This window comes from Camelus bactrianus, chromosome 35 (assembly GCF_048773025.1).
Source record: "Camelus bactrianus isolate YW-2024 breed Bactrian camel chromosome 35, ASM4877302v1, whole genome shotgun sequence".
In the NCBI taxonomy this organism is placed as follows: Eukaryota; Metazoa; Chordata; class Mammalia; order Artiodactyla; family Camelidae; genus Camelus; species Camelus bactrianus.
Window position 1 is genome coordinate 22,480,685 of NC_133573.1, and position 72,089 is coordinate 22,552,773.

The window sequence follows — 72,089 nt, forward strand, 5'->3', positions numbered from 1 at the left end:
TCTTGAGGAGTCCCTGCTCGAGCCAGACACAATATTAGATTTATGCATTGAAGATGCTTTCCTCATGTTTAGCTCATTGGAAGCACTTAATGCCTTCAATTCACTCTTGAATGAATAATACTGACTTTATTATAAGTATCTGTCTTAAGGTAATTACGGTAATATGATTAAAAATTTGACTTTCTTTTCCAATGATCAAACTGCCAGCTCGTGGTTAACTCATGGTTAAATTAGGACACACAAAGCTTTCCCCGTTAGTTTTGCACCTTGTAAACAGTAATTCTTCTTCCTTCTTGAATTTAAAGTTTGCCCATTTCAAGAAGAACCTAAACCTACTGACCTCATCACTCTAATTATTAAATTGTGTTTCAATGCACTGTGAGTAATCTAACTCACTAAACTTTGCTGTAAGTTGAGTGGACTCCATTTACATGATAGCTTTCATTTATTCATTCTTCAAATAACTCAAAGGAGAAGCAAATATTTTTTGAATGAATAAATGGATGAAAGAAATATTGAACAATATTTGAAGTAGCCTCATAGGGAGAAATTACAAATGGGATGTGACACTAAATAAAAAGGCTTTTCTCCAGATTCCATAGCCTTTTGGGGAAAGGGTGACCATACTCTGTAGGTTTCTCACTTCAGTAGAGTAGAAAGGAGGTGGCGGGGAAGGAAGAAGGATTAATAGCTCCCATCTTTTAATGCTTGTTCTTTTACTAAATCTCTGAATTCTCATAATGCCTCCATTAGCTAAGTACTACTACTCTCATCTTATAGGTGAGAAAACAGAGGCTTCAAAAACAATTAGTCCCCCAAGTAAGCGGGACTTTGTATGAATCTTGTGTCCTCTGATTATGCCTTGCTGTCCCTGTAAACTGAGAGCCCAAACTTGTTACGAAAACAGAAGCACTTTGCTTTACAATGTGGACAGTGATTTGAACTATGCACAAAAGCCACCAGGACCAATAATGGGGACATTATAAAACTTAAAGGATGCATTGTACATGGTTAAGGAAGGAAGGACATGAATTAAAACAGAAGTAGAGTTTTTTGTCTCAACATATAGACATTTCCTCAGTTTCCCATAGAAAAGCAAGCCAGCCATGGTACATAAAATCCAAATGATACGTCACCATCACGGTGGATAAATAATATGAATTTAGTTTAGAATGTTTGGATATTATAATTGAATATAGTTTTTGTTTTCTGGCATAATGTATCAATACCCCAAATAAAATGTCGAAGGCAAATTATGAATAAATAACTCAGAAAAAGCTTCCCAGACAATTCCACCCACCAGAGTCTTTTCCCTAAGTTCTGTGTGTACAGAAACCATGCATCAGTCTGACGGGCAGAGCAATCTTGAGTCTAAATTCATATATTTTCATCTATATTTGTCCATTGTGCCCTCCTTGAATTAGGGTAAAGGTGTAACATTTTTACGTGATTGAGTAGCAAAAAGTGTGAGGAAGTGAAAACAAACAAAAAAGAAAATGTACTGGAAAAACAGATGTTGACCATTATGTCAGTGGAACGTGGGAAAGTAGCTCTGATGTAAGGAATTTAATCCGTTCAGCAAAAGCAGTGTATTCTGAATTAAGAAAAAGAGTCCAAGACGGAAATCCTTTTGGTATATGATCACTGTGCCCCAAGAACTTAAAAGAGAAATGATCAAGCGGCAGTTTGAGCCAGCCTGTAACTGAGTGCTAGAGAGAGAGGAAGGGCCAGAGGAACAAGAGGATGGGATGGGGTGGAGGTGGGCTCGTGTGGGGATGGAGCCTTCCTGATCTGCAGAGATCAGAGCTGCTTAGGAGAGACCGGGCTTCACGCTAGCCTGCGGGTATATTTTCCTTGCCTCATCCAGTTTTTAAACATTTTTGATGAGTTGTAAATATTTAAAAATTGGGAACGTTCATGCCAAATTCTGGAGTCCTGGCTTCTCTTGAAAAATTGTGAGATCTGGTCACTCTGCGTCTGCGTTTCCTCAAAGCCTGGAGCTGTGGCATTTGAATTTGTCACCTTGACATGGAAACGAGGGAGCAGCCAGCAGAATGACAGGCAGAAAGGCAATTAGCCAGGGGCTTTCGGACTAATCTGAGAGAGACAGAGGGTTTCCAGGGAGAAACTTTGAGAAGACAAGTTGGGGCCCGAGTGAGGGCATTCTGAAGGTCAGGATGAGCAATTTGGATTTTATTGGATAGGATCTTCACATCCCACTTCCACGGTATATTTTCATTTTTGTGACTTGTACTAAGATGCTCTGAGGTTAAAAATCAAATACTGTCAGACTTTTTCCAGTGTGTTAAAAACCTAATGAATGAGTATTCCTCCCCCTATTTTTTTTTTTTTGCAGTTTTTCCATCCAAAATATTTTCCTCAAATGTTTGCCACCCACTGCTGATGCTTCTTTTCTAGCAAATATTTACCGATGTCAATATATGAAGAATAACAAAAGATTATTCACCCTCAAGTGTAGAATTAGCAATTGCGCTTAGTGTAATGGCTTTTTTTCTTAAGCACTTGTCCTTATGGTTTATATTTTGTATCACATAGTCACAGAGTCTGCTACAAATATTACTCTAGTCTGAATAATTTCTATTTTATGGTTTTCTCTGAAGAGCACAGAATTTCACTAAAGGGGAGGGGAGGAGAGGGAAAGTGTTAAGATTTTTGAGCCCCTACCAAGTGCCAGGTGCTGTGCTAAATATTTTTCATGAAACATCTCATTTTATTCTCTCAATAAAAACCACAGATTAGGGACAAAGGCTCAGAGAAGACATGCATCCTTCCCAAGGGTGTCTAGCTAAGAAAATGAGATTTCAAAATTTAATCCCAGGTCTATCTGGGGCTAAAATTTTTTTTTCATTTATGACATTTTTGAAGTAACACGACTCCCAGTTACTGTTCAACTTCGTAAGTTTGAGAATCATGACTGTAGGCAACAACTGTGGCCATTGACTGTTTTGTTCTCTTTCATTTTTAATTGTTGACAAGCCACTGTCCTGTGATTTGAGAGCCGATCTGGTTTTGCAATGTAAGGCTGGTAACAGAGGGGAGATAGTGAAGCAAGTACGCTGATGCCATGAGGATAAATGGTACCGAAGACAATGCACCATGTTCCAGCCCTCTCTCCCTATTTGGGGTTGCTATTTGCAGAGAAATGAATACATATGTGAGCAAAATTTGGGAACATTTTTATACACTCCACGCACAACAAATGTAAAGTTAGTAACTCAGAACAAAATTGGAATGGAAACCTTCGGTGGCATCCGCTGGCAGCCTGGGAGTTCACGCCCAAGGGGCACGCACACTTCTTAATACCACCTTCACCTCGCCTCTGAGTAGACAAGCTAATCAGGAGGTAGTTACAATGTATTAGAAGTATGAACTAGCAATCTGGCTTAAGACTTACTAGTAACTTAAAAATAAAGTGTGGGAGCGTGGTAAACTGAATAATGTCCTCCCAAATATGTCCATGTTCTAATCTCTGGACCCTGACAACATTACCTGACATGGTAAAAGGGACTTTACAGACGTGATCGAATGAAGGAAAGAGTAGCCTGGATTATCCAGATGGGCTGGCTAATCACAATAGTCCTTCTAAGAGGGAGACCTTCTCGAGGGAGAAGGTGACGTAATGATGGAGGTAGAGACTGGAGGGCTGCATTCTGACGGTGGAGGCAGGGGCCACAAACCGAGGGATACAGGCGGGCACGAGAAACTGAAAAAAGGCAAGGAACTGGATTCTCTCCTCAGAGTCTCCAAGAGGATCCAGTCCTGCCAACACCTTAACTTAGGACCAGTGAAACCGACTTCAGTTTTCTGAAATGTCAGAATTGTCAGAAAATAAGTTTGTGTTGTTTTAGGCCACTAAGTCAGTGGTAACTTGTTAGAGTGGCAATAAGAAACTCATTCCAAGGTGTGAAATTTCTCAATGAAGAAAAATGAGAAGCTTTGTGAACAATTGTCTTGAGAGGTGAGGAGATGGCCAAGGGTATCAATATGGCATCTCGGAGGTGCTCAGTTCAACACACAGTAAATCCCATGTGAGCAAATCAGGCAAACCAGAATTTTTCAAAAAATTCTTTAGACTAAAATTATTCTCTTGGTTTGTTGACATTAAAAATCTTTTTTCCCCTCTAATTGTGTTTCATCAGACACAATACTTTTCTTTTGATTTTTTTTAAAGAACAAAATAATGGTGATCCAAAATTTACAAAAGAAAAAAAGAAAAATACAGATAGATTTCCTCCTGTTTGGCAAATTATTTTTGTTATGTTCCTTGACTATTGAGAGAAAAAATTGAAAGATCCTTAAATCCACTTTTAAGGGGCTGGGAAAAAAATGAGTTCATGCTATTTTGGTCTCTCTTTTAGTGACCAATAATAGTTAAAATTAATGTTGGGACCAATTGGATATTTTTATAAAAATAGTATCTACTCTTGAGTTCCACCTGCATTTCCCACACAACGAGGAACTAGCCATGGCCAAAATTAGTCTGTGCAAAATGAGTTTTTCAATCGTAATAATTTTCTAATAATTAAGACTGACATTAAAAACTTAGTTAATTTGTGTAGTTTAAAAATTTCAGATCACTATGGGAATTTTAATCAAACTGGATTTGAGTGAAACTAGATTTTCTATTTGGAAAAAAAATAAAAGCATGACTCACGGAGCTCACTACCGGCTCTTTTCCCATTTGTAAAAGTTTTCACTTTTTGAAGCAGATACATACTGAGAGAATCCAGATACCACTTTAAACTCATTTCAAATAGCACAAATTAAATTTTGTTTTTCTTCCATGGATCAAAAAGAGGTTTCTGTGCTTCCCTCCCAACAGCTCCCAACAGCTCCCAACAAACACACAAGCATGAATATCAAACCAAGTGGTTAACTCGCTGTTGGCTGTCACAGAGACTTGAAAAGTAGTATAAAGCCTGTAGGTTGAAATGAAAAATCATAGCTCTAAGGGTACTTATTCCAACTGTGTCTTCAATCAAACGTAATTCAACCTTTTTCTTGTTATAGTAGTTTTCAAGGCAATATAGCATCAGTTCCTTTTCATTCTTCAAAGCTCTCCAGCAGATTTTTTTGCCAAGTTTAGTTCACGATTGACAGCTTTAAGAACACCCAAGGATTTACTACTACTCAAATAAGTCAAGCCCTCATCTTCTCGCCTGTAGGGCTGTAATGTGAAATTGATTCAGGAGCCTCTCCTCAGAGCCTTGTGCACCTAATTTCCACCAGGTCTGATGCTGTTACAACTTCAGAAACCAGCTGCCCTGAAGAAGGAGAGGACCGAAATAATAGCTCTCGATTTGTAGCTCGGAGGATTTTCAGATTCCTTTGTATGTGAGCAACGTTGAGGGGAGGCTTGTACAATTAAGAGGAGAGTCATTAGGCATCATTGAGAACTAAAATGGTCCAGCAGGACGCTGGAGGGCAGAGCAAGGGCAAATGTGCTTTTACTGGAGAGTTTCCTGTTGGTGTCAGTGTTTGGAACTTAACTGAAGATGCTTATGTGCTTCTGTTTACCCCGTTGTCTCTCACGGGGGGAAGCCGTTGTACGGGCTCTTCATTAAGAGAAGCTGCAGTAAAGAGTTTTTTTATTGCTAAGGGAATGCTTCTTAAGTGATAAGCACTGAATTTTCAGCTGCTGATTAGTGAGAGTAATAGTAAGTGAAAGGCTGTAATGTTTTTGTTGACTGCTGTTGTAACGGAGCAGCATGGAGGAAATTATCTCCAGAAACCTCCCTCTTCTCCATGAACCCTCCTGGGGAGGGTGGGGGGAAGCTGCAAAGAACTTTGCAAACAAGTATTAAACACAGATATTTCAGATGAAGAGAGACACTTTACTGGTATGACTTGTCTTGTGCCAAGTAGAAGAGTTGCTAATAAAGTTAGTAATATAACAATCTAAAGAGCTAGCCTGTATTAAATCCTATTTCCATTTCTTCTCCCTAATCTGTCTCTTCCTTTCACCTTTTTACATCTTCCATGCAGATATGAAAGATATAAGTGTGTGTCATGGGACAGTGCTCCATAGCATTTACGTATCTGCGATGGTGTTGGTTCTGGACCACCTTCTGAAGGATGTTTGTATAGTGAACAGCCTTGGAAACTAGAGAGAGTTTCCCTCTGGGTCAGAGGGCAGATTTGTCACATGACCAAGATAGTAAAGAAATGTCTCCCTCTGGGGCAAAAGTTTAAGTATGTGGGCTTGCAGACTTTCTTTGTAAGATTGGGTGTTTCCCCCTAATCTTGGGGCTCCTCGGTGTGACACAGACCCACTGTCTGCATGGCGCACACCCAAGTCTGTCTCATTGCCCCTGAAAATTCTGGGGCACCAGGGGGGTCAAAGTGAACATGAAACTCATGCTGCCTGTGTGCTGTGAATGATGACAGCCTTCTTCTCTGACCTGGGGGTGGGGGTTGTGTCTCAGGAAACCGTGAGAAGTCTAACTTGTTCCCTTGGAAATTGTAGCATTTCAGACCCTTCTGTTTTATTTTCTTTGTTCTCTTTATGTGTTTGTTGTCCTCTCCTGATTTTATTCATTTATCGAAGTATAGTTGATTTACAATGTTGTGTTAGTTTCTGGTGTACAACATAGTGATTCTGTTATACATATATATATTCTTTTTCATTATACATTATTAGTTCCCTGTGCTCTACAGCAGGACCTTGTTGTTTATTCCCCCCTGATTTTAGAATGGAAATGTCCAGTACTTTTCTCAGAATCCCTCTGACTTAAGGTATGTTGACTACCCCTTGCTGGTGATAATTAACTCAGTGGGGGAATTTCTTTTACACAGTATACATATGTCAAATTTTCATGTCTACACTTTAAATAACTTACCATTTTATTGAACAATGATACCTCAATAAAGCTGAAATAAAAACAGCCCAGGACACTCATAGGTCACTGAGAATGAAGGATGACCTAGAGGAAGGGGTGGTATCAGTGGGAATCCCAAACCCAAGTATGTTAGGACCAAACAGAACCAGCTGGAGGTCTCTCCATAAGCCAAGGCACTTGGGGAACCACCCTCCTTTTTTATTTTTTTTTAGAGGGGGGCGGGGAGGTAATCAGATTTATTTATTTATTTATTTATTTATTTATTTATTTATTTATTTATTTATTTATTTATTTATTTAATAGAAGTACTGGGGATTGAACCCAGGACCTCATTTCTGCTAAGTACGTGGTTTACCACTGAGCCATACCCACCCCCAGTGATTATCTCTTTCACATGGACTGTTGAAATGTTGGAATACACTGAAGAGAATTTACTTTATACAAAGAAATGATATCTTGTCATAGGAGCAAAAACATGACATTTTTTTCCTTACTTGGAGGGGAGATGGGGACAGGGCAGGAGCTAGGATTCTGGACCACACTACGTGTGTTACTACTTTACCACTGGCATCACCTCAGATTTCTTATTAGAAATGCAGAACCTCAGTCCCAACCTGGAATTTCTGAATCCCAGTCTGCATTTTAAGCAGATTGCTTGGTGATTCACATGAAAATTGAAATTCAAGACGCTCTGTTCTGTTGGAGTTGATCGGCTGCTGTTTGGCTAGTCTTACCTCCATTCCCAACCCTCTTTGCCTTCCTCCTGGTGAAACCCAGGCTTAGTAAATGAGGACTTAACTGAACCCTGAGACCAGAGTGTATAAGAGATTACAAGATGATAAATAATTAGGGCTTCAGACCAAGGGAACAGAACACAAACTTCCCAGAAAACTGACTAGAAGGCACAGAGAAATTGGCTGAAGATCCACTTGTGACCCTGTGACTCAGTTGTATCATCTAGAGTCAAGTAATCTGGAAGCTCAATTGAAGGTTCAAACCCAGTTTGGACTCTGAGACAATTTTTGGTTTTGGTTTTTAAAACTCTGTACCACTCCTTTCTCCAAAACCTCATTCCACCGGGCTTAATGCCTTTCTGTTAGATCATGTATTTTCCTGCCTTGCCTGGCAGAAAACTCTACTTAACCTTCACTATGTCTCAAAGTCTTAATTGCTTCTCCAGCACCTGCTTATACTCTAAAGAACAGAATAGCTAAAGTACCCACTTTTCCAGCCTCTTTAGAATCTTTGGGATAGCCACATTTCACAGTGTAACCAATAAGTCATGAGTTCAATCTGCTGGTGTTACCCTCTTTGCTTCCATGTTTCTTCTGGATGACAATGCAAACTTTATGGCAGGAGCAGGAGCAGCCATCTTGTGACTGTGAGGTGATGCGCATGAAATAAAAGTGAAGAGATTTGAAGAAGCAGTTCAAAAAAGAACCTACCTCTGTTCTTTTTTGTTATGAATAAAAGAACATCCTATCTGTTTAACCAAGGCAGCTAAATGAAATCTATCAGTTGCAACTAAATGCAATTCTAACTGATAGAGCCAGCATAGCAGGTGGCTAGGAGCACAGGTCCTGGAGTGAGAAGACACACAGTTGCATTTAAACGTCTAATTTCAGCCCTAACCAGTTCTATGATCCAGCCTCAACTTCCCCACCTATAAAATTGAAGTAGTATTATTTTATCTCATAGGGTTGCTGTGAGTTTAAATACAATTAACATATATAAAAAATTTTTTTTTCTATTGTAATTAGAAATGAGAGACTACCCTGTCCCAGTATTACCAGTGTGGTAATTATTACACTTGCAAAGTGTAATCCTTGTGCTACTATATACTAGGCCTCATTGTAAACATTCAAGAACACTTATCCAGCTCACATGGGGTATGTGTTTATTTATTTTAAATGAGTGAATTAGGACATTTCCATTCTGGGCATGCTAAGCTAGGCAGGCACAGGCCAGTTTTTCCCCACAGGACTTTATAAGACCAGAGCCCAGAAGTTTGTAGCCTGCCCGAATCTTCAAATACTGCCAACACAACCCACACTTCCAGACGTGTGGTCTACTGAGGTTCCTGTGTAACGAACGGACACTTTTTTGGAAATCTAGATTTGATGTGTATGATCAGCCTGAGACCAGACTGAACGCCTCGGGGGTCAGGTCGGCTGAACAGTGGGGTGCTCATGGGTGATTTTTTTTCACAGAGAAAAATAGTCTAGATGAAATCCTTTATTTTCTAATATCCTCTTCTTCTGGGAGGAAGACGAAGGCTAGCTGGTCACTATTCTTCATCTATGACTCAGATTTATGGGCCTTTACTTACAACTGTGATTTCCCCTGGGCTGATCCCAAAGTCTCCTCTTTCCTCCCTGGCTGGGAGCTCGTAATTGGGCATTTGCTCTTCCCCATGCCTGGGATTCTCTTTTCCAGATTCTTCCCATGCTTCACTCATTCTGAGATGCTTCGGGGTTGAGCTTAAACCACACTCCACAGAGAGGCTGCCTCTCTAACAGACCCCCAGCCACTGCAGACCCCTCAGGCTCCACGGCCACTGAGAGAGGGTCCCATGCTCACCTAATTGCTCCCGACATGTCCCTCAGAATCCAAGCCCTGGGTGGCAGAGCCTAGGTCTCACGCCTGCACCCTGGCAGCAAAGGAATCTGGAAGTCCCCATTGGTTTCTACTTTAGGGAGCAGAATTCATAATGCGGGCCATTCTCAATCAAAAAAAAAAAAAGCTGTCCAACAATGTTCAGGAATTACACACATAAGAATTGTACTCTCTAGATGGGTGTGAGTCGTGTAAAAAAAAAAAAAGAATGTGAATTTCAAACAGAGAAACTAGCGTGAATAAAGCTTCAAATGATATCCTGCTGAAGGGATCATGTACAGAACTCACTGAGTTCTGTAGATTAAGTCATGAAGATAAATCTGGAACAGTGAAGAAAACATTGAGTAACATATAAATAGGATGCATGACCTCAAAACTTATCTCTGAGATTTTTGGAGACATTGCCCATAGAAGCTGGAAGAACAGTCATGAAAAATCTATGAGAAATTTTCTCCGTGCATGAGAGTTGAGACTTCAGTCTACCTGGGGGGCAGGTGACTCTTCCATGAATCTGGAGAGACAAATCAGCTCCATCAGGATAATGAGTTTGAGTTTAATCCTGTAGTGGTAGGGAATCTTGGAAAAGATTTGAACAGAAAAAAGGCCTCATTCATAACATGCTCCCTAAGATTAAACCAAGAAGATGAAAGATGGATGAGTGAGAAAGAGAAGCATGGAGTAAAGCAGTACAATACTCAAGATTTATGATTTCCTCTGAAATATCTATGTTTATGGGGAAAATACCAAAATATCTGCATTTACAAGAAAAATATGAAACTACAGGTTCAGACAATCATATACCGTTTATTCCATCAGCTGACAGTGTTAACGCTAGTGGAATAATTTCATTTATGTCCAAATGAAAGTCACATGATTAATTTGGTGTAAGGTAATCAAATGTACATTGAGTCCGACCCAAGTCCTGGGTGTCAACTGAAATAAATGCAGAGCCTAAAAGTTGAGAGTTATGTTTTATTTGGTGGGAGGAATTGAGCGGGGATGATAGCCTCTCAGATGGCTCTGAGGGACTGCTCTGAAGAGGTAGGGGAGGAGCTAGGATATATAGGAGCATTACAACAAAGACCAGGTCATTGGAACATTAAAAGGTTACTTGTTAACTAAAGAAAACCAGGCATCTCAAGTTAAAGAAGTTAGTGCTTTTCTATGTATGGGAGGAAGTAAACATTTGGGCTCATTGAATTCATTCCTTTGACAAGCATAGAGCTATCTAAGGCCAATATCCTGTCCTTTCTTATTCTGAGTCCCCTCAGAGGGCACCATTGTGAGTGGCTTGGAGGCCAGTCTGCAGGCTTGTCTTCACTGGGGGGTGGTGGCAGCCACTGATGACTTGATGGCTTCAGCATTCTTTGTTTACTGATACAATTTGCAGTATTTTTCATTCACATAGGTTTAGTGTTTTAGGAAATAGGGCACAGAAGGGCAGCAAGGGAAAGTTGAGTTCATTTTTCCTTCAGGTCTAAACTTTCCCTGTCTAGGGCTTTCGGTCATGTTCTAAGTGTTTTTTCCAGACTGTGTCAACATCTCGGAGTTCCCCTCTGCTTTGCCTGGCTCACTCTGTCTCTGCCCTCTCCGTGGGGGAATGGAGATGGCAGTGAAGGGACAGAGGGTTCGCTGCCTGCATCTCCAGTCCCGGCTCCACCTTTAGCAATTTATTGAATTCCTCTGGGTCTCGGTTTCCTGAATTTCGCCCTCAATAAAATAACAGTGGAGCCTTCCTCATTAATCTCTGGCTGTGTCAGGCCCCATGGAAAGCTCCAAGCTCAGGGCCAGGAACAGAGGTGTTCAACGGTGTTACTGTTATTTTGTTATGGGGCAAAGAGTGGAAAGAAAGTTCCATCCCAATTTTCTCTTTATGTTTTCCTACCTCAATGTTTATCCATGAGACCATTATCTCATATGATGGCCGTCAACTGCCGGAACATATTAGCTGCCAGGAAGGGCAGGGATTTTATTAATGTCTATTTTTTTTTACTTCCCCTCTTGAAACTGTTTTACAAAGACATATTGTACATCTCTTCAGAGGTCAGCCCAAAGGAAGTGAGGCTCTAATAAGATGGGGAAGTACATTGGTTATTAACCACAGCTCCCACAGGACTCGCTCAGCCATCGTGTCTCTCTGAGCCCAGAAGACAAGGTTTCTGGATGCAAGGAGGGAAGAAAACTGTTCTCACTTTCATTCTATCCTAGGTCGGTAGAGGAAGGGTCAGTGATCTCCAGCCACAAAATACACTCCTGCCTATGGACCCTACTCTACTGAGCTTCAAATGTGATAATAGTAAAACTCCAGGCAGCTGCCCATGAAGAGGATGTTAAAATGCCTGGGGGAATCTGCTCAATGTGGGATGCTCTATGGAGAATTACTAAAGATACAGAGGATTTGTGGATTCAGAGTGGATAATTCTCAGCAGATAGTGCAGTGGGAGATACATTCCCCAATGTATAAATGCAACGATAGCTCACAATTTACTCCATTAAATGCTATAAAGGATGCTGAGTGTCAGTGCCTTTGAAATGAAGCATCTGGAACAATGAAACCTCATGGAGATGTGATGCCGAGCAGCGGGCCAACTTCATCTGCAAGCAAAGTGGATACAGTCTTCAAATGTGTGCCTCAGATATTTCAGTCCTATATACGTACTGACTCTTGAGATTATATATAAATGATCCATATTGCAAATGCCAATGAGATAACACAATGATGCTCTTTATATAAGAAGACAAAGAGCTAAATGTAACAGAAGAGATGTAGCTCCCCCCCCCAAAAAAATACCTCAGGCAAACAAAAAGAGGGTATGGATAACAATACATTTCCTCAACCATATCTAGCAAAATTTCCCCCCCGATCTAGTAGTGAAACAAAATTGACCATGCTTGGCAAAATCTCTCTCCCTCTTTCTATATAAATACACTTGCTCCCACATGCACTCTATATATAGTATATGTTTATATGTGTGTATGTATGAATATATATATTCATATATATATATATATATATATATAGCCATGTTTGAATTGCCTGATAGTTAAAAGATATGTTGGTCTCATTTCACAGAATATTTCTAAGTGATCTCAGTTTATCTCTATAAAGACCTTAGTAAAGCAACTCCATGAGGTATTGATAGTGTTATTCAATTCTAGTCCCAGCTGATAATTAGAGCAAAAGTTCAGTCACTGGATGTGCTTAGTAGATAAATAGCACCTCTTCACAAGCCTTATCCTGTTTGATACTCTTCAAGTCTGGTTTTCCTCTAAGCACATGCTGTCTGTGTAGAATCATATATATTCACATTGGAGAGGAGCCATGGGTAATACCAAAATCACAGTTCTCTGATCACCACACCATTCATGGGGATATATTGGATATAATTCATGAGTTGAGAAAGATCATTAATGGTGAGCCAAGAAGTTCCAAGTTGAAATGACAAGAGGGGGCAGTCCTTTTACCTAAAGGATGGAAAGTTTTAATCAGTAACAGTTTTCGGTCATTGCCAACATTGTCAGTTTCACAAGAGTGGCCAAATCATGACTGCTTTTAGTCTCTAACAATAAATGAGTGTTCAGAGAGCAGCCTTTCCAACGAAAGGGCTGCCATGTTGAATTTTGGTCTGGGAGACTTTAGAGAGAAAGTTGGCAATGGAAAACCACAAGATGTGGAATGGAAACATTTTCATGAGACTGCATGACTTGTGAAGAATAACACCTGTGAAGAAGGCTTTTGGGTGACAATTGTGAAGCATTTGGCATCAAAATGTTTGGAGGAGGGCTCCTGGGCTCCAGGGTCTGCCATTGTCATCCAGATTCAAACAGCATTTTGATTTTCTGTCCTGGTGATTTTAAAGGACCTGGTGGAATTCTTATGTGTCAGGTGACCAAGGAGCCAGGCTTTTTAAAATTTTAATTGCTCATTTGAGATGATAACTTCCACCTAATTAGAGCTGGAAAAAGATAGCAAATCCTGGTTGATAGCAATTAACACACACAAAGCCTGTTTTAAATCATCACTGAAACAATCAGATTTAGACTGGTAGCCACAGCAAAATGACTTTTCTTCCTCCAGGCCAGTGTATCCCAAATGTGTCTTGTGAAACATTAATCCAGAAAAATGGTCTATGGAAGTAAATACAGGAATCCTACACACTAACATACACCTCCCCCAACCCTGGTCTTAAGAGACTTAAGAGCTACATGAGCAAATTAACAATCTGAGACACCTTCTGGTAAAGAATGCTGTTTCACCTTGCTTACATAAATATTTCCCACAAGTATTTGACCATAGAATCCTTTTGAATGTAATCCTATTAATGCCCTTTAGTTCTAGGGACTATGTTTTGCAGAAGATTCTTTAGCCAAAAACAACTAACAGCAATGAAATTGAAACACACACACACACAACTGTACAAACTAAAAGCCTAACCGTATTTCCTTTAGATTTTCATAAGTTGCATATTTTATGAAGCCGTGTATTCTGAGTTCTTTTGATTTTGCTGAAATAATGGTTTTTTTTGATTGAGCTTCCCAAGGAGTGAAATTGGTCCAACCTGAAAGCCTGCTGCTTTATATTTTGTTGTTGTTGATTTGGCATGTTTAAGTTTTAAATGAATCGAAGATTACAATAGCGTTATAGAAAAATATTTAAAAGTTATATTTACTTGACTCGTAAACTAGTTAAGGTGGCCACGTACGCTACTTTCTTACAAGGGACCAGCACATTTTTCCCTTCTGGTACATGTTGATTCTTCTTTTGGAAAAATTATCTTCACTAAATATTGAATACATACAAATACATATATCTAAAACATATAAAGTGTCTAAATACTAGGAATAAAATGCATATACCTTAGATACCTCAGAGATATCGCAGGTTTAGTTCCAGACCACCACAACAGAGCAAATTTCACAATAAAATGAGTCACATGAACTCTTTGGTTTCCCAATGCATACAAGTTATGTTTATGTTATCCTGTAGTCTATTAAGTGGCAAAAGCATTATATCTTGAAAAAAAAAAACCTACACACCTTAATTAAAAGATACTTTATTGCTAAAAAATACCAAAGCAATTACCATGGTAACATCAAAGATCACTGATTACAGAGACCACAACAAATATAATAATAATGAAAGGTCTGAAATATTGTGAGAATTTAAAAAATGTGACACAGAGACATGCAGTGAGCAAATGCTGTTTGTTGAAAAAATAATTTGATAGACTTGCTCGATGCAGGGTGACCACAAATCTTCACTTTGTGAAAAATGCAATGTCTGAAGTGCAATAAAATGAAGTATGTTTGTATTTTTTATCCAGTGTAATAGAGCACTAGGAATCACCAAGAAGCCCCCATGTGCTTCTCCTTCATGCTCCTTCTATCCCATCCCATCCTCCCCACCCACAAAGGTAACATTGACCTGAACCTTCATAGTTTTCTGGTACTCCCATCAATCCATGGACACTCTGGATTTTCCAAAAGAAATAGAAACATCTGTTGTAAATTAGTGATCATTTTTAAACTTCACTATCAAAGAGCAGAGTTGATGGATTTTGTAAGCATCTTATAGAAGCCTCATGAAAAATTTATTATTAATCTGCATCTAAAATGAAACTTGATTAGAGAAGCTGACACAAAACTATCAGAATTAAAACTAAAGGAATATTATAATTAAAAGAGAAAAGTTACAGAAGTTTCAAGGGAAAAACTCAATACATATATACACATAATATTTGAGAAATGAATTAGTAATGAAAATGTGACAAGCTTAACTTTTTTTTTCTTCTAACATAGTACTGGGAGTGTGTAGAAACTTGAGAATAAAAAGCCCAACTGTGCAGTAATTATGAAGATTTTTGCATAAGGATTCTTAAGTTATTAAGGCAGCTAAATGAAGCGCAAATAATGAAATAAAACATTGGCAATTAATGTTCTAAAAGATGGGCAATTTGAGGAGTAAAAAAGCATTAAAATCCTTTTATGAAGAAAGTATGTTTCTTAGAAACAAAATTTAAAAAGCAGTTCTCTGAAAATAATTTAAAGTACTTGCCCAGAATTGAAACTACCCTGGCTCTGGTCTGCAAAATTCTCTAAGTGAATAGAACTACTCTTCTTAACATGAAATTTGATTCTCAACAAGAGAACCTGGCAATTATTATGGAAATGAAATGCTGTACATTTTTTCTAAAAGTGAGTATATATTTATATCATATTCATTTCCCTTTGATAATGTTGCTTTTTTTTGACAACATGAAATTTTAAGCATTCGAATGTAATAATTTGAATGCAATCCGAAGTTTTGTTACGCAGCTGGCAATGGCTGTTAGCAATATGAGGGCAGCATTGCAATCATTTTATGAGCCTCTCATTGATTATGTGTTTGTGTAAGCAGCTGATCAGAAGGTATAGACCTGTATTTGGAATAGCTAACGTAAGGTAGTGACTCAGGAATCATCAACTTATTTCATAGTTTACATCAATTGATATTAATTCTTTAACCTATCTGATATTAATACTCTTATTCAATGGTTGATCTGTCAGAATAAAGTAGATGTAATTTCAATCACTGGTTTAGCATTTGCCCATTAATTTAAAGTCAAAAGCATTTTATTTATATTCCAGAGTTAGTTAGAACATGATGATGGGTCTAAGGAAAACAAAATTGAAAGTTGCAAGCAGATGTGGGAGTAAATTCTCAGCTCAGATGATAACTAGCCCATAGCACGTTGTCTGTTTCTCTCCAGCAGAACTACCAGTGAAGCCAGAGGACTTACTTTTCCAGGAGTCTCCCAGCAACCATTGCTGCTCGTGCCATCAGTTTCTCTTCATTCTATTCCATCTTCCTTTTTATTTCTAGAGTCACAAACCCTCAAAGGAGTCAGAGCATGTCACTTCCTTGCTGAAAGTTCTCCTCTGATTCCCTGTTACCTACAGAAGAATGTCAAGATTCTTCCCAGTCTGGAACCATCTCCACCCCAGCCTAATCTCTACCCAAGTGCAGTACTGTGGGATCTCCCAGCTAGATGGAACGTCTCACCATGGATTTGACCAACTGTGTCAGACACTTCATGTCTCCATGTGTTGCAATGTGCCATCTAAATTGTGGCCCCAAAATATATTTCCACCTAGAACCTCAAAATTCGACCTTCTTTGGAATAAGGATCCTTGGGGATGTAATTAAGATAAGGATCATAAGAGCTTCCTGGAGTAGGGTGGGCTCCAAATCCACATGTGGCTGTACTGTAAGAGACAGAAAGAAACCATGTGAAGATGGAGACAGAGATTAGAGTGATGCACCTATATGTCAAGGAACGCCGTGGATTGCAAAAAGCTGTCAGAAGCCAGGAGAGAGTGGATTCTCCCTGAAAGCCTCCAGAAGGATTCCACCCTGCCAACACCTTGATTTTAGATTTCTGACCTCCGGGACTGTGAAACGATATATTTCAGTTGTTTTAAGCCACTGAGTTTGTGATAGTGTGTTATGTCCGGCAGCCCCGGGGAAACTAGCTCAGATGTCCACTTTTTTCCATGAAGCAAATGTCTGCCTCAAGACCCAGCTCAAACATCTTAATTCATGGCAAAGGAGTAGGAGGGGGTTGGCATATTTCCTTGATGAAAGCATTCTGTATGACATACCCTCCCACAGGTCAGTTTGAGGGTGGCAATTTTCAGCCACCTGCCGGGTGCCAGCTCTTGTGCCAGGGGACTCCAGTTTTACTAGAAGCAGGGTCAGTTATTCAGTAGCCCTTTTCCATTCAAACAGAACATTCAATTAATGTGTATTGAGCACGTACTATGTGCCTGGGACTATTCGACACATTTTTCTAGTCTACTGCAGCCATCCCTGAGGTTAACTAGAAGGGAGTAGTCAAACAAAGGGAGGAAAACTCGTACAAATTTTGTGCATATTTTTGTGCCAGAAATGCTGTGAGATGCTTTTATCAAGAACACAGTTAAAAGTACATTTGCATTTGATCTCTGTCCATTGGAGTTCTTTAGTGGTTGACATCAGAAACTTAAATTCTTTATCTTAAACATAACAAAACAAAAAGAAAGAGAAAAGAAATGTGTTGGAAAAATGAAAGGAAAAGCTGAACAATCAGTTGGGTTTAGGAAAGGATACAGGAACCAGGGAAATGCCAGAGACTTAGGTGACATTTATCCATTCCTCCACTTAACATATTTTTTTTATTATCTACATGCTGGGCAAACACTTTCTCAATAATCAAGACAGATAAGGTGCCTTGCCTTCTCCCATATGAGAGAGAAAAAGAACAAGTAAACCAGTAAACATACACAGAAATTTCATGTAGTGAGAACAGCAATGAGAAAGAAATAAAGCAAAGGAAAGGGACAGAGAGTGTGAGGGCAGGGACGCGGTGCTATTTTAAATAGCGTTGTCAGGAAGGTTGTCCCTGAAGAGGTGACTTTTGAGCAAAGACTGGAATACGATGTGAGAGAAGACCACAGAAGTGTCTTGGGGAGGACACTGGTTAGAGAGACAGGCAGTAGCAGAAGCACTCAAGCCAGACTCAGCTTGAAAAGCCTCAGAGGGCCTTGCTCGGGGTCACTGGACAGGAGAGGAAAGAGACAGGAGGACCAGTTGCTTTCAAAATTTGCGTTGCTTGGCTCAGATAAGCATCCCCAGGAGGGGCAATGGGTTTGAGCTGCCTTGGGTCACGTGCCCACCCCTTAGCCGGGGAGACAATGGCGTTTGGGATGATGGTCCTTTGGAGATGGCGGGCAATAGAAACAGACCGGCTTCCAGGAGAAAATGTAGGTACTGTTACCAGAAAAGGGAAGCCTGAGTGAGACGCTATCACAACACTCACCGCCTTGGGAGAGCCGGATGCTTTCTGTTTCTCCTCTCCAGCTGAAATACCATAAATGATAACTGAGTACCTACTTTTTTCCAAAGCAGGCAGTCTGTGTGGTGGAAGATTCCAAGGTGAAGAACGAGATCCTCGGTTTCAGGGGATAGGGAGGAGCCCCACAGAACTAGAACATTTTTTTTTAACAGGGATACGAAGAATAGAGAGAGAGGCAACGAAGGCAAGCCTAGTCCCTGGAGGCCCCTGTGAAGGTGTTTGAAGTAGGAAGGTATTGAATATTCCTCATACAGTGACATGTTTAATTAAGCAGTTAATTGATTAATCTGGTAAAATACCCATCCATTTTACTTTAAAAATGAAGCAGAGATCTTTGCAGTGCCAGACTAGAATATATAATGGCTAGCTACTCCCTAAAAGCAAATTAGAAAAAGACACATATAAAAATTCAGTAAAATTTCAGCACTCTGTCTTTTTCTGGGCACCAAGAGAAGTCAAATTGCAGGAAGACTCAAATTGGAGAAAATGAACAAGTGATCAAAAGGTTTTTTGTGTTGTGTTTAAATGTCAATAATGGTAACACTGTGTGTTGTGAATTATTAAATAAGACAACAGTTCAAATTTGCTTCATTCCAGGCAGCTTGTAGAGCCTGCCTAAGAAAGGTATTTACAAGCTCCCTAAATGTTATATTTTGGGCTTTCAAGATACTAAATTTGTCTATGAATCTTTTTCTTTGAGAGTCCTAAAAGGGAGTCCCGTAACTTCAAGTCAATTTGTAAATATTTACTTTGAGTTTTCATAGTGACCACTGCCTTATCTGTGAGGCCAGTTTCGGAAGAGGTTTTCGCCAAGATGAGTTTGAGTAAATGCCTTAACAACGTAAGACTAAGTAAAGAGATTGGAAAGGAAGATGGTGTAGGTGGTTTAGATAGACTCCAACAGGGGAAATTCAAGATTTAATTATAAGTTATAAAGCCCAGGAATTTCATCATAAAAGCTTACTGGAAGTAGCTTTCTTAGGAGCACTAATATATGTGCAATAAATTAAAGTTGGGATGACAAAGGCAGGTGCTTTATCCTAAATAAATACAGGCAGATGACACATTAATAAAAATGTTCCAACAAATGCAGCCTTTTAAAATTATTTCATCAGCTAACAAGCATTATTTCATCAAATAGCAAACATTATATGTTTGTCATTAAGTGTCCGTAAATATTCCATTCTGACGATGCTTTGCTCTATAAAACCGGAGTCCACTGAATCCAATTAGCACCTATCCTGTGTATCTCACGTTCAATGAATTGATCTCATGCCAAGTATCTTTTCTCAGCTCTAACTTTCTACAAATTTCCATGTTGGAGTTCAGCATTTATTCTTTTTATAGTAAGTGCAGTTTCTTTAAGAAAATCTCCTTTTCCTTCAGTCTCACTAACTTTTTCTTTGACCATGTCTGGTCTATTCATGAGTCTATGAAAGGCGTTCTTTATTTCTGTTACAGTGTTTTTGACTTCCAGCATTTCCTCTTGATTTTGTCTCAGAATTTCCCTCCCTCTGCTTACATTACTCATCTGTTTTTACATGTTATCCACCTTTTCCATTTGCACCATAAGCAAATTAATCATGGTTGTTTACAATGACTGGCCTGATAATTCCAGCATCTCTGCCATATCTTCTTAGGAAGATCCTGAAGCACTTACAGAGGCAGACCTTAGTAGAGAGAGATGCTGGAGCTTTCACTGAAACAGTTTTTAAAAGCACAGAGATTCCTCCATTTTCCCCTTAGTTAATCCAGTATCAGAAGCAGGTGAGAGACAAGAAGTTGGGACTCGGTGGTGTGAAGGTGAGCCTGATGGGTAATACCTGAGTTCTTCCCGTGGCTCAGCCACTAATTGGTTGTCTGACCAAAGGCAAATTATTCTCTCAGTCAGTTACTTTATATGTAAAATAGCCTTTTGAATCCGTTTTCTTCCCAACAACTCTCATGCTTCCCTTTCTCTCTGCTTCATTCCCTCTCTCTCCCTCCACATATCAGCTCCATGGTAATGGGGTCATAGTTAATATTTATGGATGCTCTAGGAGGAATGTAACCTTATAATCCTCTCTATGTTAGAGATGAGGAGACAGACGCCTGAAGATGGTGGACTTGCCCTGTCCAATCAGCTGGTAAGAGAGAGCAGGATCCCAGAGAGCAGGGAGTCTGTGCCTGGGGACTTCCTGGCCCTGTGTCAGGATCTACTCCTGCGGGTCACTTCCACAGCCTCCCTGATCTGGTTCTAAAGAAGCTGTCTGATGGAAATGTTATGTAAGTCACATAGGTCATCTTAAATTTTCTAGTAATGACATTTAAAAAAGTACAGGTAACATTAATTTTAATACTATATTTACTGTAATATTTCCAAGATGGTATCATGGAAGCATGCAATCAATTGGAAAATTATCAATGAGATATGTTACATTCTTTCTTTGTACTAAGTTTTCAAAAGCCCATGTGTGGTTTACACTAATGGCCCGTCTCAGGCCAGATTAGCCACATTTCAAGAGTTTGATGCCCACATCTGGCTAGTGGCCACCATATTGGAAAGCACAGGTCTAAATGGTGTAACATTTGGGACAAGCAAGTGTATCAGCTACAAAACGCCATGTTGATATTTCAAAGTGTTTATATGGTAATAACAAAAGCTAACAGTCATGTAACTATACACCGGGCACTGTTCTAAGTGCTTTGTTTGTCTTAACTCATGAAGACTCATGACAATTCCAGGAACAAGCCACCTTTACTGTCCTTGTATTTCTGATAGGTAAACTGAAGATTCAAGAAGTTGCATAAATTGCCCACAGTCACGTGGGTGAGGGTCTCAAATGCAGACTTCGAAGCATACAGTTTGGCCATAGGATCTATGTTGCAACCTCTTTGCTCTTCTCCTTATGTGATAATAGCTGGGCTTCAAAATTTTTAAATGTGTCCTTTTTAAGTTGCTAGCAGAATGTGTGTGGAAGTGGCTGGAGTGAAGGGGGATAAATTCACTTTTATTTGAACTTGAAATTGCCAACTGTGTTTCTATCTGGATTTCTTTTAATCTCCCATTGATCCATGTGTTTAAATCCGGGGATTGGGTTTTGGATCAGCAGGGCACACTGACGAATGCCAGGGTAAGGTCTGGTGTGTATTTCAGCCACACCAACAAGAAGTCAAGATGCTCTTTGGGGGTAATTAGTGCCCTCACCTCTTTGTGTGTTCTCAATAAGTCTGGTTATCCCAGAGCTCAGACTGCTTCCAGGAGATAAATAAGGGCAACTGAAGGCTACATTAACTCTGCCAGGCCACAAGGGCATTGTAAATGACAGCTCTCAGAGAGACTTATCAGCTTTCAGCAACTTGCAACACCTCGACCTAAGCCCCACAAGGACTGAATGTGGACTGCTTAGATTATTACATTCTCATTTGGAGGCTTTGAATCTCTTTTTACAGCAAATGATGTCATTTCCACAACTTGAAGGTAACTTTGGGGACAGGAAGAGTTAATGCCACACATCTGGAAAGCCTGATTAAAAGTTGAAGGCCTGGGGAAGAGAATTTTGATTCACAATGGCTTATATTAATTTTACAGCCAACTTTCCTCTCTCTTTTTCTCAAATTGTCAAACACTCTTAATTAAGGCTGCATAGCAGTTGCTTATAAAATCCCAATGAAGTGCCACACATTTTTCATGTGTTATATCTAATCCTATGATAACCGTGTTATAATAATCATAGCAGCAAACACATAGTGAAGGCTAAGAATGTACCAGGTGTTATTCTGAACGTTGCATGTTTTAAGCCACTGACTACTTCAACAACCAACCATGCAGGTTTTCTGTCTCCTCGGAAATGTTGGGACCACTTGTATCTAACCAATTAGAATATTCTTTATTCGGTTCAGAACAAAATAGTAGGGAGACAGGGAGAGTTGAAATGGTGAAGCAAATGGGGAGATGTAAGCAATTGGTGAATCTGGGAAAAAGGCAATAGGAGTTCTTTGTACTGTTCCTGCAACTTTTCTGTGAGTTTGAAATTATTTTAAAATTTTAAAAAACTTTTCAAAACAACAACAACAACAAAAGAATATTTTTTTCTCCAAGACTATCTTGATCTGGGGAAATAAAAAATCTAGAGAATCTCAAAGAGAAATTAATGGATGCTCACATAACCACTGCCCAGAATGACAAATATTAACATTTCATGTATGTTCAAAATGTTTTTAAAATATTACTTAATATAATATCTGGCATACTTGAATATGCCAGATGAGCTCAAATTCTCATGTGTCCCCCATGCCAAGATACGTTTCCTTCTTATCTCGAGGTAACCCCACAAAACAATACAGAAAAACTGCAGCATGCATTTACATCAATGTATACAGGTGTTGTATTTGCATGTATCTTAAATTTATGTAAATGATTTCATACTGGACAGATCATTCTCCACCGTTCTTCCCTTTACGTGGTTTTGGAGATACAGCCATATTCGTGCATAAAGATCTAGTCCATCCAGTTTAACACCCTCACAGGGTCCTCTCATATCAACATCCCATGTTTTATTTACTCCTCTTGTAGATCCTTATTGATTTGTTTCTTATAGCTCATTATTATTACTGAAGTGACTATGTGTATCTTTGTAAGCATCCGTATTAGTCTGTAAGGCTACCCAACAAAATACCAGAGCTGGGTGGCTTATTAACATGTTTATTTTCTCACAATTCCAGAGCCTGGAAGTCCAAGGCAAAAGTGTTGGCAGGTCTGGTTTCTCCCAAAGTCTCTCTCCTCAGCTTATGCATGGCTGCCCACCCTGTGTCCTTGCATGGCCTTTGCTCTGTGCATGTGTATCCCTGGTGTCTCTCCTGTGTCTTATAAGGACACTAGTCCTGGACTAGGACCCATCCATATGACATCATTTAACTTTAATTATTTCTCTAAAGACCCTCTCTCTAAATACAGTCTCATTTTGAGGTGTACTGGGGATAGGATTTTACCATATGAATTTTGGGGAGGACACAATTTAGTGCCGATGATGAGACCACTGAAGGCAGTCAAGACTAGGGGTTCAGAGAAAGGGCTCTGAAGTCAGCCTGCCTGGGTTAGATCCTGACTGGCCATGTGCTGGCCATGTGACTTTAGCATCTACTCAAGCCTGCAGCAACTCATCTACAATAAAACCCATCTGTCTTGGGGGTTGTTGTGATTGTTAGAAGAGTTACACCTAAAAAGCACAACACTGTGCCTCACCCAGCATCAGCTTCTGTAAGGTCGACTGGTGTATGTTAACAAGAGTTAATCTAGAAACATCACTGGTTATGGAATTTCTGAGACACAGGGGACCCATTTTCAGTTTTTCTAGATACTGACAAACTGCTCTCCATGGTGGTCACACTAGTGAACACTTCCACTAGTCAAGTACAAGAGTTCCTGCTTCGTTATTTCCCGGCTAAGAATTGATTTTTCCATAATACAACATTTTTATCCACCTGATGTTGGAGGAAAAGTATGTCATTGTTTAGAACATTCTTTGATTTGCATCTGTTTTTCAGGAGGTCTGTAGACCATAAGGGAAAAGAATAAACAAGTGTTTGGGATGCTGGTTATAACCATTCCCTCAGTACGGTCCAAAGCAAAGCCATTCACGATACAAATGGAAACTCTCTTTGGCTAGAGTTGGATGAAGGCAGAGAATCCCTCAGGTGTCCCTGGTTATCCTTCTCTGATCTCTGGTTCTCTTTCTGTGCTTTTAAGGATTTTTACTTCTGCTTCAGGAAATGAAGGGTGTCTTTTAACTGGACACTCTCCAAAGTGTAGGAAAGTGAAGTAACCCTTTCCTGGCAACAAGGATGCAGACTGCATTAATGGAATTCATCGCTGGATCTTGGGGTTCTAGGGCATTTTTATTTTCATCTTTGCCCATGCTTGCCTCTTCCAAAAATTTCATATAGGACCTGTATGCTTTTATAAGAAAAAGAAGAGAAAATAATGTTATTAAAAGAGAATGTGGATTTTAATATTCCATACACTTTAAAACCTGGAGAGCTTGAGTTAAAACTCCACTAATAACAATTTTATTTATAATAGGATGGGGACTGCTCTTGGACTCCAAGCCAGAAAAAAAATTAAAAAATCATTAATCACCAATGTAGCATTTTGTTTACTGGTGAAATTCACCAGCGCTGCTAATTTTGTTGGTCATTTTGCCCAGTGCTGAACAGCAGTTAGCAGGCTGATGAGTTAGCCTAGGTTTCCCACGTGCTCACTGGCAAGGAAATCCTTTTCTTGTTTAGCCAAAAAGCATCCCCCTCATCTCCCCCCTTCGCCCCCAGCAAACCCTTAAGGGGCTCAGGAAGTTTGTCCCACAGCTTTCTCTAAGCTCTTTTCCCTTGCCTCACAGTCCTAAGATTAACTAATGGAAGATTTTAATTAGTGGTTGAGACAATGGTGAATTCAGGGGAGAATGCATCTGTTTACATCTCTCCCCTAAAATGCCCAAGTTAGCAGTAAAATTCTGGAGTTCAAGTTCTATTTCTTAATTCTCCCAGGAAATGTCCTTTGCCCTCACTGCCCCGTCATTTTGTAGGTCTAAGTCTCAAACGTGATCTTGCCTTCAGCTCTATCACTTGTCTTTGTCATATTTCAGCAGGTTGTCAAAATCACCAGACCTCAGGAATTATTAAGCCACTAAGATTAAATTGGATTTAAAAAATTCTGATGGACGCTGACTGCTCACCTAAGACCCTCCCTCCTTCTTTCCCTTCACATATATGTGCCTATTTCTCCTAGCTTCAGGGACCATCAGCATCTCCCTCCACTGAGTTTACATAAAAATGAGTCCCACGTTTGAGAATCATTGGGAGGAAGTCTTATTGGCCAACTTCCTTTTAGCTCAAGTTAATTTCTCTTAGGCTTCTCTAGCAGGCTGCATTTTCTTACCAAGTAAAATATCCTTTGTGAAATAATTTAATATACAGATTTAAAACAATGGATTCAGGGAAAAAGAAGCACTTTCTAAGATTTTTAACTGCTTGGTTTTTAACCCAAGCACATAGGGATACTACCAATGGGAGGAACAAAGAAGTATTATGGGTAGGATTTTCCTAGAAAACTATGAAACATTGTAACAGGTCTCAGAGGTGACACTCAATTTTCCTCCCCTTGCCCTAGAATGTGTATGGCATGAGCAGGAAAGATTTCTTCATGCGCATGCAGAAGAGACCCAAACCATTCTGATTTCCAAGGGTTGACAAGGATCACCAAGGACTTAAAGTACTGGATAGTTCTAGTAGAACAAACTGGATTACTGCGGGCGGCTGAGAGGGCTCTGAACAATGGGATCCTACATTTCAGTGATGGAAATAACAATACCTAGTTTTTTCATTAAGGATTCACTTCACGTGCTTAACAACCAACCCTGTAGGGTTAATACCAGCTAGTTCAGACCCTTGGTTTTAAGCGTGAGGGTAATGAAGGCAAAACAGTTACATAACATGTCAAACATGGTTCATGGATTCAAGGGCAGGGGCTGAGCGATACACCAGGTTTTTAAATTTTTAATCCAGTGTATTCTTGCAACACCATGCAAGGATCACATTTTGAGCTCCCTGTAACAGAGATATTTTGTACTTAGCCCCGGTAAGGGAGATTTTTTTTAGCTCCTCATTTTATTTAGGTGCTTATAATGGATTATGACACTTCCCAGAAGCAAGATGTACCCAAACCTAATAAAAATAGGGGGGAAACAAAATTTTGCCATTGGCAGCAATGTGGATGGACTTGGCGGGCATTATGCTGAGTGAAATAAGTCAGAGAAAGCCAAATACCGTATGATACCATTTATATGTGGAAACTAAAAATGTGCAACAAACTAGTGGATGCAACAAAATGAGAAGCAGACTCACAGATACAGAGAACAAATCGGGGTGGAGGGCAATATTGGTGCAGGGGAGCAGGATGTATCAGAAAGTGTGGGAATCAGAGCCAATATTTTGTAAGAACTGTAAATGGAGTGTCACCTTTACACATTGTACATAAAAAAGTAGAACTTCCAGCTTCATCCTGTAAAAAAAAAATAAAACAAAGGAAAACAAACAAAAAGACTGCAGTGAATTAGGTTGACCACTTCGGGTTAATGCTTTTGAGTGTTTTTCTCAGGTCACACCCACATTCCTCAGTTTAGCCAGGCTAATTCCACCTCCTCATGTTTCTAGGCACGTTGGCTTGTTAATGAGACCATCCAAAGATTTTGATGAACTATCAAACTTTAAACTTTAAAAAAACAAACTAAAACAAAACTCAGCTGTCTGGAATTTACAACATAGCGATTTTCATGTCGGTTCTCATCTGTCTCAGAAAACTTCTTGAAATTCTTCAGACCATCAATGGTACCTTGTAATGAATGTCTAAGAAAGTGGCACATTCAAGCACATTACCTTTAGGTCCACGGTCAGGGTTCTGCATAATGTGTTGCTAAGAAGAAGGTAACAGTTTTTTGGTTCTAGTACTGAGCTTAGCTCCAGAAGGGTGCCAGGCATTACATGTTTTCTACATTCATGATTTGGGGCTTACGTTATGATTTTAAATCTCACAAATCAGTGTCTAGCAATCACATAATTTTTTTTTTCATTTCTGTATAAAATAAGATGTCTTTTTGCAGAAAATGTCCAGACTGTATTTGTCAAGTACATATTTTACAGTTGCCTTTCGTACTAGAGAGGCCTGACCTCAGCTTGTTTATAACTGAATGACTAATGTGGATTGAAATTGGTTTTGTAATTACATGGGTAGATAACTTCTGGGGCTTTTATTTGGTGTGTTTTAGAATCAGTGCTTGGAGACAGGAAGGAGCCTCAAAAATCAAAACTATGATTCATAAAAATGAAAATGATATGAGACATAAGAATTTTCCCTGATAATTGTCAGAAGGACTTGTCCCCAACTAGTTACTACAAAGCTAAAAAGAGTAAATTATGTGGTACTCATATAAAATAAAGAGGCAAAATTTAAGATTCTACAATTTAGACTTCATATGAATCCGTGAGAGAGTAAAGGATTATGAAATAATGCCTGGGCAATTAGTTGAATGTTTAGGCCCATTTTTCAGAGCATGCTCTGAAATGAACTTTTACATCATGAAAAAGTAAAATATATGAATAATAATCAGTATATAAAAATAAAGCATTTTTTTCATGGGCATCTTACATCTCAGTGGGGACTAGATGGGGACAACTTTACAGTCAACCTATAAAATCACAAAGAAAATAATAGAGATAATTTTATTTCACTATAGAAAGCATGCCAACCTTCCATATGACAATAAAAATGGGGTAATAATTATTGAGTGCTTATTAAATGTCAAATAAATGTTCTTAGTAAATGTTCTGAATGTTATGATTCTCAGAACTCTTTTTTTTTTTTTAAACTCCAAATTTGTTATTTATTTTTCAAAAATCTGAAGAAGAAACTTACCGAAACAAGGCCCTCCTAGGAATGTTCTTCAAGTCTATTCAGCTTTTGGCTGATACATGAAATTACAGATAATACATAAAACTTCTCCAGCCAAGGTGTGAGGCTTAACTAGCAGCATCAGAAGCCGGGTCTACAGTGTTGGGAAAGAAACTTTGCCTTGAAAAGTCAGACTAGTAACACTGCAGCCCCAGTGGCCTCTGCAAATGAGGACTTGCCAGCCACCAGGAGACAGACACATAGTGTCCAGCACCAGTCCTTGGGCCCTCACTCCTCGGGAGTTTCAGGAGCAGGATCCAGGTCGGGGAGCAGCCCGTACTTCTGGAGGATGGCTGTAATGCTCTCAAGGGCACAACCAGGACGAATGATGCCAAACTTTCCAGGTACAGACAAGTCAACCACAGTTGAGCCTAGCCGGCATTTAGGGCTCTGGCCATCTCCAATTGGTCCCCCATCAATGACCAAAGAGAAGTGAGGCCAGAGATCTTGGAATTCCTCAACCTTCAGAGAGCTGGCCTGGGAGCTGAGTTTGGCGCTGGTGAGAGCTAGTGGTCCCCCAAATACCTGGGCCAAGTCCTGCATGAAGGCATGATCGGGGATCCGGATGCCTACAAGAGGAGTGAAGGGGTTCAGGTCCTTGTTGAGCTCCTCTGAGCGCCCCATCACCAGGGTCACTGGTCCTGGCAACAGATCGTTCAGGAGCCCCTCAGGTACTCTCACATGGCAGTACCTGTAGATGTCTATCAGCCACGCGGCCCAGACATACGGCCAGCCGGCGCGCTCCAGGTTTGCGGCCCACACGGCCCCGCTCCCCGGGAGCCGCAGCAGCCGAGACCCCGGCGCCGCGGGAGCGGGGCTCGGCGGGCGGAGGAAACGCTCTCTCCGGGCGGAGCCCGCCCGCTCCTCGCTCAACCCCATGCTGGCAGCCACCACGGCCCTCAGCCCCCTGCGCCGACGTGCCGAAGACATCCGCCTGATTCTCAGAACTCTTAATTCTCAGAACAATCCAATGAAATAGATATCATTATTATCCCATTTTACAAGAAACAAACCGAGGCACAGAGAAGTTAAATCATTTGCTCAAAGTAACATGATTAGGGCTTATAGAACAGAAGATTTTAATTTTAATGTACTTAGATTCATCATTCTTTTTTCATGAGTGTCTTATGGCTAGCTAATGCTCTTGGAGTCTTGTTTTGAAAACTCTATATTCTTCCCAAGATCAGCAAGATATTTGCCAATAAAACTAAAACATTTGAAAGTTTTATATTTGTCATTTAAGTCCTAATTTTTCTGGAACTGATTTTTCTGTTTGGGAAGAAATAGAATCCTATTTTATTATGTAAGTATGTGTAATTATTTATCTAGCTCCTCTAAGTGAAAAATATCTTCTTTTCCCACTGATCTGCCCTGCATCACTATCGTGAGTCAATTTCTGTGTCTTAATGGGTCTATTGCTATGCTGCATGTGACACTGGTCACTTTGTCTGTCTCCACGTTGCTCCCACGTCGCTTTCATTACCTGAGCTTCAAAACAAGGGCTGTTATCAAACAAAGAAGAATTAGCCTTTGTTATCTTTCTTCTTCTAAAATATTTAGGCTCCACTTTGCTCTTTATTCTTTCATACACATTCAAGAGTATGTTTCTCAAGTGCCGTGAAAAAAATTCTATTGGAACTTCTACTGAGTTGCTTTGAATCCATAGAGCAATGCTCAGAAAACAGAGATCTTTTGGACAGATATTCTTTTCACTCATCAAATTAGCAAATATGTTTAAAAATGAGATGACCTAATGTAAATGGTAGAAAGCCATGTGCTTATTCTCAAACCCAGCTTGAGAGAGTTTAAATTGGTGTATTTTTTGCTGAAAAGCAATTTGGCAAAATGTGTGAAGAGCTTTAAAGATTGCAACTTTAATCTCATAATTAAAATTTCACAAATTTGTATTTCATAAGGAATTAATTTGGGACTCTGCCATGGTTTTACATCTAAAGATGTTTACTAATTGAGAAAATTATGAATAATCTAAATGTCCAACAATAGGAATGTGATTAATGAATTATGAAGGATTTGTTAATGGAATCACCTGTAGTCTTTTTGAAGGATTAAAAAAATTTTTTTTAATTTTTAATTTTTTTTGGGAGGAGGCAATTAGGTTTATTTAATTAGTTTATTTCTTTAATGGAGGCACTGGTCATCAAACCCAGGACCTTGTGCATGCTAAGTGCATGCTCTATCACTGAGCTATACCCTCCCCTCTGAAGAATTTTTTAATGACATGAAAAAACACATGATATAATGTTACATGCAAGAAAACATGATGCAAATTGTATATACTGTATTACCAGAGTCTTTTAAAATTTCATAGGAAACAGACTAGAAAACTATACTTAAATGTCATAGATAATTTCCTTTGGGTAATAAAATTATGGGTAATTATTTTTCTATTTCTTACTAACTTTTAAAAAGTATGATAGATGACCTTTTATTCCAGAAAACTAAAATGTTTCTCAGTGGTCACTTTTATTTATGACAATATAAAATTCTAAATGGAGTGATGGAAACTATGAGTTTTTTTTTTCTTTTATTGCAATATCTTTCCAAACTTTATTGAAATTTCCCAAAGGCTTTGGTTACTATTATGAAAAGATTTATAAATTTAGAAACTGCTCACTAAGAAAAGCAATTAACAAGAAGAAACTGTGTGTTTTGAACAGTAAAATTAATATCTGGTATCAGCCAGCTTAAAAGAGAAATGGTTCAAAGTTGACTGTGTCCGTGAGAGGTGGCTGGTTTTTCCTTTTGATGTGCCTCTGGAATATCTCAGAAGGAAACTCATTTCCATGAAGACACCTTTGGATGCTTCATCAATATTCCTCTAACCCCACTTCTCCCAAGATAAAATTCCTCGGGGTAAAAATGTCCAAAGCTTTGAATGGCAGTAGAGTGTCAGAAAATGTTTCATTTAGAAGTCAGACGTTTGGATCTCAGGCTGCAGGAGCTTGGATATATGATGAATTTTTAAGCTATGTGGAGAACCCAAGAGAGCAGGGTATATGTGTGTGTCTTTGAAGTCTCAAGACCCACGCGTCATCACATGGGTAATGAGTAACGAACACTTAAGAAGACCGGCTCCCCTAATCTTGCCATTGCCATACGGACACTCACATGTTATCTTGAGAACTGAATGCTATGTGATGTCTTATGAGAAAGCCATTCTGTTGAGCATATGGGGAAAACTGGTTAGGTAAAAATCCTGAAGTATCTGCTTTAAAGACAATGGAAGCAACACCATTTGCATGCATCTGGTGCAAAAAAAAAAAAAAAAAAAAAACTATTCCAGGGAACTCCTCCAAGTACAAGATGATTGACTGTTATGCATGGGAAGGCTGGATGAAATTTGAAAACTTTGAAAGAGTCCATCTTGCTGCAAGAATGTTGTGCAAGAATGATTGCACTGGTTATAGCTCATTTAAAAATGTTTCCTTCTCTAATCAATAAAGGATGGAATCACTGTTTATTATCGATCATGGTGCGTTCTATTAGTTTAAGCCCTGCTGATGACAGTGATGCTGGAACTCTGTGCAGGACTGTGGTGTTTGCAATGTCAGTAAGTAGTTGCTAGTAATGTGGTTGTGACATAGAGGTTTATTACACCTGAGACTTTCGTAACTCACCATCCCTTATTTTACACACCAAACAGTAGAGGCACTTTTAAAGCATGAAGTAAAGCCAAAAGCAAAGGGACCCCACAAGACACAACAGGCTTCTTTCCTTTGAAGAAATACTATTGAAAATAGTAACTTGCATTGGCAAATGGCTATAGAGCTGCCAGTTCATCTCAGTGTCACCAGGACTCCTCCTTTAGCAGCTGGGGAGGTTCAAAACTAGGACAATTTTTCCTCCATCTCTTGGCACCTCTGGTGTTACCTTAAGAACAAAGTGTATAACCCAGATTAGATTCTCAAGTGCTTTGTTTCTGTGGCTGTCTTACCAAATTTGGGTCCAGTTTATCTACCCAGTGACCACGGAACCATCCATAATTTGAGCACACATTGGATGTGTGACCAGCAGATTATGATGGCTGAATATTTTCTGCGTGAAGCTTGTAGTCAACTTTCTTGTTAGTCTTAATAGAGCTCTTCACTGGAGATGTTGCATGTGGTTGAGAGGACAGTGTAGGTAAGGGCCAAATAGCTTGCAAGTGAGAACCTTCTTTCATCTCAGAACTGTGTCGCAAATCACACCCCTGCTCCTTTAGGATACAAATACAGAAACCTAAGAGGAAAGTCAAAAGAGAAATAACCACACCGAGAAACAGGATTATGGGAGAATCCTCCTGGCACACAACAGAGGAAAATTTTACTGTTTATGCCCCACTTTATTCCAGAAATAAGTCACATGGAAAAGCTTCCTTTTAGCTTTCTGCTCTGCTACATCATTTCATTTCTGAGTTAATCAATCCATGTCTTCCATCTCTCAGGTCCCACGATAGCCAAAATGAGATTTTGTGCCTGTACAAAGCAATGATTTTTGATCAGCCTCATGTGTCTACTGCAGGCAGCCATCACACGGATGCACACGGCAGATCCTAAGTGTGACCACATTTGAAAGGAAGGTGGGGCCACGGCAGCTTTTAGTCTGAGGTTGACTTCATTCCAGCACTGTGCAAGACTCTCCTGAATATCCTTCCTTTTGTCCCACGAGTGTGAGCCCTATTTCCATCTCTGTGCTCAGCCCAGAGGAGTCCTGCCTGTAGTCTTTCTGGTGGTTCTTTCTCTAGCCTTGGGTGGCTTCCTAATATTACAGTTTTGCTAAATATCCCAACAGGAAGCCCTGTAGATTTGAATTATCTTGTTGCGCGGGCTTCTCTCTGGTCCTCTGCGTTGTGAAGTCTTGTCTTCTTTACCTCTTCAGACTCCAAGCTTAGTCCCTTCGAGGGACACAACCTCCTCCCTTGCACTGACAGCCCGGAAGTCCTCTCCAAGCAGGGAGGGAAGCCCATCCCATCAATTTCCCAGATCTCAGGAACACTTCTTCATGCCTGATACCCAGTGTCTTAAGGCCATTTTGTCACATGTTTTGTCTAGTTTTTTCCGGATTGTTTGAATTCAGGAGAAGGTAAATCTAGAAGGAGAAACCCTGGAGACATCTTAAAGCAGTGTTTTACTCAGAATAACACCCTGAAAAGATAATTTTGCTGGTAACAATCAGGTTCAACCCTATATAACCTAAAGTAAAAAAAAATAAAACATTGTGGACTAACATTGTTGTGGCAGCTGGATTTATAATAGTTATGAATTAGATAGATCTAGTTTCAAATTTGTTTTCTGAATTTGCTGGCTTTGTTATTTGCTGGCTACTTGTTCTAGGGCAGGATATTTACCATTTCTTGACTTCAGTATCCTTCACTATAAAATGGGGACTACCAGAATACCAATCTCACGGCAACCCAGTGAAAATTAAATGAAAAACGTAGCTTGATGACTGCTACATAAATTGTAGATACTGTCTTTATATAAAATAATATGATAAGAGAACTCTGTCATTTTCAAGAATACATTTTTCCCCCAAAAGGAACTTGGAGGATTTACATGGTTAACAGCTAAATGAACAGCATCTGATATCTGTACTGGAGTCTTCACACTAACGTGTGGAAATGTATGAGAGAAGCATGTCATAGACTCAAACAGAAATGGGTTACTCTGGGGTATGACTTTTGAAAGAGACCGCAGTTTCTGTCACCTAACTTCGGGGACGGTTGGAGGGACATTTTTCAATTTTATGAAGATGATTAACTCTTTGTGTTCTGTTGATGCTTTCATATTCCTCTATTCTGGGATGTTGGGGTTCAAGACTGATAAGACAGCTAATTGCCTTTTCATGAAACTATGCAAATAAATCCAATGATGCAGTACCCACCGTTGCTAAAAAGGGAGGATTCACAAAAAGTAATATCAGTGATTATTCCAAAGGACAGGATAACAAAGTTTATAAATAAGATTTGTTTGTGTTTTTGTTTTTGTTTTGTGGGGGAGGTAATTAGGTTGATGATGATGATGATGATGATGATGATGATGATGGAGGTATTGGGGATTGAGCCCACGGCCTTGTGCATGCTAAGCACGTGCTTTACCACTATGAACAAATTTTTAAATATTTAATACAAAAAGGGAAGAGTGTCATGAGTTAAAGGAAAGTTACAGGTGGGAAGTTGTAGGTGTTCTTTGAATTCTTTCTCCTCCTCTAAAGCAATGAAATTCTACATGTCAGGGTATATTTTGTGTTAATGAGTATCTGTCAGAACTTTATCCCTCTCTGAGAAATATCCCGTATTTGAAGTCCAGCAAAGAGGATTATTTTCCTCCTAACATGAATAAACCTATTTTCTTGAGACATCTTGCTTGTGCCCTGGCAGTTCTATTCACAGAACCATTTCCTATTTCAATGGTCCAGTGGAATCTTTCTGGTGCTGTGTCATTTGGGAAATCTCATTTGAATGAGACATTTCTCACATCAGGCCCTGCAGCCTTGTTTGGGGCTGTTTCCTTGCTGCTCTTTGTGGAGAATCTCAGTGATGAGTCTTTGCTGTGGATGCGACACCTCACAGCATGACAGAAGGAAAAATTTCACCAAGTCACAGAATCACAGTAACATGTTAGTAAGAACCCATTGCTCTAGAGTGAAAAAAAAAAAAAGGAAAACAGAACAAATAAATAAACAAACAAATAAACAAAAACGGGGACATTCAGGCTCTAGAGGACATTCTAAGACCTAAAAAACTATATTTATCAGTATTAGAAAAGATTATAGTAAATATCATAAAACTTCAAATGACCAGTCATGGGAGAATGGTTACATTTGTTATTTTCTTCCTTTAGTTTAACATTTATCTGATGCTGTTCAGTCAATTATGACAGAATAAAGTTCATGATACTTACATAGTACTTTTGCTTTGAATATTTATTTACTGTCCATTGTGATCAATTCAGGTCTGATTGGACTAAAATGTTTTTCAAATGATGTACTCAATCACCTAATATTTACAAGTACAAGATTCTTGCTTAAGCCATATTTCTAGAAAGAAGTCTTCATAAGTTTGCATCACTGCATCCCTTTTGAAACAATAATGTGGACATTTATTCAGTTTTGTATATTTGTGGACTGTTAATAAATTAGATTGAGGATGTTTTTTGAGGTCAGTTTATTATCTTATCCTATAATTTTGTCCCCTTCCCAACAAGCTGGAAATGAACCAGAGTGCCTCATTCAGATTTCCTATAAACTGGGGGTCCATTCCTTCTCAAAGAAGGAGAAGGAAATATGTAAGAGAACAACCCAGTGTGCTAAAAGAGCACTTATTATTCTGTGCTTTTCCCATGAGTTTTCTAGCTACTATTTTTAAAGGTACAGTATTCCATGCAGATACCCACACAGTAAACCAATATACTGTAACAGTGGAACTTGTTATGACCCAATTCTAATAGATGTATTAATGGCACAAAACGCATGAGGCTGCAAAGGCATTGAGATCATAATTACTGAGAAGTAGATTACAAGATACCCACAATAAAAGGGAAATAAGCAGACAGCTTATATTGGCTTGTATTAGACTTTTGCCATACGATTTTCAAAATGAAAATCTTAAATGGTCCTCAATATTACAATGTCTCTAGCACAGTGCTGTATCAAGGGAACCAATCATCCTTGGACGGTGGCCCTGCTCCCATCTGAAGTTTTTCAAGATGGCGCCACTTTGTGTGTATGTGTCTCTTGCTTGGTGTTGACACATGAAGACTATTAATGAAGCATCTTTTAACCGTCTTCCACAGCAGTGGTGACCTCCACAAATTCCAAAATATTCCTTTTCTACTTTGAGCTCACATCTTTAGATCACTCTAGTAATAATTTTCTATTTGGAAGTACTGAAATACACTGTCACATGGAAAATATGAGTGGAATGACAATTATTTCCCTCTATCAGATCTTGTCACCAAAATCTATGAAGTAATCGTATTTAATGCTCGTTCATTGGCCATGAGCAAGTGTGTCGTGACATTGCTCACAATTTATGGACCTTCCTTTACTGGTCTGCGTTGTATTTTGAAATTCCTAGATGTTTAATTCCGTCTCAATTTTACATAATGACTTTGTACTCATTGAGATGACTCTGCATCTCACTCAAGTGGGTGAAATTGAGTGAGGACATAAATGTCTTAGTAGTTTATCATCATATATCCTTTGCTTTACCAAATGACTTTATTTTCCTCTCCTGGAGAAAAAAGTTTTAAAGGCTACTAGTCACAAAATGAAGATGCAATGATTTGTAAACTGGGATCACAAGGACATCAGTCTTGGATGAATGTCCAGGTCCTTCTTAACTTCTCATCCTAACTTATTCAGCTACAATTAACAGTAGTTGCTATTAAAGGAATTTGTAGCTTCCACTTCTGCTTTCTGAAACTCAGAGAAGTTTCCTTTTAAGTCCTGACTTGCTCTTGTTTAAATTTGACTTATTTTGAGTATCCACAGTAGTCCACTGCTGCTGAGAGTATGTTTAGTGTGTTCCGTTATTGTACTGAAATCCAACAGGCTCTTAGAGCAATTGATTGTACTCAATAAATAAAGCTGTATCTTTGCAACAAAGAAGAAAAGAAAGGAAGGAAGGGAGGAAGGGAGAGAGGAAGGGAGGATGGAAGCAAGGAAGGAAGGGAGGAAGAAAGCCTGTTTCTGTAAGTCCAGTGCATTTTAAACAAAATATCTCTATCTTATTTTCAGAATTCTTTTCCCTGTGAAAGTCTTCATCTCGTTAATGTGACCTAAGTCAGCAACAGCAACTCAGATGCTCTGGACAGCAACTTGGCAATGAGTTCCCACAGGCATTTTGTCCTTTTGTGAACAGGCTTCCTTTTCTAGTATGTGGTGAGGTCACAGGCATGCAGCGACATTCACGGAGACTGGCTTCTCGTTGGTGGGTTACAAATGAAGCGATATAACCTCTAATGCTTAGTCTTCACAGTTTCACACCAGGCATCTTGGAAGCACATCTTTTGAAAGGGAGAGGGAGAGGACAGTAAGTAGATAATATGTGGAAAGTTTCAACCCAGAATTGTTGCTATTTTGCATGGTTTCCAGAAATGTGCATCTGCTTGGAAAGGTTTTTGGTTTTGTTTTTGTTTTCTGGGATTGAGTGAGCATTAGGAGGGGCAGGTGAGAGGATGGAAGGGTGAATAGGAAACGGGAAAAGTGCTTTCAACCTGATCTTTTGCTCCTAACCCAAAAGTGACAGACAAATGAAACACATCTCACTAGATATTACCCAAATGCCACGACAGGGCTGATGTTTTCCATGCAGAGGACATGGCCCTAGGAAAGCATGCAGGATGCTAGGAATCAAAGCAGCGGATCATTTTGTTTTAGGGGCTTATCTTTTTTAACAACAACAACAACAAGAATTCTGATTTTGGGCTAGTTTGAACAGTTTGGTGGGTCTTGAGGAGCAGAGATTGGACTTTAATGTTAGTATGTCACCTTCATTAATGAAGCCTGTTTAACTGGGAACTGCATTTTGTTTATATTCCATGCAATGTTGAACAGAAAAAACAATGGATTTCCAAAAATATTAGTACATTTGGTACGCTTTGTGGAGGTGCATTATAGTAAAAGTGAAGAATGATGTGTAGTAAAACATGCCTGTTACTGTGTTTGTTCTTAAGGATATCAATGTCTTCATCAATGAAATCCAAATCCACAAAATGTTTTCATAGGCCTGCAGCTATGAAAAAGTTACAAAAAATACTATAAAATCCAATAAAAAATACTGTAACATGATTTTTAAAATCTCTGTAAAACTACAAAGAGTACCACCTGGAAAAGACAACATTTCCCCAGAAACTCAGTATGAGGCTTTCCGTGCAGATGATGGAATGTAGTAGTTTCAATAGTAAGTTGAGGACTGATGAACTTGACCTACACATGGGCTGAGTCCACGACCTTGTGTGGAGCACTGGCATGTACTTGGTTTCACCTCTCTGACTGCACGCAATTCCAGTACAAACTGCTTCTCCTCACTGATAAAAGAGATCCTGACACTGAAGCCATCAGTCACCCAGAGGCATGTGTCTCATATTTTGGTGCTGGGTGAATATTATGCGTTTTCCTTATAGAGATAACTGTGCCTCGAGGTGAATGGCCAGGTGGCTTTTGAGCAAGGGGAGAGCAGCTCTGCTCTGAAGGGCCACGGACTGAGCAAAAGTCTCTGCCACACATCTCATCACCTCATTTCAGGTTTTCCTCCTTAGGATCCTTGAAGGAACTTTTGCTTTTTTCATTTCACTTATCAAATGCAGAAAAGTTAGACGGAAGCCAAAAATTCTTTCTTCCCAGCTGGTATAAACCTCATGTCTGTGAACAGCTGGAAAAGTATATCTATTCTAAAAGGGAGGGCTGCTTGAAATGGACTGAAATAATGATATGTCTCTTGGGGGGAAATGATGGTGGAGAAAATGTGTCTGATTTGGATTAAATCTGATCGATAGACATATTTGGCTATGAACTGTAGCGTAACCCAGTGAATTTTCTTTACTTGTAATTTACAATTACTAAATGTATGCTACTATAAAAGAAAGTAAAGTTGCTCAGAAGAAATCCTGTGGCCATCATATGTTGGGTGAAGTAAAAGGATTCACCCTATGTAAACTCTATGAAGTCCATATAAAAATTTAGTAAATATCAGTTGGCTAACTGAGTAAATGGATGAATGAATAAAACCGTATCTACATAGACTACCTGCGGTTTAACATGACACTATGTGGCTGGCTAGATAATTTGGTCATTGTCGGGTTGGGTCATTGCAGTTTAGGGCTAATCTCCCTTTCATTACTTTAATAATTATCTAAAGCCACTTGGAATATTAGCATAACTTTGTAATTCTTTTGGCCACCATAGACAACCTTGAAATGAAAAAATATTGACGATTGCCTTGTTGGCTCAGACACTTCGCCATCATCATCAGTTACACACGGGGTCTGTGGCTGGATGCGCTGTGTTTACAGCCGACTTGAACATTTATTGTCTCGACCTGGTGTTGCCCTGTTTGGGTGGAATGCATTTTTGCTCTGTGAGGTAGCTGAGGGTGGGAGCAGAAAAACAGGCTTTTTCCTTTAACGAAGCAGGTAACCGGGGAATTGGGGAGAAACACACATTCCATTCCACACCCAGTCAATACAGATCAAGAAAAACAGAACCTGTTTGTTCCCTTTTTTCAACCACAGTTTCCTTTATTATCATTTTATGGGAATAATGACCATTTTGGCAGACAATTTTGCTTCGTTGCTCTATGAATCTGTTTTTCTTTTTTGTTTGAAAGGAAGACATGATTATTAGAAGCAGCCAAATCCCTCAATACCCCTTAAGAGTTTATTCTTTGTTTCAATTATTTTTAAGGCAGAATTCAAACAGTTCAATTTTTAAAGTGTTTTAAGAATTCACGCAGCATAGATTTTTATTTTTAAAGGCAAACATAGAGATAGATGGTACCAAAATAACCTGCCGTAATTTCTGGTAAAATCCCTGAAATAGCAATAAGAGTATCCCTCAATTTTACAAAAAATAAAGAACATATCCTTAAAGGGGGTAACATTTTTAACATAGATAATTTTTTAAAATTTAAGAAGTTCTTGAACTCAGTATGCCTTACTATTAACAGATCTTTGCACGTTCTACAAATCTTTTCTTGAATTTCTTTCAGCCTTTCAATTCTAACCATGTTCTCTGTAGAGAAAATTGAATTGAACTCTATAAATTTACTAAAACTCTTTGTATACTTTGCATACATAATTGTATACTTAAAATGAATGAATTTTATGATATGTAAATTCTACCTCAATACCTATATACTTAAAATGAATGCATTTTATGATGTGTAAATTTACCTCAATAAAGATGTTAAAGAATAGGAGGAGGTAACCAACGTCCACGTGTTCTTTGCGTGCTGGTGTTCTCTGCACATTGGAATTGATGATTGGATTAATAATTAATGCTATTTTGGATTTGAAAAGATCAGTTTGCTGTGAAGGTTTCTGAAGCACTATTTCTGCCATCACAGTGATTAAAACAAAGGTTCAACTCTCCCCTTCCTCCCCACCCACACCCCGGTGTTCTGTAATCATTCATTAACAGAACTTTTAGGAAAGGGGTCAGTGCCAGTGAAAGTTGAGTGCTGAGATGTATTGTTTCACCCCATTGACATCTGGCTCCTAAATATGGTCAATTGGGCACCTTGTGAGCATTTCATGCCCTAGTGAGGCGACCTTGAACTTCACTCATTCCTCTTAGCTTTGCAAACCTTATTCTTGCTAATGAGGACCACTGCCCTTGGGTAGACTGAAAAAAAAAATCAGAGTTGGTCCATTTTAGTCACCTTTCAGAGAAAATTAAAAAGAGCGGGTAAGGTTGGACATGTTTTTCTTGTTATGTTTCTTGTTTGTGAATTCCACCAGGAATAAAATCTAAAACATTTTCTTCAGTCTCTAAAAGAAAAAAAAAAACAAACTGTGTTACACAGTATGTCAACATTTTCCATTTATTTATGGTTGTTTTAAAAAAGAAGAAGGAAACAACTCGACTTGTTCTGAGGGAAAAATAAGTCTGAAGGGCAATCTTTCACAGTGAAGGTTCCAACAGCACTCTCACCTAGATACACTATTTCAAAGAAAACTCAGCACTGAAACGTTCTCCAGTTAAAGATGACATATTCCTCTATATGCACATCCTGTTAAAATAAAGACTTTGTATGTAAGATTTTACACACAAGACCCTTTGTTTGTTGCATACCTAGTCAACACCTCCCCAATGATCATATTCTTGACATCTTGCTGGTGTTTTCTGCACACTGGTAACCTTCCTATTTTTTTTTTTAACAGCTTTATTGAGGTATTATTTACATATCATAAAATTCATTTATGTGATGTTTATCATTTAATGGCTTTTAGTAATCTGAGTTAGAACATTTTCATCACCCCCCACAAAAGAAACATGTACCTATTAGCAGTCACTCCCCATTTGGATCCCTAGCCCCCAGCCTCACGCCTCTGTTTTTTGCCTACACGGTTACCTATCCTGGACATCTCACATACATGGGTTCATGCAGCATGTGATCTTTTATGACTGGCTTCTTTCACTTAGCATAATGTTTCAAGGTTCATCCATGTCACAGTCTGTATCGATATTTCCTTCCTTGTTATTAACCAACAGGATTCCACTGTGAAGATACATATATAATGTTAGTTTCATCCATTTACGAACTGATGGGAATTTAGGTTGTTTCCCCCTTTTTTTGGCTATTACAAATAACGCTGCTATGAACATTCATGTACAGGCTTTTATGTGGACATAAGCTTTCATTTCTCGTGGGTAAACAGCTAGGAGTGGAATGGCTGGGTTGTATGGTAAGTCTACATGCAGCAGTCTAAGAAACTGCCAAAGTGTTTTCCAAAGATGACTACACCATTTATAGTCCCACCTGTGATGTATGAGGGCCCAAGTTTTCCATATCCTTGCCAACTCTCTGTGGTATGAAGTGATAGCATATATGTATGTTTACATATATATATATAATGCCTCCAAAATAGTCAAAAACCTTTTTTAAAATCATGAGAAAATATATGCTTCATCACCCTTCACAGATAAACTAGTCCAATCTCTCCTACGTTCATGTTCAGTCCATCAAAACTGTAATCAAAATAAGGAGATCATTTAAATATAAATGTTTTTCTGCTATCAGGGAGGCCAATTTAAGAATAAACCTTAGATAAGCTGTCACCAAAGTAAACACACCTTCAGAATATATTCAGATGCATTGCAACTGCTGAGACCTGGAGTAGCAAAAGCCATACAATGGCAGGGTAATAAACTCCAGAATTTAGGTACAATACTTCTTCTTCCCATTGAGAAGTCAAATGAAAAGTTTGAAATATATTAATAAACTTTGTCCTTACTTCCTATAGGTAAAGCGTATCCCTAATTATTAAATGAAGGAGAGAAGCGACCATTCTGCTTTCTCAGTGGTTGGGGGCATTTCCCACTGCACATATATTTCCCTGAGACTTCCTCCTGAGTGTATTGGATTTTCATTTAGGCAAATTTAGGCTATAGCTTTTACTGTCTGTTGGGTAATTGATTGATCCAGGTATCCAGGACTACGGGGAACTCTAAGAATTGGGAATTATGACTCTGACTTTCTTAATACAAGTATTACATCATCTCTAAATATGTGAATTTCTGTATAGAATCCCTGAATTCTTACATCATTTGACTATAGTTGGCTTGTACCAGGCTTGAAGTTAACTAATATTTCCAACCCACTTGAAATACAGGGACTTGGGAGGTAGCCAGCAGGGCAGATTGTAGCTATATTGGGCATCCCTTCAGATCTTTTGTACATAAATAAATGTGTATTTGTGTGTGGAAAATGTATATAAAAATGTGTGCATGCATATATATATATATATATATATATATATATATAATTAGTGGGTTGACGTTATATGTTATGCTGAATAACCAGCTTTTTTCATTTTATCTATTTTAGACATTTTATATCAATACATCCTTTTAAAAATAGTTGCATAATGTCTGTTATTTGAATGTTGTACATTTGAAAAATTAGTCCCCAACTGTTAGACATTTAAAACACATACAAGCACACATGACACATCACACATTTATGATAAAATTATGGAAGAGCAAGAGTCAAAAGGAAGTGAATTTTTAATTTTAATGCATAATACCAAATCAGGCTACATGCCCACATTCTGTGGGAGGAGGAACCATACTTCCTGCTTTACACCTAATGGAGTATAGACTCAGGGAGGGTAAGTTACTCACCCAAAGCCCCAGATCTCTCAAGAATTGGTCAAGGTTCAAGGTCATCTTAGCCATGACATTGCTGGGCTTCTCCATGACAGTCCAGCATCTCTTCAGTAGGAAGGAGGGCATCCTCTCCTGCTCCATGGCAGCCTGCAGAGCTGGGAGCCATCACCTCATGGGCTATTTTCCATCTCCCTCACAGATGAAGATTCTCTGCACCAGCGTTGCTCTCTGGACCAGGCGGACCAGGCATTTGTTTTCATCATCTTGGCAGTCAAGACCGTCTTTTCATTGGTGTTATGACTGGAAATATTGGCGGGATTTCCCCACCATCCGCTTAACCTCCCACGAGGGAGTGACTGACTGACTCTGTGAGATTAATGCAGGGAAAAAAGAGCTTCTTTAAAGGACCACAGGGAAAAGAGCAACATAACACGATCCTTCTAAGAACACTCAGCCTAATGACAGCTGAGTCCGTTTTGACACTGGAGAGCATTTTCGTTAGTCACCCCAAGTTTATTCTGTCAAAGGTGGCCTCGCCTTGAATATGGGCTTTTCCTCTGAGGAGCAGAAAATAGGTGTGAGAGTGTCTGTGTGTGTGATAAAATAGCGCAAACATTGTTCCCACACAGGGTGGTCTAATTCTCCAAGTGTTCATCACCTAAGCTCCTGCCAACTTGAAGTTACGTAGAGAAACAAATTTCATCAGAATATTACTAACTAATGAGTTTAAACAATGATAACATTAGCACTCACTCAAATTTCCCTCCATGCCTAACTCTTAGACATCTAATTATTCAATGCAAAATGAAATTGAAAATCTTGTTTAAAAAGATAGGAGTGGTGGTGAATCTGACGAAAAGGAAGGTTGGTGACCTCTTTCAGCTGCAGGCCGAATCACTGACAGATGAGAATCTGGCACAATTCGCCAATTAAATTGAGGAAGAGAGAAAAAATGCACAAGGATGACTACAGAAGTATTCTTTGAAAAGGGAAGAATTTCATTATATAAGGATTAGGCAAAACCTAATCTGATGAAGACTTCAAATATTTCTATTCATTTATTAATGTTATTGAAGTACAGTCTGTTTACAATATTGTGTCAATTTCTGATGTGCAGCATCATGCTTCAGTCATGCATATACATACATATATTCCTTTTCATATCCTTTCTTATTATAGGTTACTACAAGAAATTGAATATAGTTCCCTGCGCTAGACAGAAGAAACTTGTTTATCTTTTATGATTTTGATGTCCTTTTTAACATCTTCATGTTTATTCTCATGCAACTCATTTCCAATTACGGTTTTCTCTTTTCTATAGCTTCCTTCTTCTTTTCTATTTAGAGGAGACCTTTCAATATTTCAAAAACAAAAAACACTACTTCTATTTTCTAGACTTTATATTCTCGAAGAACACAGTTCTAACAATGTAGTTTCATTTGCAACATAAATTTAATTGTAACAATATATGATATGAAATAAATGTATTTTATAATTCTTGTCCTACTTTTTAAGATGAAGACTCAACTCAGACAGGATTTTTTTAATTGAAATATAGATGATGTACAATATTATATTAGGTACAATTGTACAGTATAGTGATTCACCATTTTTAAAGGTTAAGCTCCATTTATATTTATTATAAATTATTGGCTATATTTCCTCCATTTATAGTTATTATAAAAGACTGGCTATTTTCCCTGTGTACTATATATTCTTGTAGCTTATTTTATACAAACTGGTTTTTTTAAACTAGTTATTATGAAATTTTGGTCCCCATCTAGGTACCAACTATCACCATATAGTGAAAACCTCCTGTAATATATAATTCTTGTAGGGAAGTCATAACAAACAGACAGCAACAAAACAGAGAGTATGACCACCCAGAGAACCCACCGTTAACATTTTGGACTGTAAACCTTCAGATATTTTCTTCCATCAAAAATGTACATACAGACACTCTACCACGTCAGTGCTTTTCAAGTTTCTATTACACATAAGCTCTTTGGTTTCCCTTCATCTTTTCCCTGAAGAATATTCTCTTAGTTCTTAATATTTAGGAATTACTATTTGTGCCAATTTTCTCATCTTCTCCAGAGAAAGCAACAGAACCTGATGCTGTAAAATTGGCCCATCCAAACATTGATTAGGCCCCATTTTATGAAATACAAGCAGGAGAGCCTGCTTGCCAACATCCAGGGCAGTATTTCTTAATTTTTTTTTTTTTTCATTATTGCCCCTCTCAGGAGCTCATTTAGACATTTTCCCCTAATTACCCACCAGTGGTGTCTGTTTATGTACTGTGGCCAGTGGGGCTGGTGTATTAGAGTTCTGTTGCTGCTGTAACAAACTACCACAACTTTAGCAGCTTAAACACACAAGTATGTTATCAAACAGTCCGTATGAACAGAAGTCTGACTCACTGTGTTAAAATGATGAGGCTTGTGGGGCTATGCTCTTTTACAGAAATCCAGGGGAGAATGTTATCAGCTTTTAGAGGCCACCTGCATTCCTTTGCTGGGGTCCCCTTGCTCCACCTTCAAAGCAAACATTGCATCTGTGCCTTCCTTCCACTGTGACATCTCCTCTTCCACTTTGAAGGACACGTGTGATTACATGGGGCTCACCCAGATAATCCAAAATAATCTCCCCGTTTTGAAGCCAACTTATTAGCAAACTTAAGTCCACCTACAACTTTAATTTCCTTTTTGTAACATAACATGTTCACAGTTTCCCTGGATTAGGGAATGGACTTCTTAGGACGGGGCCATTTATAACAACTTTTCTAGATACACATGTGCATGTTAATGCACATTTTTCAAAATGAAATTAACAACACTCATTTTTTTTTCAATATGGAAAAACCCACCCTTGACCTAAAACATCATTGCCCACATGAAGAGCCTTTTAACTATCCAGTAAGCCTACACGGTGCATGAGGGTATCAAATAAAGATTTCACTGTGTCATCATGAGAGATACTGGAAACCAAAATTTAGATTGGGGGGGGAAAGTCAAACACACTTAAAAGTTTTTTTCCAGATTGTTCAGTGTTTCTGTCTCTTAAATGTACTTTTGCTATAAATAAACTATCTCTGGGACTTTTGAAACATGGAACATAGAAACAGCAGTTTAAAACACGCAGCCTCCAGGGGAATGATCAGGCAGGTTGTTTCGTTTCTTTACTGCTCATGTTGTTGCAGAAATAGCAAGAAGACTGACATTTTAGGCCTGGAGGTTTCCCCACTGAAGTCTTTTTCTATTTTTTTTAAAGCCTTGAGCCAAATCATCAGATTTCTATTCTCTCTGTTACATCAATTAATGGTACCTGAAAATCCAATTCAATTTAATTTTCTTGAAATGGAAACCTAGGGAAAAACTCCTTTTCTTCTTCAAAGGAAACCTGCCTGAAACAAAGACAATTGCACTCTGGGCTGCAGGATGGCAGAAACAAAATCACAGTAACGGTGCCTGGAAAACAAGACAGTTTCGAAGTACATTTATATCTACTTAGATAATTGCTTGGGAAGGAAGGCAGTGATTCTGTGTATTAGAAATAAAATCGCTCATGATAGTTGGAGAGTTCTCATGGAGATGAAGCTTCTCCATTTTTGTCTCAGATCATCTTAAAGTCAAAGGATTTGGTGACTCCCCACCCCCTGCCTCTGTGATGATATTATGGAAAAGCCATGAGTCCATCAAGTAAGAATCCAGTTCTTAATTAAATCGTGCAGTAGATCAAGTAGGTTTTCAATAAGCTTGGCTCGCCAACCCCCTAAGCCCAACCTTGCATCTATTTAATAGGGAGTCTTAGCTTGGCTGTTCTGATGCAGTGGTGCCAGGAAATTCCTTCTTCTAGCTTAATTATGCCCACAGACCACCAGGAAATAAATACATAAATACATAAATAAATAAGCTTATCCTCTAAAGAATCATCCCTGTGCTCTGAACTAGTAAGTAGCCAGAATGACCCATCAAATGCTTTTACTGGCTCAAGTAGAAACAGTCCCACATCTAAAATATTGGACCACTTCTCCCCACCTCCATCACCAGTCCCTCCTCTTTCCTCAAGTAGCTGCTCCTCTAGACCATTTCCGAAGGCTCCTGGGTCCAATCCCAGCTTCCACCATTCCTGCCCTTCACAGTTCTCTAGGACAACCAAAGGGACCTTTTTGAAGTGAGATGCTAGCACGCTCCTCAATGACTTCTCATCTCACTCAGAATAAAATCTCCTACCACGTCTCTCCTGACCTGCCAACCAGCCTTCTCTCCGACATCATCTCCAGTCACCCTTGGCTCCCTCCTGGTGTTCCAACCACACAGGTCTCTTCACTTTCCCTCCAACACACCAAGTCTGGCCCTGCCTCTGGCTCTATGCACTTGCTGTTTCCTCTCCCTGGAATGCTCTTCCCCCAGATATCTGAATGGCTCACTCCTCCACTTCACTCTGACCTCTGCCCAATGCTGCTGTCTTGGAGAAGCTTTCTCTGCTATTTACAGTAGTACTTCTCCATCCCTCTCTCCCTTTGTCCAGTTTTATTTTTCTTGCAGGCACTTATCATCCTCTAATATATAATTATTTGTTCATAAGATTTCATGCCTCCTCTCTCTATAATGTGAATTCCATGAGATTAGGGTTTTGCTTTGTTCACTGCTCTGTATGTCAAGTAATGGGATCTGTGCCAAACACACGGGGCTCAGTATATACTCTTTATTGGCAAACATTTAATGAGCATCTCCTGTGTGCACAGCACCAGGATGGCTCAGCGATGAGGGAGCCACTGTAGAAATAGTGAAACTGTAAAGGCATGAATGAACAGGGTGTGGAGATAATAAAAGAATTCTGATTGAACCAGAAATCAGATAACCTGGGGGCAAGTCCAGTTATGCAACTGATTAGTTTTGGAACTTAATGCGCCAAATTCCTGTATGCTCCCATAAAAATGGAATTGATAATGTTTGCCACACCAGATCGCAGCAAATCTTACGTGAGACGTCCCTCCACCACCACTACCTGCCATGACATTTTCTTTCAGCCATGATTGATGGACAAGGTACATTCCAATGCATAGGTAGTCCCAGATGTTTCCTGTCTTCGGTGCTCTGCAGCATGAAGCCTGCTTTCCAGATCCTTTAGTGTCTGCTCCCTCTGCCATCTTTTGCAGCACATAACCTAAGGGTTTCAAAGCCCATGCCTTTGATGTGAATTTAACAACTAACATCTGAGGTACTAGCTGTTGCATCATGTCTTTTTCAGTAGTAACTTTTTTTGGAAGATGCAAACCCTAGTAAGTGATATTTCAAAAGGTCTAGTTGTCTGATCAGAACTAAAGCTGGAGGGTCCAGGGTTAAGTGGACATTTAATTTTTTTAGTGGCAATAATTTAAAAGTAGTCTTAGAAAGTCCTTTACATAAACTGAATCAAGTGTCCTATTAGAAAAGATGGCACACACACACATTTATTTTCTATCTTCATTCACACAACTAATGGATAATTCTGAGCAATACTGTATGTGTGAGGACACGTACTTGTGGGCTAAGATCCCAGTTCATGCTAGGAATGTATTTCTTAGTTTGCTGATACTGGCAATCAGATAAGACTTACAGAATTTACACTTCACATATACATTCATATATATTACTTATCTTGATGAAAATTTAATTTTGAATTTTATTACATTCATATGGAAGTTATGCACTTAGGGTTTTAAAGTTACTTCTTGAAATGTTCTCTGGCTTTTATGCTAGATCATAGTAACCAATAAAAGCTGCATTTGCATTTAAAAATGTATCAATTAAACTTTTATGCTACAGATGGATTTTTCTGGGTAGATTGATATAAAATTCCAGGTGTCTAATTTTTATACAGACTTTTATAAATACCCTCTTTTTTTTTTTTTTGAAACCAATGCGTACTTTATTGCAGACTGAAGCTAAGGGCTCACTCACACAGTGGGCTCTGGCTTGGCATGCAGAGGTTACTCAGAAAGTCAGGGTTCCAGAGGGCAGGGCAAACCCAGCCCTCATCTCCTGTGGCTTTGGGTCAGTCCCTTCACTGGGAGTGCCATGCAGCCTCTGAAGAGATCTGAGGCCAGGATCTCTGGGGGCTGGTTTAGGGAGGGGGATTGCAGGGGGAGAGCTGAGAAACTTCGCCCTCCACTCTGAGGACATCCCCAGGGTCACCCCCAGGCCCTTGCTTCTCAAACAGTAAAGTGCTTGCAGGAATAACCTGGCGATCTTTTGAAGTGCAGGTTCTTATTCTGGAGGGCTAGGGTGGGGCCTGGGATTCTGCATTTCCAATGAGCTCCCCTGGATGCCCATGCTGCTGGCCCACAGGCCACATGTGAGCTGCAAGGCTCTGGCCATACAGTGCCTCTGTGAGTGTCAGAAAAGTGCACCCTTTCTTCAACAAAGAGAAATCCCACTCTAAGACATAGGTTGGGTGAGACTAGGACAGCCTGGGCTGGACTGCAGGCCCACTTGTCCCCAGTGTTCAGGGCTGAACTTGGAAGCCCTAGAAATCATTTTGACCTCCTCACCTTGAAAACCCTTTTCCCAGAGCTTGACCAATGAGGCCTTGGGAGATGAGCAGGGTGAACAAGGCATCTCTTGGGACGCCAAGTGCTCAATGATGGACCAACAATGGCCCAACCTGTCAGCCACTTGTCAAGAGACAGGGGACCTGGGCAGGGGCAGGACTCAGAGCTGGGGAGGGGGGACGGGACTGGTAGCATTCTGAGAAAGGGTTAGTGCTCTGAGTGGTGGTCTGAGCTATGAACAGCCTAACCTTAGGAGTGGAGAAGTGTCCATGGATGTAGGATTTGGGTGGTCTGGCTTCCCCAAGTCCTAGGGCCTCAGGAGTCTCCCACAGACCAGACCTGGTGGGCTCTGAGCTCCAAGTCTGCTTCCTCCACAGATGAGAAGGTGGGAGGTAGATACCTGGTGATTCAGGAGTCAGGAGTTCTCCAAACCACAGGTGTTGTCAGGAAGCAAGAGCCCCATGTCCTCTCCTGGTACAGGGACCAGTTGCCCTTGTTTACCAGGTACTGTCCCACTGTTAGCTATGAAAGTCCCATGTCCCAGGAAAGCCTTCAGTCCTGGGAAAACCAAGATGGTTGGTCATCCTACTGCCTTTTTTTTTTTTTTTTTTTGGTTGGTCAACAGTGGTTATTACACCACTGGCAAATAATGAAATGTGTATACATTAGTGACAACCACAGGGGCCAGTGAGACAACCCACAGAAGTACCTGAACGGAGTCCACGACATTCTTCCCAGGTAGGGACTCAACAAAAGAACACAGTTAGTTAGTGTGTACACAGGCGAGCACACTAACACACCACAGGATGGAAAGCAATAAATTATGGGCCTCATTCCTGCCTGGATCCTAAGAAAAGGCACAGTTGAAGAGCAAAGCCTCCCCAGGCCACCTTCCAGTGTGTCCCATGGTCGGGCCTTTAGTCTGGCTGGCCTGAGCAGGCCTTGCTAACCCTGGGAAGAAGTGAGCTTAAATATTTGGCTTCTTACCAGAGAAGGTCTATATACAAGGGAAGTGGCTACACTGGCCGCAGAGGGAAAAAGGGCTCGTCTGGGCCTGTGGAAAGTCACCGGCGTGTTCACAGCAGATGAAGACACTTGCTAGGTACAGCAGGGTGCTCCCCCTGGGGTGGCCTTTCTGAGGGCCCCGGGCAGGGCTCAGGTGAACAGGGAGCCCTGGCTGCGGGCAAGGATGCCAAAGTTCCTCATCCCCCAGCATGGCTGCTCCCTCCTCCGGGACTCAGAGTCAACCTATGGAGTTCAAGGCCTGGAATCTCTCTCTCAGGCTCCTCACTCTGCCCTGCTGTCTTGGGTCCGCAGGATCCCTGGGACCCTCTTCCTTAGGCTGATTTCTCTGCAGATTCCTGGAACTTCTGACCCTGCCCCTACCCCTCCACAGCTGCTGGTGAGCTTGGTCCTTGCCTGCTGGTTGCCTCCATTCCCACAGCCGGGCTGGGCCGGGGCCCCTTCTCCATGACAATCACGCGCCGTTTGTCCTCCAGGGTGAGGTCTGTGGTGACGTACAGGGCCTCCTCCCCGATCCGACCCCCTTGGGGGCGGCCCCCCGGAGGCTGGGACTGAGCAGCCTCTGGGCCCCCTGGGCCCCTCCTGGCTTTCAGGCTGCAGCAACGGCCCACTCTGCCCGACAGAGGCGGCTCCATCATGTTCTCCGGCAGCGAGCGGCTCCGGCTGACGGGCAGGCTGCGGGGCCGGCCGCCCTTCGCCTGGAGCGCCTCATCATGGGAGGTGTACTTGGAGCAGAGCTCTCACACGTCGGGCCAGTTGAAGGTCTCCATGTCAAAGGGGCTTCGGGGGGACGGCCAGGACCCAGGCACGGTGGTCTTCGGGCTAGCAGCTGAGGGGCTGAGGGAGAAACATCGTGGCAACGTCTCCCGGGCAGAGCCGGACTTGGGTGGGCTGTGCTCCGGGGCCGTGGGCTGCTCATGGTTGAAGAGAGACAGCACTGGCTTCCTCTTACCTTGGCCTCTTGCTGGTGCTTCAGCCTCCTCCTGCAGGTGGGGGATGGTGGGAGCCACCTTTTCCCACTGAAGCGACGTCCTGGCTGCCACCAACTTGCTCTTGATCCAGAGGCTGTACTGGCGGGCCAGCTGGTAGACCTTGTTCTTGACTCGCTCACTCACAAGGCCGTCCATCACATGGGAAAGCTGCAGGATGTGGGGGTGCAGTCTGGTCACCAGCTCCCCCTGGGCACTGCTGCTCAGCTCCTTCAGTTCCCGGGCCTGGTGGGCCGGGCTGGGGAGTTTGGTGGGGGAGGCGCTGTCTGGCGAGGCATCAGCCGACTCCTCAGTGATGGCCCCCAGCTCGTGTTCCTCCAGGATGAAGAGGGGCTCACGCAGGTCAAAACCATTGCCCTCTGGGCATCCCAGGGCCCGCTGCTGCTCTGTGCGGTCTGTCCTGGACCGCTGCAACCCTCCCGTCACGCGCTGTTCAGCCCACCCGCCCCCAGCCCCCCAAGCTTGGCCTCCCATGAGCCTGTGGGACTCCCTCCCTTCAGGGAACCAGGTCAGGTGGCCTCTGCCCCTTGCTGGGCGGGCATGAGGAGGGAGGCCTAGCGTGCAAGGGCCCACGCGCCCTCTGGAGACATGAGACATGATGAGTGGCGGGCGATGACGCGAACCTCAGCGTTCAGCGGGTTGAAGTGCAGGTTGCCGAGGCGCAAGGCGGACACGGCAGCCAGCTTCTCCACGGGCACGTCCATGATCTCGTTCTCCTCCAGACTGATGGTCTCCAGAGCAGGCAGGGTGGTGAGCTGCTCCGGGAAGTCCTTGAGGTGCTGCAGGGTGCTGACCTCGTTGGGGAAGCGGTGCAGGAAGTTCCCTTCCAGGCGGCGTTCTCGGAGCTGACAGAACGTGGTCATGAACTTGCTGGTGAGGGACTTGAGCTCGTTGTTGGCCAGCATGATGCGGTGGCTCTGGTCGATGACATTCCGCAGGACCTTATAGATGCCGATGGGGAAGGAAACCAGCTTGCACTCGGCCAGATCCAGGGTGTCGGAGCCGCTCGCCACCGTTTTGTTGACCTTCCTTGCCACTCTGGCCACCGCCTCACCCGTCTTCCTCAGCATGCAGACGTGGCTGGTCTGCCACTCACAAGGGGACCTGCTGCGGCGACAATGCCTTCTAGCAGCCTGCGCAGCGCAGTCACGCTCCCTCTGCCGCCGCCAGCGCCGTATGCAACAGTGGCTCATTGGAGCCGGCCGGGCTACCCGAACTTGTTAATATCAACTAAAAAGACTATTTCCTGTTTAAAAAACAAATAAAACATAATAGGAAAAATCAAGACTATCAATTAGATTTAATGGCATCATAAAAACATAAACTTTGTTTTGAGCTATAATAGCTACCAAAAAAGAAAAATAACTCTCTTTCTCAAAGGAGGAACAGCTCTCATTTATAATGTATTAATTTAATTAATCCTTTTATATGTGCATAAAATAATGAATTGCTCCTTTCAACAGCCATGAGAAGAATGGTCACATAAAATTATTTTAGAAAATTTCTAAGTTCATAAATGCTTTAGAGAAAGAAAATGGTACGTGGCTCTAAATTAATAAATTGCTTTTACTTTATATTTATGTATTTGTGGCTATAAGACAGCATGCGGACTCCTACTTTTTTTTTCTTGCTTGCTCTTTTCTTTCAGAAAAGCCCAGTTATTTAAACCTTTGTCATAGTTTAATCAAGCATGTATATAAAACTCTTACTGATTGATAATATATATGTATGTTTTGAGCAGTATTCTAATCTCAGTTGTCTGGGTCTGACTGCCTATAGAGTTTTGGCTGAAAGAAATACAAAATAACACTTTAGACACTTAATTTAATCACATGGTGCCACCAGTCTCTGCAATGCCTGTTCAGGTCAATGTATGTGTAGTATTGTATCTTCATTTCTTTGAAATGTATCCTGAATGGTTCTGTCTGAGGACCCTTTCCCCTGGGAAATATAAAGTGCGTTCATGATGATCAAGGGAAAAAAAAAAACCTACTGAAATGCTGAAGGTTTTGAATTTGTTCCAAGACTGTGTCAACTCAACTTTCATGATTTTTTGATGCCCTTTATTGCCCCTAAGTTCATTTTAAAACTATACTTTTATCTTGATAATACCCTCTAGGCAGTTCTCAAGGAGGAATTAGGGTAATTTACGATCATGCAATTGAGGGAACGCTCAACCATCGTATGTTCTCTCATCCATTTCAAGTTTTTCAATTAGATGTCACAGGAGAAAATTCTGGAATTCAGATTAGTCTGGCTGAAGATACCATTTTATTGGTCACAAATTACCTTGAAACACTAAAGAATAATATAATGGAACAATTTCCGGTGTCAGCTTACTGCCACAATTCCACGTTGCATTTTGGAGTCCAGGGGACCTTGACATTGGTTTTTACTATCATTAGCCTGAAACTTCTGATCTCATTGCTCCAGCTGTGTTCTGGGTTGTGTTATTCTGGCTTTAGAGGAAATTAAAATATATTACTTAAGATTTTCAATTATGGTGTTCCTTCCATATAATGATGTGAAATCAACAAATAGGCAAACAAACAACATATAAAGAAATGACTGAAAAGAAGTGTAACAAGATAGTCACCACTTTTTACTAGAAGAAGGTAATGATTTTTCCCTATCTTCTTCTATTTGGTGTTTTCTTAAATTTTTATAAAAAGAAGCAGTCAAGTTTATAACATTAAAAAACATACTGATTTAAAAAATCATACTGTGTTTATATAAGGGAATGCCCTACCTCTTTAGAAATATATACTGAGTTATTTATGCATAATGTCTGCAAATGCTCCTCAGAATTGTGAGAATAAGAATTTAAAACTGGTGAACAATTGTAGGTTAAAGTAGATGAGGATATGACAGCTAAATTTAATGGATGGTTCTTTATTAGATCCTTGATTGAAAAATGCTATAAAAGACATCCCTCAGAAAATTTGAGAAGTTTGAATATGGACTGAAAATTACAAGATAAAATTGTAGTAGTGTTAAATTTCTTGCATAGGATTATTGAATTATGGTTATGTACAAGAATACCTTGTTCTTAGATAATAAAGACTGAAGTATTTAGAGGTGGAATGTCAAGACATCATTTATCTTGACTCTTAAATAGGTCATGAAAATAAAAAGGAAAGAGAGAAGAAAATCCAATGTGACAAAATATTAGTAATTGATGAATCTGGGTAAATGACATATGAATGTTCATTGTTTTATTCTTACGAATCTCCTAAAGGTAGAAAATTGTGAGGGGGTTGGGGGAAGCTGGAAGCCAATTTGTGTTTTTAATTTAAAATGTTTTTGCTACCAAGAAGAAAAGAAATAGCTTGCTTTGCTTAAATTTGCTTAAATTTGTAAGACTGGCTTTCTACATTAATCAAGGTAGATTAATCCATTAATCTATATTAATCCAAGGGAGGTAGTTCACTACTTTTACTTATTAGCTTTATTACTTTCAATTTCATCCCATGACAGAACAGGCAAATGTAGCTATATTAGTTCAAGTCACTGAATTTGAATATTTATGAAGGATTATTCTTTGAGCACTTTCAATTAAACAGAATAGTTTTGGGAGCGTTAAGATCTGATTTTTCCTAATGGACAGGTAATTTAAGGTGCTTTAGATTCAAATTACATGACCCCTACAACGTAGTTTAAATGTATATCTTCTGAAGTAGTGTTTTACTTTTTAACAGCCCAGAAAAAGACTGAGGAAATAAGAATGGACAACAGGGAAATACTGTTTTAAAAGAGTCCATTTAAAGTCATGTGCTTGTTTTTTCTTTCAGAATCTTTGGGTTCTGATATAGTATCCCAGAAATAACTGAGATATATATCAGAGCTCAAAGAACAGACACAATAATAATTCCAAATCTCTGTAGGGCCATCTTCCTGGTCATAAACTAGACTGGGGGGTGGGGATTTTTCACATTACAAATCACATAGCACACAAAATAAGTAGTCCATAAAATTGGTAAGTAGGTTTTTAAAAGTGCTGATGGAAAAGCCAGCTTTTGAAAGCTTGAAAACCCTTGCCATGCTCAGAACAAGTAAGATTAGAATGACTTGGAGCCTACACCGCTAGTGCGGGTAGCGACGCCAGGGAAAGGAAGACAGCTGTTGCCTCCCTGTCTTCCACAAAGTGTATTCTCTGGGCAAACAAATCACTCAACAACTTCCCTTACCATGGCAGGAAGGTGTGGGTGTTTCACCCAAAGTTCTCCTATTTCTGGTGCCAATCGTGATTACAGCCTTGTAGTAGCTGAGGTACCACCTCCTGGTTCCATGTCAGCATCCATCCTAATGCCCAAATTAGGGGCTGGAAGTGGCCTGGACCCTGTGGTTACTCTCATATTACCATCACTCACAGGCTTGCTCTGTGGTCACCAGCATTGGCTCCTGGTGTCATTTCTCCTTCCTTTGCCTGTAGCCAACATGGTGGCTTCCCTCTGCTAGGGTTTTTTTTTTTTTCTTTCAATGTTGCTATAATTCTTATTGTTTTATAGTTTTACTGTATCTTCAGGTATGACTTTTATTTATGTCACTCCCTGTCTTGAAAAAAATCCGTGCTAGATCTTGTGGTCAGGGTGATAGGACACTTACAAAGCAGGACTGGCATGGTTTCCCGAAACACTTCCTCCTGCCAATAATGGATCTGCAGCCTAGGAAGGGCTCACATGTTTAACTTCCTCTGTCTCCGGAATGAGTTGTTTTTTCCACCCCAGACTTTCAAAAGTTTTATTCTTGGGACTCAATAATTATTTCCCTTATTCTCTTGTTTCTCTGAAGAGGCTTATCAGGAACTTCGAGTTCCAAGAAGTCTAATAGTTGCGTTTATGAAATGGATAACCTTTTCAGAACTCTCATGTGCTGTCTAGCAGAACTGCTGAGAAAATTGTTTCTTTAAAAGGACAGAAATCTCAAGTGTGTGTGTGTATATATATATATATATATATATATATACACACACACACATATATATATAAATATATATATATTTAATGTACCTAACAAGGTGAATGTTCTTAAGAGATAAGAAAATGTCCTTCATTGGGGATGCTGTCTGCAATGAACTAGAAGCTAAACGCGGTTGTTTATAGTTTCTCTTTTGTGACTTCAGGAAAATATGTAAATTTGTACACCTTCATGATTTTTTATTCCACTCATCTCATTAATTTTGGGATGGATATTATGCTGACAGTAAAGATTCTGTCACAGAGAAGCACAATTTCCCCTCAGAGGAATGACTTGGCTATTGGAATAAAAATTATCTTGGATAATTAGAATTTTTAAGAACGTTGATAACCATTAAATTTTAATAGAACTAAATATGAAACTTCAGTGGTAATGTGGCCAGTCTGTTTAATCTCTAAATAACAAATAAAATTATCACTATGGAGAATCAAGATTTACAGCCATTTTTATTCCTTTTAGGGGACAAGAAACCCACCCTTCCCACCAGTGGTTCCTCAGTCTGCTCTCATAAAAAGAGCTTTAAATGCACATTGTCCTTAAACAGGAACAAAGTAAGAGAAGGCTGAATGAATTTACCTTTATGTTCATGTCTTCGGCCCATTTTCTTTTGGACTATTTCCTATTGATTTATAGGCATTCATATATTCTAGATCTGTGTTCACTTTTTATGTGGCTGTTGAGCACTTGAAATGTAGCTTGTCCAAACTGAGATGTTTTGTTAAGCATTAACTTAAAAACTGAATCTGGTGGGGAGGGTATAGCTCAAGTGGTAGAGCACATACTTAGCATGCACGAGGTCCTGGGTTCAATCCCCAGTAGCTCCATTAATATGTAAATAAATAAACAAACCTAGTTACCTTCCCTCAAAAAGAAAAGAAAAATAAATAAACAAATCTGAAGACAGTATGAAAAGCTAAGCTATCTCATTATTAATTTTTATATTAATTACTTATTGAAATGATAGCATTTTTGATCTATTATGGGAAATAAAATATATCATTTAAAGTTATTTTTGTCTGTTTCTTTTGAGCTTTTTGATTGTGGCTATTAGAAAATTAAAAATTATATATGTAGCTCATAGTATATTTCTATTGGACACCACTGTTCTAGCCTTAGGCAAATCTTCGGTCAGGAGCAAAGCTGTGTGTGTGTGTGTGTGTGTGTGTGTGTGTAGTTTGTCTTTCATTCTCTTCATGGAATGTTTTGATGAGTAGAAGAGACGGCTCAGGTTGTGGGGTAGAGACCATAGGGAGCCAAGGAGAGAAGTGAATGAATTCAAGAAAATTTATGGAAAAGCTACTGATGGATAAGATATGGTGACCAAGGACATGGAATTGTCAAGAATGACTTCTTGGGTTTTAATGGGCACTAAATCATGGTGCCATTTGCTGTGATGGGGAGACTCAAGAAGGACAATGTTAAGTGGGAAAAACAGTGTTTGATTTTTGATCTGTTATGTTTGATGCAGCCAAGTGGAGTTATAAACTAGGTAAATAGATCTGGAGTGCTCATATTCTAAACTCCCTATGAGCAAGAGAATGAGGCTTGTCTCTGCTATTGTGGTGTATAAAATAACCACCAAGATCTCCGTGGCATATAACCATAAGGATTTATTTATCATGCATTTGTGTAACAGTTGGGGTTCAGCTGATTGGTGCTGGGCTCGGCTTCTCAGTGCAGGTTGGGCTCTGGTCTGTTCCAGACGCATTTATTGTAGGGTTCAGGCTGAAGATGCAGCAGCTACAGAAGAAAGTCTTCACATAACGATCATGAATGCTCAGGACAGAACAATATTCACATGTGAACACATGCATTGCTGTGCCAGCCTCAGTTGCAATTGGCACAAAATTGTTTTGCTCATATTCCAACACTCAAAGCCAATAGCCAAACCCAGTGTCTATAGGATTGGACACTAAATTCTGCCGACTTTAGTAAATACTGATACTGAGAAGACAAGTGGCAAAGTTCATAGATATATACAGCATTGGGGCGGGGTGCGGAGGGTGTGAATAAAGAATTTTGAACAATAATTCAATTTACCATAAGGCTTATCATTTTCAGATAAAAATGGGCTTCTCAATTTGCACCACCCACACTTTAACTTAGAAAAAAATTCATCCCTATTAACAGACAGAAATAACCTCATCATAAATAATAATCAAGAAACAACCAATCTTTAAAAAAAAAGAGTATTTAATTGTCAAAAGCTAATACCGCCCTAACTCATAGCGATTAAATGCCCAGGGGACCCTCTAAAAACAAAACAGAAACTACAGTACATCTTGGCATTCGGGGTCAACTCAGTTTTCCTCTTTGGTGTTACGCTTATTCATAGGAGGTATATTTAGCTGTTTAAATACTATGCCATTTGCCAATATCTATAGACAGCTGTTTATTACTGAGTTTTCAGACCAGTGTCTTCAATTGTACATCACTGCCCCTTTTCATTTCCCAGTATACCATGTAACAGGAAAATAGCTTTTCTTCAAATTTCACAAAGATGTCAGGAATCATTACAACATGGAATTATGATTCCGTTATTTTACTTTTGCAGCATATAACACATTCAATATTAATTTACAATGATGATTCCCTGAGAAACTTTAATTAAATTAGGTTGGCCCATCTCCTGGACTGTTAATTACTATGATATCAACTACAGTTGAATATGAATACTGCACATGCCAAAACAGACAAATGAATTTTTGGAATACTGAGCATAACCATGCAATTTTGAGTTCCTGATGAGATCTGTTTATGAAAACAATGTGAATTTGAATCCCCCTAAACTTTTTACCTTGGGTTTGCTGTTTCTGTTTCTACATTTAAAAATCACTGTCCCATTGAAATACATTTATGTTCTATTGGCAGTTTTATTTCACTTTTAGTTTCTTATCTTATGTTTTTTTCTAAAGGGTAGGCTTTTGCCTTTAATTTTTTTTTTTTTTTTTTTTTTGGTATTTTAATGTGACTTTTGTTTCAGGGATAGCTTTGCTCTTTCTTTAAAAACAAACAAACAAAAAAAAAACCCCACTATATTTTTGAGTAATTTTAGGTTTACAGAAAAATTGAATAGAAAATAGAGTTTCTGTATACCCCCTCCCTCCTGCCAGATTGTCTTCCAAAGGTGCTGTGCCATTTTGCATCCCACCAGAAATGAATATAAATTCCTCTTGCTTAATGTCCTTACCAATATTTGGCGTTGTTGGTGTTTTGGATTTTTACCATTCTAATAGGTGTGTGGTGGTATCTCAATGTTGTTTTAATCCACAATTCCTTTTTGACATATGATGACAATCTTTTCATACATTTATTTGCCATCTGTGTATTTTCCTTGGTAAGGTTCTATTGCAGACTTTCAAGAGTTCTTTGTATATTTTGGATACAAGTCCTTTATTGGATATGTGTTTTGCAAATATTTTCTCCAACTCTATGGCTTGTCTTCCCATTTTCTTAATGGTATCTTTCACAGGGCAGAAGTGTTTAATTCTAGTGAAGTCCTACTTACCAAGTTTTTGTTTCATGAATCTTGCTTTTGGTGTTATATTTAAAATGTCATCACTAAACCCAAAGTCACTTAGATTCTCTCATGTTTTCTTCCTTGAGTTTTATAGTTTTGCATGTTACATTTATGTCTATGATCCATTTTCAGTTAATTTTTGTGAAAGGCATCTGTGTCTAGATTCCTTTTTTTTTTTTTTTTTTTTTGCATGTGGATGTCTGGTTGTCCCAGCACCATTTGTTGAAAAGACTATTATTTCTCCATTGAATTATCTTCGTTCCTTTGTGAAAGCTCAGTTGGCTATATTTATGTGAGTCTATTTCTGGGCTATCAGTGGAACACCATTGATCTGTTTGTTTATTCTTTTGTCAATACTGCACTGTCTTGATTACTCTCACCTTATAGTAAGTCTTGAAACTTGGTAATGTCAGTTCTCTGATTTTGTTCTTCTTCTTAAGTATTGTATTGGCTATTCTGTCTTTTGCCTTCCATAAAAACTGGAAAATCACTTTCTAGCTTTCCAGAAAATAACTTGCTGGAATTTTGATTGGGTAATCTCTTTTCATCTCCTAGTCCTTGGGATTCAGATTTCTTCTTCCTTTCATTCCTATAGTCATAAGACCCCCCATTTTCTTCTCTTCCTTTTATTGCTCCATTGAAATAGGAAATTAGCACACACACACTTTTCTAAGATATTTACAACTCATTTTGAAAAGAGTTGAGCTTTTCACAGTTCTGCAAATGAGTTTTCAAAGCTCTTTCTTACATTATCACACAGACCATCAACTCTTTTCAGGCTTACTTTTTATTCTCTATCAATGATTCTTTTATCACAAATGGCTAAAGAATCTGTAAACTTGACAGGAGTCAAAAAGTAGGTGCTTATCAATCTGGGAAAATATTGACAAATTTTCTTTATAATGTTATCTCATCAAGTCAGTTCCGTTGACAACTCCCACACACAGACATTTCTTTTCACATCTATTGTGCCTACGTCTGTATATGGAACTTGATCATAGGTTTCCATAAACATAGCTAAATGCCAAGGTTTGAGGTCCCACTAGGTGTAGTTGACATGGCAGGATACATTTTTTCAAAGGGTGTCCTGTCTGCCTGCATGATCAGATGCAGGTAGAGCTGTAATCAGTAAAATACTCACCAGGAAAGTGTTTTTAAATTGGAAATACAGGGCTTCTACTGAGCCTGATGTTAGGAGCACATCACAACAGAGCAAGAAGCAGCATTCACAAATCTTAGCTGTTGTGTGTGATAGCGAAATCAAATATGTTCTTTAAAGGTAAAACTTAAATCAGTACCTATACACGCTCTGCGCATGTGTGTGTGTTTGCGTGTGTGTATGCAGGCACACGTGGGCACTCTTGGTTCAGTTCACAAAGACAGAGATCTTATTTTTCCTGTTCACCGTATGTGAATGATACCTGAATGAATGAGTTAATAGCTCATGTTTAATGAATAATTGTATGAGTGAAGAGTTCTATCACTTTTCTATTTTTTTTTTGGAGAGGGGAGTGATTTATTTATTTACTTACTTACTTAATGGGGGTACTGGGGATTGAACCCACAACCTCATGGATGCTAAGCATGAGCTCTGTCAATTGAGCTATACACTCCCCCTCCATTTTCTATTTTTATGCTAGTCATCAGGTGCCTGCTGGGAAAGTATTGGTTTTCTCTATTATCCTGTGAGTCTCTTGAGGACAAGGGCTGGGTAGTCCCAATCTCTAAGCCCACAGATCCAAGTAAAGTGCCTGGTACACAGCACTCAATAGATCCTTTTAAAAATTAATAAGTAAATAACCTGGAGGGTGGCCTTAATGGGAAATTCATTTATCTGTGACTACTTATAACTTATTAACAATGGAAATTAGAAGCCTAAAGGAGAACAGGAGCAAAGACATGTTCCTACACAGCCACATGCGTGTCCCTGTGTCAGGGTGCCTGCCCTGCCTCACCTACCCTCAGTGTAGATGAAATGTTGGGAATGCTTTTCATTAAATTGCAAGCCTTTTATGATACTGAAGTAAGAGAAGCAGAGGTAGAAAGATCTTTGGGATACAGAAGAGGTCAAGGAGGGAATAAAGAAGAGGGTGTGAGAAAGATGAGTGAAATCAGCAAGAAGACGCTTTTGGTACAGTCACTTTAGGGTGTTTTCTTTAAAACAGATGTGATCCTGGAAAGGGACCAAGGAAGAGGAAGCCCTTCAGAGGAGCCAAGAGCCATTGCCCCGTGAACCTAAGCACACCTACATCAGGTTAGATGTGCTTACCATGGTCAGTGGCCCTGAAGAGAACAGTCATCCCTAATAACACCCCCTGGTTGTAAAGATTTAAATTCTTTCAAGATGATTACTTAATGCAGAATCCCCCGCATATATTTCCAGTTTTTTATTGAATTTCACAGTTGAGCTTGAAAACTCATTTTGACGTTAGTAAAATCATTATTAAGCAAACCCCCTTCCTCCCAATCGCCATAGCATTAAGAATAATCCTAAATTTCCACTAAACAGAATCTTGGCATAACAAAGGAAATCCTTTCTTGAGTTAAGTCATCAGCCTAGGACAAAACAAGCAAAAATAAGTTCTATGAACATTTGGAGAAAGTATCTTAAAGTATAAAGCACAGCACTGCTAATAACCGTCTAATATAACTACCATTTCAGTTTTTCCAGTGAAGAGATCCTTTAAAAGATGCATTGCATTAAGGGCTTTTTCTTTGTATACTCATTGGCAAGTCTAATTAGAAATAAATATTTCCTGGGGATGTGAGCCACAAGGCATTGTGTGTGGGTTTGTAACGACCTAGTACTCTCTTTGAGACTATCTTCATCTTGTCTGTTATCATCTTTAATCCTTTCTTTCTCTTATTGTCCAAATGATAACCTTACTCTATCATTCCTCTACCTATTACACTATTAGCAGTATTGTTAGGTTGAGAGAGCAGATTCTCTAGCCTTGTTTACTTGAATTTTATTTATTTATTATTTTGTATTGACATACAGTCAGTTTACAATGTTGTGTCAATTTCTGGTGTACAGTATGATGCTTCAGTCATATAGGAACATATATATTTTCATTTCCATATTCTTTTTCACCATAAGTTACTATAAGATATTGAATATAGTTTCCTGTGTTATACAGTATGAACTTGTTGTTTATAAGATTTTGAGGATCTTTCTGTATTTTGAAATGAGTGAGGCTCTGCCAGAGTTCAGTAGGTGTTCTGTGTGATTCAGTGGGTTTGTAGCTATAATTCTCAGTGTATTTGTGGGAGGGGGTGAGCTGTGAGTCTCTCTACTCAACCATATTGGCTCAAACCCTATTTGAATTTTAAAATCTAGTTCTCAGTTTGTAGAGAAAGAAAGAAAATTATTTTATTTTATTTTATAATTTAAAAATTTTGTTTAATATTTTATTGAAGTATGGTCAGTTTACAATGTTGTGTCAGTTTCTGGAGTACAGCATAATGTTTTAGTCATGCATATACACACATACATTCTTTTTTATGTTCTTTTTCATTATAGGTTACTACAAGATATTTTCCATTATATTAAAACTTTTGTACTACTGAATGTTATTTGTCACTTCCACTTACTGAATCCACACACCAATATTGATTGATATGAACAGAACAAATACATAATGTTATTTACAAATGCATGTTATTTGCCTTCCAAATTAGTAAACCAATTCAATAAAATGAAATTAAGTATACTATACAATTGTAAAAATGAATGCTTTTCTACTTACAGAGCACTTTATCCTAAATAAAATCAGATAGTTTAACATCTACAGTTAATACACTGGTTTCCAATTTTGCATAGATCCTTTGAAATCAGTGTAACATGTATTTAACTGCTTCGACTGTGTTTGCTTTGTCTATTTATCAGTTCCTTTCTGTAGTCTACACACTAAGTATAGAAGTTTGGAATTTCAGTTTAAAAGAAATCACATCCACAGAACTTGGGGATTTGAATATGAGAGAAGATAGGAGGTTTCAATATGTAATCCTTTTGAGTCTTGGTAGGTTATGCCTGATAATGTTTACCTAGATTTCCTGCATCCTCCCTTATCTCTTTCCTACATATTTTCTACTTAAAATTTGTTATTTGACTAGAATTTCAACTAGTATGTATCTTCTCCTGAGAAATCTATAATTTACTTTATTATAGCAACTTGTTTAATGTGTTAAATTATTTATATTTTCAACTTACTTTGTTAACACATTTTCTTATGTGTTAGGTTCTGTATCACGATTCGTACTTCTCAAGGGTTTGCCTGAATTTTTCTATAGACTGTGGCAATGTCCCAAACCAGCTAGCCAGCATTTCACAGCCTTTTCCAGTTAGAAACTTATCTGTGAAAATCTGAAATACTTGTGATCAGTCTTTGCAAGGGTAGATATTTCATTTCAAAGTCCAAGCCGCTCAACAGGAAAAGGAATGAAACCCGTCAGCTGTAGAAACCCAAGGCAAATCTCTTGACCTTTCAAAAGTGTAGTCACTGTCCTTCCATTTGAGGAGTTTTCAAAAGTAGAAAATAGCTTTCACTCTTTACAGGTAAAGTTTATTGAAACAAAAAGTGATTTTTGTTTACTCAAAGACATTTCTCTATATTTGGGTGACCTTACTTGGTTTAGATGTGGTCCTTCAAAGGTGTGGTCTAATATTGTGAATTCAAGACAAGAACTGCCTGTTGAATGATCTAGGCAGACTTAGAGTCAGTTCTTGAGTGGAAATACGGCAAAATTTAAAACATAACTATGTAGAACTTCAATGATGCTCTCAGAGTATCTTCTGAATACACCCAAGTGTTGTAACTGATGGGTTAAATAATTGCTTAACTCTGCTATCCTGAGTGTGATCCTCAGACCACCAGCATAAGCCTGTTTGGGGAGCTTGTCAGAAGTGCAGACCCCCCAAGGCTAACACCAGACCCACTGCATCAGAATTTAATTTTGAGAAGCACTGACTTAACCAACTTCCCCATTCAAAAGATGAAAATTCAAGTAAATCAAATGGCAGACTTTGTGTAGGGTTAACCACGGGCATTTAAAATGATTCCATGAAAGCCACAATTTGTTGGTGAAGTCAAGCCAGTTTACATAGTTAAATCATTTGTTGGAGAAAAGAAAAAAGTTTAACCTTACCTAAGGAGCATTCTCAGAAGAAGCAAGTGCAATTTAAGACACATGTTGGTCTGTCCTTGGCCAGGCCATCCAGATGAAATAGAAGACACAAGTCATGCAGATAAACTCAGTTCTAGACATCTGGTCCACCTTTATGAAATGTGGTGACTTGATTTTAAAATAATACATTTTCATCAGGATTTTTGTCTTCCTCTTGGTACAGCCTAATCTTGGTCCATAGCTCCCTTACAGAATTCTCCAGATGACATAGCATTTACTGTATATCCTTGGGGAACAAAAATGGAGCTCTTTTCCTGTGTCATTATACATTTCCTGACCCTCTGGGCATTTGGTCTGTGAGCCTAGGTACTCCCACACGGGTGCACACACAGGGGATTAATGTTGAATGACGGATCTTGTGGGGGTGCTTTCTGATTCAGCACTTCAGTGGAAGCATATTTAGCATTTTCCACCAATGCATTATTTCCAGAAAAATGTAGCTGAAAGTTGCACCTTGAGAATAGAGACGTTGATTTTACTTTTAAATGTTCTTATTGGAGGGAAGAATGAGTTCTGATCCTGGTTCCATAATTGGAAGCACCTACTGCCTCTGTTCCCAGCAGATAAAGGGCGATAGTTTCTGAGTTGAATTAAGTCAACCATTATTTTATCTCTACATTACTGGAGTCATCTGTTTATTCCTCTAGCTCCAGCTGGAACATTTTAGGATTAGAGGTGACTTCCTGATAAAGTTAAGAATGATCTGCATGTTATTGATCTAATTTGTTTATTGTCCTGATAAAGTCCTAGCTTATTTCCCCTATTTCAGATTTCCCCTGTTTCAGATATTAGAACTTTAATGAAACCAGGTGAATCTTCATCCAAATTAAGTCTGAACTAATATCTGCTTTGCCAGAGACAAAGACACATTAACCTATTTTTACTGAGACCACATTTCTTCAACTTGGATGTAGCTTTAATTTGGGGGAAAAAAAAAAGAAACTTAGAAATGGCAAGATGTATAGACCAACTCATTGCACATACAAGCAAAGTTGTGAAAATTATGTAAATATTATGATTGTAACAATAATATTTTAATAATATATCTAAATTGTAAGATTCATTAATAGTTTCCCAGAAAAAAAAAAAAAACCTCTTGAAACATTACTTTCTTTTCTAACAACTTGGAGTGGGATTATGTCACATATATATTTTTTCAGAATCTGTATGGTTTCAGAATCTTTGTTTATATCCAGCTCAGCAGCAATGTGTTTCTGGAAGATGGATGTGTTTGACTCCATAGTCATCTGCTAGCAAGTCAAGGAGAATCCACCATCTACTAATTGTCCTCTTGTACTAGACCTTGTTAATTTTTGAGTTGACTTAAATCATTTTCTTTTCCTCTTCACGTTGAGTCTATGATACATTGCACTCTGAAAAGTTATATCCTTGACATCAACCTTAAACTTTCCTCACAAAAATCTGAAGAGTTTTCCCTCTTGCTCTGATATCCCAGAATCTGATGAATGACCTCATAGTCTCCCCTACTTTTGCCTTCTGCAATTTTTAACATCAAAATAGCCTCACTCCATCTTTACCTCTCCAACTGCAATTGTAGACTTTTTCATTTGTCTTCTCTGACATCCCTCACCACAACTCTCCTCATTTTACTTGTCTTCTCTGGATCTTTTCCATGTCAATTATATGCTACCCATTACAAATAGATCTATTCAATTCACATTTGTAAGCAAAAAGCAAAAAATAAACAAACAAACAAACAAACAAACAAAAAAGAGGGAGAGCTTGGCATGTAACAAGCCCTTTGGTTAACTTAGATCAATGATTATGATGTATAGTAAACTTAATGTTTGGCATTTGAGTATTCTGACACTTTCTGAATTTTTTTAGTTTAATGATGTTTTCATATTATTTTCTACTATTTCTACAATTAAGTAACTCAGATTTTATCACCTGGCTATTGACATTGAAAATAACATTTGCTAAAAGCTAAACAGTTGTTTCTGATCATTCTGTTAATTTTGGTGTGTTTTTCTGAGAATCCACATGAAATTTTTAAACATATTTTAACCAAAATGTTTTAATAGTTCATACAAAGGAATTGTTCATGTCTTGCATAAAATGTGAATCTACAGATTGTTTCTCCTGAAAAAAAAATATTCTGATGCTTTTAGTAGTGAGATTCATATTATCTTATAAAGTTGATGTTTTCAATGAAATGGACCTTTTGAAACTGCAGGATTAGATACATAATTCCATAATTTAAAACATTTAATTCATGACTAAGCACGACTGGCCCAAGATCATGATAGGTTAGGAGGTGTTTTCTGGTGTGTTCCCAAACCGTCTTCCTATTATTGTATTAAACCACTTTTTAAAAAACCATGTATGCTCAATATAATAATTTTGGTGTGGGGAAAACACACTTAGTCACTTATCCTGGGTCATATGTGATGGAATAGAATTGATAAATTAAAATCCAATTTTTAAGATGGGTTCATATTATATTATTGTTATTCAGTACTCAATGGGAGTGCATTGCCATTTGTTGTTGTTTTTGTTCATTCGTGAAGCATGAATTCATCTATGGCTTTCCTTCTTGGAAGAATTTATTGGTGATGTAAACTTGCGGATTTCTATATAAATATATATATATATTCTCCACCACTTTACATAAAATGTTTTAAATAGATCTGATTCCCTAAGGAATTCCATTGTTTACATTTTTTTCTTGTAAAAATGTGACCCTTTATGCCATACACGTTTTAAATTATTCTTTGTGCTTCCGTTCCTGTTGGGTCGTGGGTTTGGGGGAGTACATCTTATTTTGTACTTTCTGTAGTTCCTAACTAAGCACATAATAAATATTCATCGAACAAAATGTCACTTTTCTATAATGGTAACACTGCTTGCTCCTATTTCCAATTCTGTGGTGGTTTCCGTAAAACATTACAGCTTTGGTATAAAACTTTCTCCGAGACATTTTGAAAATTTAAGCAAGCCATATTCTCAGGGTCTGCTTTTCCACATAAATATGTATCACCTCAAAGAAGTCTATTTGATTAGTCAGGAATGATTTATGCTTAAGGGAACCACATTACCTTTTTCCAAATAGATTATGTTAGGAAAAATGTTTAGCGATTCTGCCCTTTATTTTAATATATGCTTGATTCCAAGCAATCTTCATTGGTGCTGGGCACTGGGAGAGCCCATCGTGGGACCCTTGTCCTTAGAGGATTTACAATTGCAAGGTATTCATAACGTATGTGCTATTGATTCCAAAGTACATCTGGGATGTGTTCTCCCCATTGAAATGTCATTCAATTGATGAAAGTCAGTTGAACACAATAGCCAAAAGGTGGAAAGAACCCAAGTATCCATCACCAGATGAATGGATAAACAAATGCCATATATACATGCAATGAGATATTATTTAGCCAAAAGAAGGAATAACGTTCTGACGCATACTACAATACAGGTGAACCAGAAAAGTATTATGCTAAGTGAAATAAACCATGCAGAAAAGGGCAGATATTGTATCATTCCATGTATATTAAATATCCAGAATAAGCAAATTCATAAATACAGAAAGTAGATTAGAGGTTACCAGGGGCTTGTGAGAGTGGGGAATGGGCAGGTTTTGCTAGATGGTTACAGAGTTTCTGTTCAGGGTGATGCAAATGCTTTGGAAACAGTTAGGGCTGATGTTTGTATGACACTGTGGATGTAATTAATGGCACAGAATTATACATTTACAGAGTCAAAATGGCAAGTTATGTTTTATATATATATATCTCTTACCACAATTTAAATACATTAATAATTTAATATAATAAAAATCTTGATTGAACACTATACATGGTTTAAGAGTTATATCTCAATAAAGCTGCTTTTTTAAGTTAAACATGAAGGTGGAAACATAACCCTTTAGTGCCCTTGTTATCCTTAAAATATGGAAATAATTATTATAATTATAAAATAACCAGGAAGTGTGTACCATCACTATGAAATGCATGGAGTCTGAGCTGACTGTGGGAAATGTGTGGAAATCTACACACGGGTGGCATTCTATAATGCCCAGTCATCATTTATGCATTAAAAACTTTCAAAATAAGGCTCCTATTGGAAAGATTGGTTAAATACATTCTTTTCACTCTATCTTGGCAGAGCTAGTCAAACTTCCAGCCTGCCTTTAGATGCCTGCAATGGATGATTTCTTTTTCTTTTTTCTTTCTTTTTCTTTTTTTCCCTTTCATCTAGCAACTTTGCAAACTGCAAAAATCGCTTTGTAGTCTGAAGGGCCCCTGAGTCCGTGAGCCGCGTGGCTTTGCCAAGATTGCCAGCCTGCCAAATCTTCAGCTGCCAAAAGACTAGCCCAGACTGCCTCATATAATGAAAGTAGAAAACAGGCCATGTGCTTGGCAGACTTGCCCCATTCCCCCTGCTTCATAGGAAAAAATAAATCTCTGAAGATGTCCAAGAGAGAGCTACCATCTGGTCACACTCTTGGCTTTCTCCGTATGGCTCCCGGCACCTATCGCCAAGTCAGGAGGGCTTCCTGCACTAGATGAAGGAAGGCTTTTTGCAGTGAGTTTGCAAAAGTCAGATGGGAGCCGAGTGAGGTGGGACTTGGCAGACTGGTTTCGACCTGCATTCTCATCATTGCTTCTGGCACATTCACGGAAGGGTCAACTTTTCAGCAATAAAAATTGGAGCAATTTAATAGCTGGCCCCGTAGTTGCTGACTCTCTGTTAATTTCTTGAAGAATCCACAACCCATCCAAGTACAAACCCACCCAGCGACTATAAGACTGCGCATCCCAGATGACTCGAAGGCAACACCACTGGGAAAAGCTGCAGAACTGTTTTTACAGTCCTGACGCTTTGCAGTTATTTTGGCTCGCTCGCAGCACACTTAGATCTTCAGTTTTAAAAGCCAAAGTCAATTTTTCTTTCATGCAGAGTAGTTCATGTTACAAAAGTCCACTCCTTAGAAGAAACCCTTCTTTTGTAGTCAATGATCGCATAAAAATGTGCGTTTATTCTATCATTACACGGGCCTTCATGATCTGCTTGATTTAAATCACATAAATCATGTTTAGTCACTGGATTTTTGCTTTTAACATCTGAAGTTAGTAGTAATTAATGATGTCAAAGCATTAAACTATGTTCATAGCTTCAGTTTTCCATGAAGATTAGAAGTCACTGATGGGGTATACAAATTTTGAACCAGAAAGATCAGTATCACTTTTTAGGTCTCCATGAAAGAGATTTTTATTATTGTCTTAGATTTATAAACAAAGCCAGTACATTAATATTTTTCTTCGCCACTTAAAAACTCTCTTCTGTAGGTTTTCTGGGCTGGCAAAACGTCTATATGGGGTTGTCCTCCAGCCAAACTGAGTTTCAAGATCACGTTGTGTGCAAAATATTTCTTCTAGCTGTTGTCACGTCAAACTCAACATATTCACTTTCTCCTTCTCTCTCTCTCATATCTCCACTACTATTCACATCCCTTCCGAATCTGTGCATCCTCTAAGACATCCCCTTCCTTCACCTTCTCCATCTAGTCAGGCAATCAGGTCCTGTTGGTCTCATCCTTGTCTCTTCTTCCCGCTAAAAGGGGGCAGAACACACCACTCCAAAATTTTTCCACTTTGCTGTGTCGATTATTTGGAGCGGAAGGTGCTTGAGAAATTGCAGATGCAGGAAAGGTGCTCTGCCTCCTCCTTTCTCCCTAAAAGCAAATTGTAAGATGTTCCATGAGGAAGGTGCTCTTCCTACACCAGGAAGAGAAGAACATTTTTTTTGGTAGGGGGAGCTAATTAGGTTATCTTATTTACTTATTCTTAGAGGAGGGTCTGGGGATTGAACCCAGAACCTCACGTATGCTAAGCATGCGCTCTACCACTGAGCTATACCCTCTCCCAAGAAGAACATTCTTATCACTAGAGACTTGGAATCAATGCCAAAGTGCACCTGTACGAACAAACCAACTTAAACAACCCTGAACTTCTGTTACTTTCCCCCATGTATCTGCTGGTCACTGTCCCACAATTCACTGCCCTAGTTTGAGCCTCTTGGTCTTGTCACTTTATACATTTATTGTTTGTTTAAAAGTATATAATCTCTTGTTCCTACCTGCTTCTTCAGATCTTCACTTTCCTCATGAAGACTCATGTGGGCACGTAAAAATACAATTGACCTTCGATCAACACAGGGGTCGGGGTACCTCCCCTCTGTGCAGTTGAAAGTCCTCTGATAACTGACAGTCGGCCCTCCATGTCTACCTTTCCCCATCAGAGGGGTCAGCCAACTGCAGATCTTGTATCTACTATCCAAAAAAATCTGCATCGCAGTGGACCCGTGCAGTTCAGACCTACTTTGTTCAAGGGTGAACAGTATCAAATAAAACCTGTGTGCTTTCCTCCTGCTCATCTGTCCCATGTCAGATTAATTCTCAGGCCCGGCCACAGGGCCCCAGAGGGTGGGAGGGAGCTTCTCCTCCCCTGGCCCACTGTCACCACGGTCCTTCACATGGCACCTGGAAGGTTACAAAAGTGGGCTCCTTTCTTTCACTGCTTCCACCTCTACGTATAGAAATCTTAAATGTTCCCATAGATTTTGCTTTTGGAATGACCACATCTGGTTAAAAAAAGAAAAAAAATAGTTTTAAAAAAAGGAAGAGAATATGATATTCCATATCCTATGGGATAAAATGAAAACGTGCAGATGTGCCCCAGCATCCATGCTGGGTGAGCCTCCTCACCGTGGCTCACAGCATCTCTCCTATGCAGATGACTCCCTCTCCAGCCAGCTGACAAGTGGCTTCATTCCTCTGGCTGCTGGGCCATCCCAAGCCACAGTCCTCACTCCCCTAAATCCTTGTAAATGTCACAAAAAATACAGCATTTTTAAAAGCTATTACACATTTGATTATCCTTTATTTCATCTTAATATTGTTTTAATTTATATTTATCTGTCCCATGTGTCTGGCTAGACCAGGAACTCCCCGAGGTGGCTTCTAGAATGTGGCATCCTTAGTGGCTACTGCGCTGGTCTGCATTTATTCACATGTATCAAAATCTGTGTTGGATCAGGGATGTCCCGGCTATTGTGTTAGGCCTGAGGTTGTGGCTAGTGAACGAAGCATTTTGTAGTTTATTATAGTTTGAAGTTTATTAAGTCAGAGTTTATTAAGGAATTTGTAGTTTATGAAGGAAGAAAGAAATGGG

At 39.3% G+C, this 72,089-nt stretch overlaps 3 pseudogenes; all 3 read right to left on the reverse strand.

Annotated features, from left to right (window-relative positions):
- Positions 1-27,940: 27,940 nt before the first annotated feature.
- LOC141576028 (threonylcarbamoyl-AMP synthase pseudogene) lies at positions 27,941-31,692 on the reverse strand (annotated as a pseudogene).
- A 17,686-nt stretch (positions 31,693-49,378) lies between these two features.
- LOC105063481 (pleckstrin homology domain-containing family G member 3-like) lies at positions 49,379-51,686 on the reverse strand (annotated as a pseudogene).
- An 8-nt stretch (positions 51,687-51,694) lies between these two features.
- LOC105063475 (leucine-rich repeat-containing protein 20 pseudogene) lies at positions 51,695-52,403 on the reverse strand (annotated as a pseudogene).
- Between the last annotated feature and the right edge of the window lie 19,686 nt (positions 52,404-72,089).